A 67,952-nucleotide genomic window follows, 5' to 3' on the forward strand; every position below is an offset into this window, starting at 1 on the left:
ATAATGGCGAGAGGAATTTCTTAAAATTGAAGATTTTAATTTAATTGCGCAACCTACATAAATTGACCACATCAAAGAAGGAAAAAGAACGAAATTATACAATTATAATAATTCACGTCACTCGTCTCACGACTAAAACGCTCGAAATATTACGGCGGGTTTGGTACGAGGAGAAGAAAATTGAGATTCGCGACTTAGAAAGTAGCCGAAAAACGAAAAAAAAGAAAATGGCCTATAGAGGTGGAAAATGAAGGACAATAAAGAAGCGGGGGCCAAAAGCGAAAAGCAGGGAAAATACGGGTTGGGCTGCAAAAACAAGACAATGACAATCACGTCAGTATCAGTGGGCGACAGTGGCGAAAAGGGCCGTTTGAATAGTCGGCCAATCGCGAACCCGGGCAACGACCGCGACTGCGAAGCGCAAATACTTCATCTTCTCTGAACGGCCCCCCCCCGCCCCCGCCCCGCCCCGCCCCGCCCCGATTCGATTCCCTCCTTACAGCAAGATGCTGGAGAATGGCGACCACGCCGCCGGCGACGAAACCCCGCCGCGTTCTCATCCTGAACAGGTCAGTCCGGCTTCGGCATCGCGTCCCGCTTCGTTGCTTTGCTACCGTGTCGGAAAAGCGGTTGATGATGCCCGCTGCTGACGCCGTAGCTCGCACTCGAAATCTTGACGCGATCCTGTCGCGCTGTTGCATTCCGATTCTTAGTTTTCCTTCGAGTTTTGATCGATCGATCGGCTTGTGGCGATCTCGCGAGCTCTCCTCCTTCTCATCGGCGCTTCTGTTTTTCTTTTTTTTTTTTTGGTCAGATCAAGGTCGACCCCGCGAAGCCCGCGCCGCTCACTTGGCAGCGCAAGATAAACGGCCAGGGCAATGTCCCCGTGGAGTTCAACCTCACCTTACAAGACAAAATCCACTTGGTACCTCCTCCGGTTGATTTTATCTCTTCTCGATCGATCCTTCTGAACGGCTCCACCCGATGACGCATTGCTTGTTATAAAGACAGGCTTGGCTTTGGTTTTCCATCATTGGTCTATGGCGTTTTATTTATGGACAAGTTACTGCCTTCAATACTAACTGAATGGTTCTTTCCACCTGAAAGTCGGTATCCATAGGTGTAATTACATCGGTAACTATTAGCAAGAGACTGCAGAAAACAGCGAAGAGGAGTCAATTGTAACAGTATCCAAGATGAACTAAAAATATCTGAAATTGCCGACTGCGAGTGTAATTTTTGCAGGCATGAAACATGCATGTTTATTGGTTTATTTTATTTTATTATTTTTTATTTTTTCTACATCCCGTGATCATACAACTAAATCACATTTTCTGGGGACTTCGTGTGTCTATATTGTTCCAAAATTATCGAAGAAGGAAAGCTACGCAATTTCCATAAACCAGTGCACGAGAGATGGAGGACATTTTCAACATGTGTTTGCTTTAATAGCTAATATGTGACTAGTCTTATGTAGTTAACTCAACAATTTTCTGAAACAAATTATAGCAGATTCTGAGAGGTCATTGCAATATTTAATAATTCTGTCGCAACCCAAATTGTATTTGTCTTAAAAAATTTAGCTAAGCTGATTTGAAATGTGAAGCAGGTAACTTCCGACTACTTTCAAAGCTTGGTTTCCTGCAAATACTTAAAACAGTCATAGAACATGCAAGCACATTATTATCGACTCGTTGATTTTTTCAAGAAATTTTTTCTTTGTGTGCTTTTACTTCGTGTGTTAAGCACTCTGTCTATGGTTTTTAGGCTCCAATAGGTTTTCGGCTATGGCGTCAAATTCGAGAAGAAGCTGCCAAGGGGAAGGTAACAATCCATCTAATTTAGATGTACTAGTCATATAAATCTTGTGTATGTTAAGGAAAAGAAATTCCTCACTTTGCCAAATTTTCAGGGGAGCATCATAAATCCTTTCACAAAGCGCCCTGTGACATCAACTCATGCCGTTCCTCTTGGTGGTATTGGGTGGGTTTTCATTCTCTACTATTCCTCAGTAATACAACGTGAAATGCATCTTAAGCACTTGTAGAGATCGTTGCTCTTATGTTAGAGTCATCAAAGATTCTGCATCACAATGCACATGCTCTATTCCCTTCCGCCCCTCCCCCCCCCAACAAAAAAAAAGGGGTGAGGGGAGGGAGGATTGTATGATCACTGTATCCAGCTTGTATCTCAACTGCAGATGTTACTCATTTTCCTGTGGTATCTTTCTGCTGCAGTTCAGTTCAAATACTGTATAATATGATATGGAAAAAGATTATAGCAACCACCATGAAGTGATTTTGGTTATACACAATATAATTTTTTTGCATGGTGACTTTTTTTTTCAAGATCTGGAAGTATTGGAAGAAGCTATCGAGGTGAATTTATGCGTTGGCAAATATTCCCCAGAATATGTGAGGACAAAGCAGTTTTAGCTAATCAATTTTCTGTAAGTTTGTTGTTTACTATTTTGTAAACTTTCTCAGTCTCCTTTGCAGAATTCCAATTTGTTTGAAAAACCTTCATCTGTTGTTAGTTATAGTGGAAAATCTATGGTTCTGCTTACATAGTGAATTCAACTCTGTATAGGTAATCATGCTATATGGGCCTTTGGCTCTTGCCTAATGATTTCAAGTATATGATTATTTGCGACTGATGCCACAGATGTTTTGACTCCACTCAGGTCTTTGTTTCTCGACCCGATAGCGAAAAATATTCTACTGTGCTCTGCCCTGGGTCTCCAGCTGAACTCAAGTAAAAGCTCTCTTCAGTATTTCTTCAGAAACAATTGACTGTACAAACAATGGGAAATAGGGTCATGTCTTATCAATTTAATGGAAGCTGTTTAAAAGCTCAAACTTACTGGAAAACATGTTCTGTAAACAGAGAAAGCCCCAATTCAGGAATTGGATCTTGGGACTGGAAGCTGAGCGGCAATAATTCCACATACCATGCGCTGTATCCTAGGGCATGGACTGTTTATGAGGGTAAAGTTCGACAAAAATTGCTATAATATTTAGTGTAACTAGAATTCAAGATGAGACATGGCTGCGTCACTCTTATTTTCCATGTACAGGTGAACCAGATCCTGCCCTTAGAATAGTCTGCCGTCAAATTTCCCCAATCATTCCTCATAATTACAAGGAGAGCAGTTTTCCCGTGTCTGTTTTTACTTATACGGTATAAGTGAAATGAAATTATTTGATCTCTGGAAATTTCCCTACAGCTGGCCTGTTATTAACCAGTGTTTTTCCCCCTTCAGCTGTATAATTCTGGAAAGACTGCTGCAGATGTCACTTTGCTCTTCACATGGACTGTGAGTTCACTTTCAATTGTTTTTGCATTGTTGATTAAGATTGAGCATTTCATACCATGTATTATCAATTGATTTTTCCTTCGATGAAACTGTTACTCTGAGCAGAACAATCAAGTTCTTATATGATGCTGTTTATCTATGCAATAACAGAATTCTGTGGGAGGGATGTCTGAATTTTCTGGTCATCACTCCAACTCAAAAATTTTGTAAGCTATTGACTCAGATATATAAATGACATCAGCGATGCTAAAGTGTGGTACTGACTCTAACAATCTCATGGTAGGATGAAGGATGGAGTCCATACTGTACTTCTGCATCACAAGTTTGTTCCTATCCTTGATAGAGCATATCTTTCTTGATTTGACTTACTTGATGGGTTTGTCTACATCTGTTTATCTCAAATTAATACTAGAGACGATCATTCATGAACTCAGGACTGCAAATGGTCTTCCCCCTACAACTTATGCAATCGCAGCTCAGGAAACTGAAGATGTTCATGTCTCAGAGTGCCCTTGCTTTGGAATATCTGGTAATTTTGAGGGTATCTCAGCCAATGACATGTGGAAGGAGATAAAACAGGTTGGTTCATTTGCATTGCATAGAATATATAAATCATTATAACGTTCTCAAGCAGAAGCAAGATATTTGCTTGGTTTTTTATTTGTTGGTTTGTGCGTGACCACTGATAAGTGAAGTTTAACACAAGTTACTACAATGTTCGATTTTCCAATTATAAATAATTGGTCCTGTTCTTTCACTCACATTATTTTTCATTGATGTTTCCTGAACTGCATCGCAAGTTTTAAGTAGATAGCTTCAAGTGGAGCCCTGAATAAAAGACTCGAGGAGATTGTAAAGAGACATTCAAGAATTTGGTTTTCCTGTAATTGCAAATAATCATTTGATATTGCATGTAGAACTATTCCTTTTGGGATTGTCAGTTTCATTGTGAAATGACTAGCTTATGCTTGCCTCTTTTTATTCGAATGTGCTACCACCTACCTCTAATGTCATCATTTTGGGTCCTGGTTACTTTGAACTATTAAGAAGTCTTCCTCAGTGATCATACTGCCATTGAAGATTTGTTAATTGCATGTGTAAAGATTGTCTATAATACTAGGGGATATGCTTACTCAATACTGCGAGAATACTTACTGTTTTTAACCTATGTCAACAGCATGGATCCTTTGACCATCTTAATTCTGTGGATGTGTCGGTTCCATCAGAACCAGGATCATCTATTGGGGCTGCCATTGCAGCTTCAGTGACGATTCCATCAGGTACTGTGCGGACAGTGAACTTTTCCTTGGCATGGGACTGCCCAGAAGTAAACTTCATGCCGGGGAAGACATATCACAGGTGATTGGACATATACATAATGAAGAGTTTGAAAGCATGTATAGATCATTGATTTGATGAAAAACAATTTGTACAGGAGGTATACTAAATTCTATGGTACACATGGAGACACTGCGGCAAAGATCGCACATGATGCAATCCTTGGTAAACATTTAGTTTTTCATTCCTGTGAAGGCAATTAGTTTTCTTGACAAGTAAATCTTTTTGGTCCTTCGTAGATCAATCAATTTTAGTAATTGATGCCTAGCCATAAATAGCAATTGAGTTTTGATAGCAATTGAGTATCTTCTATATAGTTGTGATGCTGAACGGCATTTTCTTATATTTTGCCCCTGAAGATTACTGTTGATATCTTTCTCATTTTATTTGAAAATAGAACATGAGCAATGGGAGTCCCAGATAGAAGCCTGGCAGAGACCTGTTCTTGAAGACAAGAGGCTTCCTGAATGGTGAGCTTATATGTGAATTGCAGGAGCTAGGCTGTTAACCCCATTGATAATGATATCTAAATGGACATTCGGTGCAGGTACCCTATCACTCTCTTCAATGAGCTCTATTATCTTAATGCAGGGGGAACAGTTTGGACAGGTAATCTTGCAACTTAGACTTTTATTCAAGGTTTATTCAATGTGGTTGACCTTTTCTGATTCCCACGTTTGCAGATGGATCACCTCCACTTTGCAGTTTGGTTAGCCTTGAAGAAAAGAAGTTCTCCCTTGATAGGTTGAGATCCCATATGGAGCGTGCAGTGGATGTCACTTCTCAACCTGATACTGCTGTTGATATTTTAGAAAGAATGACCTCAGTCCTTGAGCGAGTACATACTCCTGTCGCATCTAATTCTGCTTTTGGCACAAATTTGCTTCAAGAAGGAGAAGAAAATATTGGTCAATTTCTTTATCTAGAAGGAATAGAATATCATATGTGGAACACCTATGATGTCCACTTTTATTCTTCATTTGCTCTAGTGATGCTCTTTCCCAAACTCCAACTCAGTGTACAGCGGGACTTTGCAGCAGCAGTGATGATGCATGATCCTTCTAAGATGCGACTCTTGTGCAATGGACAATGGGTTCCAAGAAAAGTCCTGGGAGCTGTTCCCCATGATATTGGTATCACTGATCCATGGTTTGAAGTAAACGCCTATAATCTATATGATACAGATAGGTGGAAGGACTTGAATCCAAAATTTGTTCTTCAAGTTTACAGGGACGTGGTTGCCACTGGTGACAAAAAGTTTGCACGGGCTGTGTGGCCTTCTGTTTATGTTGCAATGGCTTACATGGACCAATTTGATAAGGATGGAGATGGAATGATTGAGAATGATGGGTTTCCTGATCAGACATATGACACATGGTCTGTATCTGGGGTGAGTGCATACAGTGGTGGACTGTGGGTTGCAGCCCTTCAGGCTGCATCTGCCCTGGCACATGAAGTTGGTGACAAGGGTTCAGCGGCTTACTTCTGGTTCAAGTTTCAGAAGGCAAAAGTTGTTTATGAGAAGCTATGGAATGGTTCTTACTTTAATTATGACAGCAGCAGCAGCAGACAAAGTTCATCTATACAGGCTGATCAGTTGGCCGGCCAATGGTATGTGTTCTGCCTTTTTCCTGTGTAAATTTTTTTTGAACCATAAGTAACTATATTATGCGACAAAGTTTTTGGGTAGGTAAATGGGGATATTGGTTCTTTAATAAGTGGGGAGAGTAAACGGGGACCTGTGATCCAAAAAAGTTATATGACTCAAACATCAACTGCAGATGCAGTAGACATTACTTAGAGCAGGCTTGAGCCTAGCCCTGTGAAAAGAAACACACCTGGCAGTCAGGCTGGCACTAATATCAGGCCTAAAAACCCTTTCCCATTCCCAACAATAATTAAAAAATCGTCGGATTTTCTTCATAGAATTGATTAGGACTGGAAAGCCCAATTGGCTGTAATTGGCCGGGCCGGGCCGGGCCCAAGAAGAGAATTGCTTGTACTAGCCCGCTCATATCTATAGTCAAACCAATCCATATGATGGCTGGGCCTGTTGGGCCAGAGCATGGGGTTATGATCATGATGGGGTCTAATGTTGAGTGGTGGATTTAGAGATTCGCAATTTCAGTTCTCGCAGCAACATAATGCAAATGATGACTTATTTAGAAGTGATTTTGTAGGTATGCTCGCGCCTGTGGTCTTCATCCTATAGTTGATGGGTCTAAAGCTAAAAGTGCTTTGGGAAAGGTTTACAATTATAATGTATTAAAGTTTAAGGATGGAAGAAGAGGGGCTATGAATGGAATGTTGCCAAATGGAAGTGTGGACATGTCATCCATGCAATCGAGAGAAATTTGGCCCGGAGTTACATATGGTCTCGCTGCGACTATGATTCAAGAAGACATGATTGATATGGCATTTCAGACGGCCAATGGAGTATATGAAGCTGCATGGTCTGAACGGGGACTTGGGTATGTTGCATTTTCTTTTCTAGTGCCTTAATTCAGAAATGTAAGAACTTTCAGTAAAGATGTCGAGAGATTTTACTTCCTTCTATGATCAGTCCGTCTCTTCCCAAAAACTTATCCATATTTTGTTTTTGCTTGGGTAATAGTCTTCTTAAATACTGATGCGGCTGGAAAAAGCTTAGTATATTACTTCTCGAGTACAAAATATACTGTAGTGGAAGGCATGTAATTTAACTTGAGAATGATTTTCTCTTGATTTGTTGCTGAAAGATACCCCTAGTACCGTCATTCATCTTATATAGAAGGGATTCATCGGAACTAAAATATGCCTCTCCGGCTTTTTCACACTTTAGTTCATCTCACACTTGTGTTCCTGTTGTGTTTACAGCTATTCATTTCAAACTCCTGAAGGGTGGAACGATAATGACGAATATAGATCTCTTGGTTATATGCGTCCTCTGGCCATATGGGCAATGCAATGGGCATTATCAAGGAAAAATTCTTCCAGGCAGGAGATGAAACCTGAAGCAAGTGAAGAAGATTTGCTTCGACAGCACGCAGGATTCACCAGAGTGGCACGACTTCTGAAGCTGCCAGAAGAGGGAACAGCCAGAAGTCTCTTCCAGGTTGTACTCGACTATACTTGCAAGCGGATGTGGATGTGACACAAATAAAACCCCAGAATAAATGATCATTTGTACGGCACATTGGTCTATCTGAGTAAATCATTTAGAATATGAATCGGTTAAATAAGTGGTAAAAGTAAAACTGTAATTACTGGTATTTTCTGATAAAATGTTGAATAGGCAATATCTTGTAGATATTGCATTCCGGTGACTTTACAATCTCTTAAGGATGTAGTATCATCTGGTTATGCCTTAGCATGAAGAGATGGAAAAAAGAGGATGTCGATCTAGCATATCTTACACAATGACAATATGACGTGTTTTTCCTAACGCGCAAATCTTCAAGCTCATTATTTCCCTGCAAATTTTGAAATGCAACAACTGATTTCAAAAGAGTTCTCTCTAGTGGTTGAGTTCGCCACTGGCCCCCAGTAGTCTAGTACCTTCACAGTTACTTCCTTTCCCTGGTTTCACCGGTAAAAACGTGCAAGAGTATGTGAAAGGTTATGTTTTCTTCAAGATGAAGAGAATTAAGTGTATTTATGTGAGTCTTTTTTCAGTTTGACGAGAGGTGACTGACTGGCCATCCCAATCTCGTGGAATTCCACGAGAGCCTGATTGGATGCTCTAGCGTTAAATAAAGCACAAAATTTTAGTGCTCTAGCGGCTGCTTTATATTTCCAATTTACTTTTGCGGGGCTCAACAAGGTCAATAACTAAAATTAATGCCTGGTGCAAAGGTGATATCACAAAATTATGTATCATGGTATCACTGAGCTAATCATGGTAATAGTGTCTCCCTTTCGAGATACTCGGTGGGCTCTGCATATATTACAAAACACAGTTTCGGATGCAAATAGTCTACGATCTGGATTTCACCTTATAGATTTCCATTTGAATTGCTTTAAGTTTATAGCATTCATACACCATGAAACAAACACAGCCGATGGTTGGCAACCCGACAGAGATACCACTGACATGATTCCTCACAAATGACAAATTACACGAGCTACTTGGAAACATGTGACTCAGAAGGGAATAACTATCATTCGAACAACTTTAGACGAACGATTAACGAATTCTCTAATGCAACTATATCCTAATCAAGTTCCCTTTAACTGAATGGGGTGCTACCTTCAAGCTTCATCCCCATTCCAGTTAGGCTTCATTTTGGGTCCAGTAGGCCCTTCCTGCTTGAGAACCTCGGGAGGGAGGCCACTGATGGCATTCGCAAGTGCAGTCTTAAGCTTTCCAGGCAATGCTTTTGCCACCTTCTGCATCTCGTCCGCTGCGTCATAATCCGCTCTAGGACCCCATTCCCTACAGTAGTTCAGCCACGGTAGTACAGGAACAGCTGATGGTCCCAGATGATCAGCTGCAATAATTGAATAATTAGCGCCAGTGTCCAGGAACATGCTGCTCTTCTTAACATCATTCCTCATTCCTACTCCATCACTCCCTTGCAAGAACGTCCCTGGTTGGAAGAACGCAGCATGACCATGCAATGATGCATAGACCACGAACTTGTTGGCATTTTGGAACTCAAGCTCTGACACACCCTTCCAAATGCCTGCCCCGTGCTCCGAAAAGTATACATTCCAGAGCTGCCCATCGAAATTGCTGATTCGCAGGGTCACATGCTCCCAGTCACCCACATGTTCACCTATCCTCCCCAGTGAAAGGTTGATGAACTTCACTTTTGCTTTGGCAGCCCCATTGAAAGGGTAGAAGAGCCATATAGCTATGTCTGTGAATGTCGCCCCAAGCATTGGCTTGACATGCACATATGCCTGAGCGCTCTGAAGGTATCCCTTTTTAACCCTATCTTTGGCCGCCCCATCCAAAGGAAGATCCAACCAGTATGCGCCATCATTTGAACCACCCAGGGGAGGTTGGAGCCCGTAGCTTCAACAGGAACAGGATTTGATTCTTGTCCTTTCGTATAAAGCAGGCCTCCATTTGTGAAAAACCAGTCTACTGAAGATGGGAGGTATGCTTCGTCAGGATGGAAATAAACGATGGGAGAGTAAGCTTTGATTAGTGCCTCAATTTGGCTTTGATTTGGCATAGCTGAAATGTTGTGATTGGCATTCCTCAAACAAGATAAAGGCGAAGAGCTAGGCTGGCCATTTTGGGCGATGAATGTGCCTGCACTGACGGCAAGAGCTCCTACCTCTCTGTTGGAGGCTCTTGAGCTGTAGACACTGAGTGGGTTTCCATTGAATCCCCAAATCCGAGTTTCTGTCTCGCACTGGTCGGTCAGGTCAGACCGAACACAGCGAATTTTGTCAAGGGAAGGCTTTCCAGGTGAGGTAGTAACTACGTGGCCCACTGCTTTGTAACCATCGGGTGGTATTGGCGACCATATGTAGCCACTTCCGTCTTGCTTTATCTTCGACGAGTTGCTGCTCCAAATCAGGCTGTAATCTACTGGCTTCTTTAAGGTCCCATTGGAGATATCATTTGTCTGGTCTTTCCCGACAAGAAGCCACCCGAAAAGAGGCCTGTTATTGGGTTGGGCGTAGGAACCAAACATGAAGTATCCTTCTGGTAAGGATGAAGGCTCAAAAAACGTTGCCCCGCGATTGTCTGCTCCGCCCTCATAAGCTGCCCAAACTTTGGAGAAAGATGACGTCTGGTGCACCAGCAGTCCACCAAAATCAATTGTACCACCGGCAAATCCTCCTCCTTCATATCATGGGTTGGGAATGAAAATAAACATCAGGACCTTTTGATTTTCAGAAACTAACAGACTTGAAAGTTAATCCGTGATGGAAGATACGAATGAGACATCATGAGATTTGACGACATTACAGATCAATAACAGAATTTACCTGCTGGCCAAGTTGGCAACGGAGAGGGGAGCTTGAAGACAGTATCTATAGGCAAAGCCTCGCTCTTCTTGGAGATGGCTCTTGCAGGAGGACAGAAGACAAGACATTTCCCTATTTCAGAGTTCCCATAGGGCATTGCCAACAGCAGATGATTGAGCACATTGAATTTGAAATAAATAATTAAGAAAAAGAGAGGGAATCACCCCGCTCTATGCTTATGCCAGTGACATACTGAAAGAATATGGGAATAGTAATGGTTTAGCTGATCCCTTTCGTCTTTTCTTGTCTTTTAGATCCCAAACTCGTAGTTAGATAACCTAGGGGTCTGAGCCTAGATTCAGGATTTTGTTACCTTTTCGTTTACAGTTGAAAAGATGAAACTTGGAGAAGTTATAGGTTGAGCGGGGTTGAAATGACAATGGAGATGGAGCAATGGATGACATGAGAAGTAATATCTAGATATTGCCTCCATTTTCAAAAAGAGAAAAGAGTTTGCGACAAAGAAGTCTCTCGCTACTAAAGTAGCCTCTGTCTGTGTTCCTTCAGACAGTGCTTCAACTTTTTTAGTGAATATGAGGATTCATGCGTGACAAGATGGTTCATTACTCTTATATTTGGAGAGACCCTAAAGAATCCGACATACCAACAGTGAGCACATGAACTTAGCGAAGAAGGAAAAACAGTGAGCACATCAAAGAAGAAATGAGGAGTGGCAGAAGGAAATGAAATCGAACAGAGAAGAAAAGGTTCAATTGATCTCGTCTGCGATTCAAACGCATTAGATGCATTCATGAGTCTATCCGAGTCGAAAACATGACATCTCATCTTGAAAGGTATCATGGTCCTCGACAAGACCTTAAACTATAGCGCTCCGGGGGGGACAACCCCGATAACAAGGCCCTTGGGCATGGGTAGGTGCCTCGCCCCCGCTCGTTCAGTGGGCCCTCAGCGCACAAGAGGGTAGAGCCCTTTTCCCGAGGCTCGAAAAAAGATACCGGTTGGGGGAAAAATCCTGTCCCCCGGAAAACACATGAGAACCGGGTTATCGGTTCTGAGCAGGACTTTAAAAGGCTCTGACCACTGGGAAAGTCCAGGTAGAGGCGGGTTCAGGTCTCGATAAAGATTCTGACCTCATTGCTCCTTCCGTCCACAACCCCCTTATGGGGGTAGGGGGGTAGCCTAAATTCCCGCGACACCTTCCCCCTTGAAACACAGGGGCGTGGTACAGGGAAATGAAAGGGCCGGGGGGACGGACAAAACGCATTAGATGCATTCATGAGTCCATCCGAGTCGAAAACACGGCATCTCATCTTGGAAGATATCATGTTATAGAAGGGGTAAAAAAATGGACTTCTTTTAGTTGGCATGTATTTTCCTTTTATTAGACTATGTGGAAGAATTGGGGGAAGTCTCAGTAACAAGTCAACAACGCATGCATAAGCTCAAGACCCTTTGAAAATAGATCGAACCCACCTACGAAGAATAACAGAGATTACTTTCGACAGGTAAATAATGCTGACATGACACCCCACTGGCCTGGGGTTTCTCAAAGAAAAGAATTGGCCAGAACAGATGTCAGGGTAGCTGAAATCAATCAGGTTGCTTGCATGACAACGAGTTCCTTCACTCCCTTGTACCACAAAGTGTTTAGCTATTGAGATTGTAGCTTCTTTGACAGTCTAGCCGTTGGTATGCCAAGCTAAAGAAAAGCGCCAGAGTGATATAATCAGGGACAATCAAAAGAAGAGGACAGGCTAGCAAAAATCCGCTGGAATGATCAAACTTTGTCATCTTTCATCTTCAAGTCTCAACCAATCTACCCAAATTAGATAGGAACTCTTTTCCTGCTTAGTGTTTTTAACTAGTTAATCAGCAAGACACCGATGAATCTGTAAGTTAGCTCTCTAGAATGGGCCAGATCGGTGTGCTTTCAACAATCAAACGTCAACATGGCCAAAATTATGGGGAGGAAGAGAGATAGACTTACCATCGCCCTTTGACTGTGGCTTCATAATGAGATCACTGATTTGGAGAAGAGAGATGCCATGTGGGTGAGAAGCAAAGGAGTTAAGCAACTTGACATCGCGATTGGATCCAAATGCGACACCGCCATTTCTCAAGATCGCGACTTCGACGGAACCTTGAGGATTACCATTTTCCTGGAAAAGAGTGGATAAGGTGGCTCTGCCGTTGGGCAGCTGCCGGAGCTTATGGAGATCATAGTAGCCCGCCACCAGGTGCACGCTCAACACTTTCCTAATCACGTCTCTTGATTCTCCAGAAAGTCGGGAAATCACAGCGTCGTCCACAGCAAGAACAGTGAGGTTTGTTCGGTCGAATAGGGAGTTGGCGAGTCCAGTTTCGGAGAGATACCGAGAGAAGGAGCCGAAATGGGAGTATTGGCTGAGGAAGCTGGTGGTGGTGAGAGGAGCAGAGGCAGTGCAATGAAGGAGAAGGTGGAGCAAGAGCAAGACGGCCAGGGAGGACCTGGGATGCATCTTTTCACATGCAGCTCAGGGAGGGTCCAGGAGAGGCGAACAAAATGGCGCAAGAATGTTCGGGATTTAGCAGGAAAGCAAAACGGGGAAGGGACTCATCCACAATCCAAAAATGTATTTCCCCAGAGATTGAGGTGCCGTCGATGGTCAGTTTTTGTGGTCGTGCCCAGTTTAGGACAGGACAAGAATAGCAGCAGCAGCAGCAGCTACAGCATTACGGCAATGGCGAGGGGATAATTGCGTTTCTCTTTTTTATCACCGTCGTCAATAAAGAAAGAATGTCTTTGCACCGGCAGGCAAAAAAAAAAAAAAAAAAACACACTCGGTGGAAGAGAAAAACCGATGGCGGCCCCACCCACACATATCCTCTCTCCCATTTTCACACTTTGCCCATCCATCAATCCTTATGAAAATGGTAACTTGCACGGGAGGCGTTTTTGATTATGGTTTTTAAGTCTTCATTCAATGGGTTAAATAATGAATTATTATTGAAAAGGTGGAAACATGTTTGGTGGAAACCCACTTTTTTTTAAAATAAAAAAAAAGAAGGGAAAAGGGAAAACAGTTTCCATACGCCTTCTCCAACTTTCAACTCCAGCTCAGGTACGTACATCTCTTGGTTGAAACTTCGGGCGTTGACGAGCTGTGGGTTCAACCACTGCGGGCTACTGCTCCTGCTACTAATGCTAGCATGTGGTAGCCAATCGCATCGCTCATCACGTGATTCCTTTTTGTCATTATCACATCCGCTTTTCTTCAAACGCGGAATCCGTATCTTCTTTATTTAGGACGACATCTACTGTGATTGTTCCTCGTCTGTTTCTTCGTGTCTTACAGCGTTTTTGCATCTTAATTTACTCACGATTAACTTTTTGGGTAGAAACTAGTCACTACTGCCTAGACGTCCTTTTCCATACTCATGTTGTCAGTAGCATACTTCATTTACCTCCTTTCTTCTGGTGAACCAGAGGACATTCACATGCGCCATCAATCATGCACATTCAGGCCTTAATCGCGCTTTACCTTTTCTTACCTTTGCAAAAACGAATGATCATAAGCCACTGCTTTTGTCTCTGGCCACGTGCCGCGGTGAGATTTAATTCACTTTCGTGAGGTGACCCAATTGGTGGTCGTGCATGGAGTGGGATCGCGACGTTACAGAAGGGTTGGCGTGGCGTGGTCGGTCCTACTTTGATACCCAAGAAAAGTTAAAAATGCGAAATCAAATCAATCGCGTAGGACGTGGTTTTGACCGACGACGGCATCGTGGGGTTGAGGCTGGAGGGGACAAGACCGAAGGAAGCTCTCGTTGGAAAAAGCCTCGGACATCCAAGTGGGCCGGAAACCAGAATAAGAAAGCCCAAACAGGTTGTGCCCGGTTGGGACCTTCACCTCAATCGATGTTTCCGGAACAAGCCCGATTCGTTTTAGGGCCTTTTCATCGGCCCAATTTAATCTCCTCCTCCTGAGAAAACATTAGGTCCGCCCATCGCACCTTTGTGATAGCATCGAGTTATCCCAATTCCCATATAATTAAATCTCGAAGCTGAGTGGGAGACAGTGTTTGATTTTTGATTTGACGTCATGTGCAACTCGATATTGATTAAACTAATGAAATGCGTCATCAATTGCTTGTGAAATCGGCATTCTGATTTCGACCAAGAAAAAAAAATTGAAAGTCTAATGATGGAATCGATTGGCATACAAGTAAACCCGGATTATAAATAGAGGAAAAAATAAAATAGCTGATGATTCTTCGAAAGACAATTGCTAGATTTAAAAAAAGACTTTTGGAGTTATGATGTCTACATAAAGAAAGATAAAATCCTCTCTATACACGGAAATACGAAATTAGTATTGTCAACTTAGGAGTCTCGTACTGCACCAGCTAAGAATACGAAAATTGCTTAATTGGTGTAGACACCTTCGAGAATTGCTTGATCATCGAGAGATACATATATATATTTTTGCAATAATATTTTATATTATTTTTGGGGGTGGGCCGGCCACGGTGATGATATTCGACAAATACAGCCGAACAAAGAGACGAATATGGCGTTGTCTGGGGAGGAAAGAGATGAGGCGACGAAGAATTTGGGGAGGAAAGAAATCGAAGAAAAGAGAAAGTGGGGGCGGGGGGTTGGGCGCAGGAAGAGATTTTTGAATTAGAGTCAAATGACACGATACAATACATATCCGGATGACGAAGGATCATAATTGGGGATCTGACCTGGATTTGGGGTATCCAAACCAACATACCCGCTGGAGGGGCGCGTGTGCACTCTTCCCTCCATACTCGCGAGTGGGCAAATTCGACACAACACCTCGCCCACGATGTTACATATTCCTTAATCCTTACCACCCCCGCTTTCTATATCTCTCTCTCTGTCTCTCTCTCTCTCGGTCTAAGGTCGTGAACAGGAGGAGGAGGCAAGTCCATGGAAAACGTGGAGTTCGTTTGACTGCTTTTGTTCCGACTCTCGTGTGCGCTTTTTTTGAACAATCCATCGACTCACAAGAAGTGGCAATCCGTCCAGGGGCTTCGAGTTTCGTAGGAGGGAACGGAGCGAAATCTGCGCGAACCGTAAACGCAAAAATACCGCAAAGACAGGTGCGAACTTGTGTTTTGGACGAAGTGGGAGGGGCGTGCGTCTGCTGGCGATGCCTGTCCTAGTCAATTCAGTCGTGCCCAGGGGCGTGCTCTCTTTTTGTCCATTCCACTTTCCCACCGGGAATCCACCAAAAAAGTTTGTGTTTTTTTTTTTTTTTTTTTTAAGTTCATCATGTGAATTGCGAGGATGAGGCATGCAGTTGCAGAGTGGGTTCGAGAAATATAGCTCGCAGCCCAGGTCCGCCGCCCGTCGTCCGCCGTCCATCGTCCGCCGTCATCTTCTTCTTCTTCTTCTTCTTCTTCTTCCCCCTGTTCGCAGGAGAAAAGTAAAGGCGTTCGCTTTTGCTTCGCGAGTACGACACGGTTTTGCCGTTACGGGAGGAAAAGTTAACCACTTTACGTAGATGCTCGCTCCCCTCCCCTTTCATCCCTTTCGCATCCAATCCTTCCTTGCTTTCTCCCTCGACTTTCTCCTCCTCCTTTCCACTGAAAAGTTCTCTCTTTTTTCTTTTTTGGTCTAAAATACACCCTTTTCCGATCTTTGTCGTTGGCAGGCATATTGCATGCCGGTGCTTTTGGAGGACTCCCGGGCTGTCACCATGACTACCCACTTCGTAATCTCTCTCTCTCTCTCCCTCCCTTTTTGAGAATAGGAAAAAACTATTGATCGCATGTGGGTGTAATCATATCTTCCTACCGCTGTGACTCGTGTTTCTTTGAGCTTTGGGTGTCGACATGTTTTTCACTTCATCGGATGTTTTTCCGTTTGTCGTTTTTGGTCGCGGAGAGAGAAAAAGAAAAGGTTATTTCGTCCGCCGCCTAAACAGGAACAACACAGGGTATGCCGGTCAGTCATGGTTGCCTGTTCTTTCTGGATGAATTTGCCTAGTTTCTGCTCTCTTTGGAGAGCAGAGCACTGGTTGCCGCGTTAAGTTTACCGCCAATTTCGATGCAATTTCAAGTTTCCACCTTCTGAAAGGAGTAGGACCTGGTTACTGTCTTTTCTGTTTTATGGGGGTGAATTCCAGTCTCCGTGCTCAACCATATGGAATTGATTTCAGGATTTCTTTTTTAGAGTGATAGATAATTGCCGAAGGTGGCGTGTGTTGTTATCTTTATTAATTCTCTCTCCACTGGAGTTAGCGGTGGTTTTGGGTAAACTTGTAGTCTGGGTTATGACGTTCGAGGGAGATTTTCAAGTTTTCTGACTTTGACCATTGTTCTACCTACTCTGCTGCTATTGAAATATGAGTAGGGAATGAAGCTGACCTCACGCTGCTGTAGGTGGACTTGAGTAGCATACTTGAAATTTTCACGTCATATAGCTTGAACTGTTATGGTACTTCATTGTTCGATTAGATTGCAGAGTACACGAAGAAAAAGGGTAGGGGTTGAGTTTGTTATTTGGAGCTATGTTTTCTGGTTATGCTTTTGACTGCCAAGTTTTCAACTTCTCTATAAATTATTCTCTTCAATTCTATTGGATTGAAGAGGGTGGCTTCCGACAGTTTTTAGTCATGAATCCATCTTTCCTTTTCCCCCTGTTTCCCACTTTCAGTTGGCATTTTACTCATATGCAATCGAATAAGCTGCAATATCCCTTCTTGTCAGGTTCCAATGCTTTCTGATTCGAAGAGCAGATCATGCCTCTATACGCTGTTCATAATCGCTTCTCTTTTCTGCGGTGCTTACTTCATCAGTAGCACAGTCATTGCAAAGGAGTACAAAGATGTGAGTATCTTCTGTTTTGCTTTCTATTAGCAGAAAATCTATCATGTCTGTCCAAACTCGGAGGCCTCTTTTGTAGTGAAGCTTCCGAGATTCCAACCAAGAAGTACCACCAAGTAGGCTGGCAAGGATTTGTGTATTAAAAAAAAATGACAACTGACTATTTTTGATATACTTTTTTATGAATTAGAACTATCATGTTTCGGAAATTGTTGGTTTTGCAAAGGTAATTCATTCTAGCATCTGGATTGATGGCCTGAAGATCTTTGAGAATTGTTGGCTGGTGGTAATAAAGAGTGACTATGAATTGAAAACATTGGAGTTTGTATGTTTGCATAGCTATTTGAAAAGTCAAGGTCAATAAATTTTCTGGATTGAGTATATTCGGTCCATATGACAGCAGGCTCTCTCTCGGGCTATCACAAATAAGTAGAGTGAAACCTGGCCATTGGTTAAAAGATTTCACTTTTTAAGTCTGGATTGTCTATGCAGAGATTAATTAGGTTGGGAGCATCTGAGACCATGCGAAACAAAGATTCTATGCGTTGCAAGGTTTGTTTATCTTGAGAAGTAAATATGCTGTCGGCATCTTTGTGGTGTAGGCTGATAAACCATCTTCCATTTTGGCTTTTCTCTTCCTTAGGATGATTGCAGACCTTCAGGAAGCGAGCATTTACCGAAAGGAATCGTTGTTGAAACATCCAACTTGGAAATGCAACCCCTTTGGGGCCCCATTAAAAATTATGTAGGTGAAGCAACACTTGGTTTCTCTACCATCTAAGTTTCGAATTCAACAGAGGGTTTAAAGTACTATTGAGATGTTATCATACTCATTTCCTGTTACCAGCATTTTTCTGTACGTCAGAAATGCTAACTGTAGTTAAGAATAGTCGGTACTGTTTTTCTCATATAATTTTTTACACCACTAATTGTCATATTAATTTTCTTCCATTTCGCTGACAAAGTTGCATATGTCAGAAAAACACAACTCCTGCAATGAATTTACTGGCACTAGCCGTTGGGATTAAGCAAAAAGAAATAGTTAATCGTCTTGTACAGAAGGTAATCGCTCTCATCTTTTCCTCATGTTCCCAGCTCGATATATTACTTTTCTGAATTCGTCCATTGCATTGCAGTTTCCTTCAAAGGATTTTGTGGTTATGCTTTTCCATTATGATGGTGTTGTGGATGACTGGAAGAATTTCACATGGAGTGAACGGGCCATACACGTGTCTGCAGTGAATCAAACAAAATGGTAATTGTGTGTTACTATTCTGATTCTGGTATTCTGCATAACTGAATGTGTGTAGGTTTTCATTGTCGCACAAGGATCTGCTTGTTATCTGATTCGGATTGTTTTTCCTGATTACATAGGTGGTTTGCCAAACGATTCTTGCATCCAGACATAGTTGCTGAATATGGTTACATCTTTCTTTGGGATGAGGACCTTGGAGTTGAAAATTTTGATCCCAATAGGTAAGAACAGATATACATTGTGGGTCAACTATTGTAATACTTTTTTTTTTTTTTTTTTTTTTTTTTTGGCATAAAAACTGTTGTAGTAGTTTACCAAAGATTGCTTTCAACTTGCACTCCTGATGCTTGTTACACTGTTTTTGTTTAATATATTAGATGAATGAGGATTAGCTGTTTTATGGTTGCATTGATCATTCATGATTTCAATGCAACTCTCCTTAGATCAGCAAAGCAGCTCGAGTTGTAGGTGGCAGGATTATAAAAATGTTTTGAACCAAAAGGTTCCTACATGCATTGCATGAATAGAACAATGCCTTGGCAAATCTCTCATTTATGTTGAAAGTGAGTATTCACTTACCACTGCCTGAGATTCATTTGATCTTTTATAGGTACTTGTCCATTGTCCAGGGTGAAGGACTCGAGATCTCACAACCAGCACTTGACCCTGTGAAGTCAGCCGTTCATCAACCAATTACTGCACGCAGAAAAAGATCGAAATTGCACAGGTAAATTTGAGGTTTTGATGGATATGATAAACTAAACCTCTTGCAAACCAAGATTTCGCCTTTTCAATTTTAAGACACTATGTGGATGTGCTTGCTAGATTAGCAGTTGTATAATTAATCATCTTTTGACCTGCCTGGCTTCCTAGCATATAATAGAAAGTTACAGAGTTCTACATCTGATTTGCTATTGTTGACTGGGACTGCTGTGGACATGCAATGGTCTTTTCTTTGATTGGTCATAGTGGGGAATAAAAGGGGATATGCCATACAGCAGCTGTTCTTGTTACTTTCAATTCGGGGACTCTAATGGAAACTTTGTGTCATTTGATGATTTGAACAGGAGGATGTATAAATTTAAAGGAAGTGGAAGGTGTGATGAAAACAGCACTGCACCTCCATGTGTTGGGTATGGATCGGGATCTTTGAGGCTCTTGTGAAGGATCATTTGTTTAATTGTCTGCCTGGGTATGAGATAGTCAATGCTTGTAAGACCAAGTTTGTGAAGTTACGGAATTTATCTTGCAGGTGGGTGGAAATGATGGCACCTGTCTTCTCAAGGATAGCCTGGCGTTGTGTTTGGCACATGATCCAGGTACAGGTCTTTAATACACCAGCAATTGGTGTTATTGACACATTTGCTGCAAATAAATATGGATACAAGGTGGTCCCATTCATAACCTCCCACTTGTTATGTTGTTTCCTGGGTACAATCACCAAGGATCCCAAGCAAGCTTGCCAAAATTGGTCATTGATTTTCTTTTCCTGCTGCTTTGTGGAGGAGGAAATCTCTCTAGTCTGGCATAAATGGAGCCAACTTGTGCCTTCTCTTGCCTTTCTTATGAAACAAACTATAGAAGCAAGTGATTGTAGTTCAATATGAAACCCACTTAGTGCACTATTATCTCAAGAAAATCCAACCCAAATGACTTGCATTAGGGAATGACCCAAAATCACCTTGGTGCTGTGACCTTAGGACATACTCATTCAGGCTGGCCATTTAAATTGCCCAAAATAAAAGTCATTGGTACCTCTGCAACCTTCTATTTCTAGCTGCATCATCTGTTATGCTATCCCAACCATTAAACTGGGGTTTCTAGTGTAATTGATTCATTAATTTCTTTCCTCACAGAATGACTTGATCCATGCGTGGGGCTTAGACATGCTTCTTGGATATTGTGCTCAAGTATGTATACAAATTTTTAGACTACTCTTCTATTTCTAGAATTGGTCAGGTTGTCCAGGGGTAACAATGATGTGTGGACTGCAATACAGGGTGACCGGACCCAAAAAGTCGGCGTGGTTGATGCCGAGTACATAGTTCATCTAGGCCTCCCGACACTTGGTGCTGGCGTGAAGAATCAGGCAAGTACTGGACTATGGTTTGACAATCTGCAGCAACAGTTTACTTGAGTTGGGCCTTCACTTCCCTGTATCGATTGAGACAGGCATTTTCTTTGCAGACTGTAGCATATTATGAAGGAGATGTACTTAGGCCTTCACTTTGTTTTGTTAACCCGTGTGGCATAACTTGTGACTGCAGTTTTTAAGCACTTGCTTTGCATGACAATAAAAAATCTGATAAGCCAGAATCTTTGAAGTTTTTGGTTCTGTATCGTCATTATTTGTTTTTTAACCCTCAAATTTTTCTGTTTGACTGCCTCCAGGTGCACGATCATAAACCCGTTCCTTCTGCCAAAGACCTTCCAAGTGCCGGGGCAGTTGTATGTCTGCTAAGCCTATGAATTGTTAAGAATATAGGTTTTAAGAAAATTACGTTTCTCTCATGTTGTTTTACATGTGCACCATGCAGGCTTCGCATGAGCCCCATGTAGTTGACAGTAGATTCGAAGTAAGTGCCATCTTGCACATGCGATTATCTTTATCGGCTTTTGCTATTTGCATGAAATGACTGCTCCGTCCTCTTCTGTTAGGGGGGGCTCCGCATGATGTGCTTCAAACGAATGTACTCTATTTGTTGAACTTCAACCATCTTCTAGCGGCTTATCTTATCATTAAGTGATGGATGATTCTTTTGCAGGTAAGAAAACGATCTTATGAGGAAATGCAGGTGTTCAGCACAAGATGGAAGAATGCCATTAAGGAGGATCGATGTTGGGTCGATCCATTTAACAATCGATGAATAAAAGTCGTTGACTGATTCTCAATTCTTTTGTACACAATACATCACACAATCTTGGATCTTCTTTTGAGTCGCCAGATTACTAGTAGCAAAAGCAGCTAATGATAAAAGTGCAGCAGGAACCCAATTGTGACCAAGTCCGTCTCGGGGGGGAATTTCATGCGGGCAGACACAATTGTGAAGCCATATAGTCTCATAAGTTAAATTCAGATTTTGTTATGTAAATACTCAGTTTGGAAATCAGGGAATATTGGTGGTTTTATTTTTTCACTTTTGATAGGGTACAGGAGATTCGCATCTCAAGAGTTTTTTTTTTTTTTTTGGTTTGAGGGGAGGCAACGGGATCATTCTTTATAGTTTTGGAACTATGGTAGTTGGTGTAATTCTCTCTCCGGAATTAATTAAAGGGTTCGTTTTACCTCTGATCTGGAAAATCCTAATGCCACAGGAACTCAGTGATGTGTTACTTATTCGATAATTTGGCTGAAATTGTACACGAGTTTGGATCAAAGTGATTTCGAAAATGGGTGTCATTATTGCAGCAAGTAAAAAGTCCCTAGGATTAAAGTGATGTCTAATTTCGGATGAGGATGGGGAGGGAAAAAGGTGGGTCAGGCAAAATCATGAGGAGGGATTGGATACCAAATCATGTCAATGGTGTGGCTTCACTTGTGGGGTTACCCCTTATTTCAAGAAAACTGCAAACTAGTAACACATCATGTGAAAGTCGAGATATCTGGTAAATTTTTTTTTGAATTGATCTGAGCGAAAGCTAGCATGGCCAAAGCCCAAGGCCCAAGGTACGATGATCTCTCTGCTGTTGGCATTTTCAAAATGTCCTATCTATTGACGGTTGAATTTCTTTCATTTCAACTTTGCCCTTATTAATATTTTCGAATTCCTAATTTACCCTCGAATTTACTGTTCATCATCCGTCTTGAGTAAATTCACCCACCGTTTGTTGCTCTGAGTGGACCATCGTAGGAGTATGGCTGCGGAGATTTGGATTTGGGCAATTGGCTTGCTTATATATAGGTTTCCCAAAATCTAAGTTGTCGAGATTGCTTGATGATTGCCTTATCTTGACAGTTCGAGGATTTACGGGTTTCATTATGAAATTCTTTTAATAGCATAATATTATCTCATTTTGACTATTCAACGGCTTAATTCTTATCGGCTCTTATTATTTCCGTAGCTTTACCAATTCAGTCCTCTCCAATCTCCAGCTCTATTATTATTATTTATTTATTTTTTCATTTTGATTCCAAGTTGCTTCGCAATGAATGTATTCAAAATGAGGGCAATCGACGGGCAAATGCACTCAGAAAGCCAGCTCTCTTGTCACAAAGCATTTTCAATTTTTTAAGTAATGGACTGTTCGCAGTAGAGAGAGAGAGAGAGAGCGGCCCACGAGCGGCCCACATCTGTCCAAGAGAGAGAGAGAGAGAGAGAGAGAGAGAGAGAGAGAGAGGCCCACGAGCGGCCCACATCTGTCCAAGCCCCTCTAAGGCTTCACATTTCCTCATTTTCCCCCACAAAAAACACCGACTCATCTCTCCCTCTCTCTAGGGTTTAAGCAAAGTCACTGCTCTCTCTCCCTAACCAGTGGAGAAAGAGAGCGAAGGTTGCCTTGTCCGATCATCGGCTGTCCCCATGTCCCTCTACCGCATCCTCCTCCGCTCCCTCCGCCACCGCTCCTCCTCCTCCTCCGCCGCCGCCGCCGCCGACCTCCACTTCCTCCCCTCCTTGGCTCCCGCTGCTCAACACCGCTCCTTCGCCTTCAGCTCCGCCGAGGAGGCCGCCGCCGAACGCCGCCGCCGCAAACGCCGCCTCCGCATCGAGCCCCCTCTCCACGCCCTCCGCCGCGACAACTACCCGCCTCCCCAGCGCGATCCCAACGCCCCCGCCTCCCCGACTCCACCTCCGCCCTCGTCGGCCCCCGCCTCAATCTCCACAACCGCGTCCAGTCCCTCATCCGCGCCGGCGATCTCGATGCCGCCTCCGCCGTCGCCCGCCACTCCGTCTTCTCCAACACCCGCCCCACCGTCTTCACTTGCAACGCCATCATCGCCTCCATGTACCGCGGCAAGAGGTACACCGACGCCATTGCCCTCTTCCAGTTCTTCTTCAACCAGTCCAACATCGTCCCCAACGTCGTCTCTTACAATAATCTGATCAACACCCACTGCGACATGGGCAACGTCGACACCGCTCTCGAGGTCTATCGCCACATCCTGGCCCATGCGCCTTTTAGTCCCTCTTCCGTCACTTATAGGCATCTCACCAAGGGGCTCATCGATGCCGGCAGGATGGGGGATGCGGTCGATCTTTTGCGCGAGATGTTGACTAAGGGTCATGGAGCTGATTCTCTGGTTTATAACAATTTGATTTCCGGTTTTCTCAACCTGGGAAATCTGGACAAGGCGAACGAGCTGTTCGATGAGCTTAAAGAGAGGTGTCTGGTCTATGATGGAGTTGTGAGCGCTACGTTCATGGACTGGTTCTTCAATCAGGGCAGAGAGAAGGAGGCTATGGAGTCGTATAAGTCTCTGCTCGATAGGCAATTTAGGATGGTTCCTGCCACTTGCAACGTCCTCATAGAGGTCCTGCTGAAGCATGGGAGGAAGACCGAGGCTTGGGCCATGTTTGACCAAATGCTGGACAACCACACTCCTCCGACCTTCCAGGCAGTGAATTCGGATACCTTCAATATCATGGTTAATGAGTGCTTCAAGAATGGAAAGTTCGATGAGGCTATCAGCACCTTCCGAAAGGTTGGGACCAAAGCAGGATCTAGGCCATTCTCCATGGACGTTGCTGGATACAATAACATCATAACTAGGTACTGCGAACACGGGATGCTTGCGGAGGCAGATAATCTCTTCAGAGAGCTGATGTCAAAGTCACTGTGCCCGGATGTTACGAGTCATAGGACGTTGATAGATGCTTACTTGAAAGAGAACAGGGTTGACGATGCTTTGAGTATGTTCAACAGAATGGTGGATGCTGGATTAAGGGTGGTGGCTAGTTTTGGAAACAGGATATTTGAGGTGTTCATTGGGAATGGAAAGGCTGTTGATTGTGCTCAGGCGCTGACTAAGATGGGTGAGAAGGATCCAAAACCAGATCCCACCTGCTATGAGGTTGTGTTGAAGGGTCTTTGCGATGAAGGTTCATTTGACGTGGCCCAAGACGTAGTAGGGCAGATGATAAGGTATGGCATTGGCTTTACTCCATCTCTGCGTGAGTTTGTGTCCACAGCCTTTGGAAAAGCAGGTCGTAGTGAGGAGATTGAGAGATTGTTGAGCATGAATAGGTGGGGATATGCTCCACGGTATCCTCAACAGGGAACCAATCCGCAACCACGAGTACAAGGGCCTCCTCAGATGACTGCAACTCAGGGACCCTATTCGATGAATGGCTCACTCCCACCCCAAGGTGCGCCACAAGGTTTTGGGTCATTGAGGCCATCCCAGTCCAATGGACCTCTAGGACATCCGCAGACGGCTGCGGCACCAGGATCACCACCATTTTTGGGACACGAGAACCTTCTCCAACACATTGGGGTCAACCAAGACCCTCACAGGTGCCTGGGTCTTCAGCACCTTGGCAAGCTTCTGGATCACCATTTCCATCACAAATGGGTGGATTACAGGGGTCTTCGCCAAGTTATGATCCAGCAGCACCTTCTCAGGTTGCAGGGACACCGGGACCTTCACCGGCAGGATCACAGGGTTTCCACCCAGCGGATGAACAATCTGAATTACCTCCTGGTGCGAGAGAGGCGTCTGCTTGATTCTCGGACGAAATTGAAATGAAAGATCTCTGCTGCTATTTTAGAGCACTAGTGGGACAAGAAAAGATGTTGAAGCTGTGTGCATGCAATAGTGCTTGAGTTCTTCTGGGGATACTTGTGAGGTAGTGTCTCAAAGCAAATCATATTGCTTTTGCTCTGAAAGCCTGTATTATCAAATTGGATGAGACCGTTCCCTTCCCTGACATTATTGACATTATTTTGCTATGGTCAAAGGTCCAGTTGATGCAAAGTCGGGACATTGTATTTAATTTGATGATAAGGAGTTTTTCCAGCATGATCATAGCCATATGAGTGTCAGAAAGTTTTTGTTTGCTAGAACTGAATGGAATCTACTTATATTCAAATATTGTTGAGGAGTTTTGTTTCTCTCTACTTCCTTTTGGAAAATAAAATTCGGGTCAACTTTCTGGATTCTTTCTGCACGAATACTTGATCTAATCATGTTCAGAAGGTGTGAATTGTTAAAGCAGTTCATGTGCTTCGATTCCTATTTCTTTTCTTTTGCATGCTGCAAACTTTGCAAATAACGTTGCAATTTTCTCATGTTTGTTATCTTAGAGCTTAAGAGGACAGCAAAAGAAGGTCTTCCTTTTACCGCACTTCGTATTCTTCTTGCAGCAAAAAGTCTTACTATTTCCACATTCTGTGTTATGTGGCTAAGAGTTCTAACATTGGTGCGGTAGCCAAAATTGGTTAGCACTTCTTTTTCGGACTATGGAGTAGGAGATTATTGACTCAATAAGAGTTCTTCCAATTATCAAGAAGTTTGCCTACATTATAATCCCGTTTATATTGAATCTCTGGAAAATATCTGGTTTGTAAAGTCATTTGCTCCCCCGAATTAAATTTTGTACTCCTTGTTGCGTTGAAATAAATTCGAAGGAGAAACTTGGCACTGGAAACAGTACTTTGAATATTGAAATGATGGCAAAGATAATTATGTGGTGTTGGTGATGGATGGTGAATGCCTCTTTGATCGTGAACTATCCTTGGCCAGTTATGCTCAGTGTCTTATTATAGTGTGCCCACGAGAATGTCTTTCATAGCTAATTGTTGAACCTACGAATCTCTTGAACGTGTTCTGCCCTCCATTACATAATACTTAGCTGTGTCGCTGTTTCTTCGGATTGTGGATATGCAGTCTCTATGCAGAGGGTTTTTGCAGATCTACGAAGTTATTTTGTACTTAGAGTTGGTTTGAAAACGAAAAAGCAGTTGATGGATGGGACAGGGTGAAGCAGATTCTGAAGATGTTTATTGCATTTGCAAGTGGCGTTGGGTTTTGGGCGGTGGCAGTTTATAGGATTTCCAACTTTCTGGTTCATAATTTGGCTGCCGGTAAATTCAAAAATACTAACTTCAGAGGGTACTGCGAATCGTCGGTTCCCCCGGACAGGAGTAGTGGTTTGTGGATCCTGGCACAGGTGAAACCTTTATTTGCTTTACACTAGAAGAGTCATTGGCATTGCATGTCTGCTGTACATGTTGATAGAACCCACGTACACAACATGCTTTTTATTTTTTTTATTATTTTACACGCATCCTTTACGTAGCTAAGAGTTTCGCGCATTGGGGTTGATAGGATGAGGTAGAATGAGGACAGATACGTCCACGTTGTTTGCTGAGGCCAAACGCATTGGCAAGTCTTGGAAGAGGTCTGGACTGAACTAAACATGCATGTGTCTTGTTGCGTATAGAGACGGGCGATGTGTCCGCCGAGAATGATTGAAAGTGCAGGGAATCAAGAGGGTCATTGGACGCCTGTGACCATGTTCAGGGTCTCAAGCTCGGGCTCCCCACGTCCATATTTGGATTTATCCTGCAGCGACCCGCCCACCGAGGAGGCGCATATTGGGCCGAATCTGGAGCATCCCATTAAAATATATAGACATCGTATATGATTGCCACTTCCACGTAGTACGTACAGAGAGCGAGAGAGACACGGCAAAACAAATGCGTCGTCGTCGTGCCAATGAATGAATGCTGGGACGGGGGCGTTGGCGGGGAGAGAGTTCCAGAAACCCCACGCCACAATATATGGGGAAAAGCTGGTGGAGATCACGTGGTGGCCCTGTCGTGTTCAAGGAAAGCAAAATGGACCTTCTTTGCTTTGCTTGAAACCGCATGAATCCCGTGATTATTTCTTTCCTCTTCCTTCTCATTAACGAAAGGAAGCAAAGCCTAAATAATCATCATCTTCCCCTCCTCAATGCCACCACCCAAGAAAAGATGAGATGAGAGGAAACGGGGGAAGTTACAGTCTGTCAAATGCTGGAGATTAGGATTTCTTCACACCGTTCATTCTTCCCTAGCTCCTTGATTTTTTTTTTTTTTTTTGGGGGAATGGGAAATTGTAATGATCAAATGTACAGCTGACACATGCCCCCCGGCCCGATTTTTCCAAAAAAGCTGCTTCTCCATCCTCCCTCCCTCCCTCCCTTGATAAGAGAAAAAAGAGAGGAAAAAAGGCTCGAGCTTTTTGATTCTTGATCTCACGAGAGAGAGAGAGAGAGAGAGAGAGAGAGGAGCAGCGAAGCGATGATGGAGAGGAAGAGGGATGAGGAGGATGGGAATGGGCGTGAGCATGAGCACGACATAGAGATTGAGGGGAAGGAGTCGAGCCCCAAGGGAATGCGACAGCCCCTGCTCTCGCGCAAGCACGACAGCGGTAGCCGCATCAACCGAACCTCCCAGATTGCCATCGTCGGTGCCAACCTCTGCCCCATTGAGAGCCTTGATTACGAGTGAGCATGCTTCTTCTCGCCTCCTCTCCCCTCTCCCCCCCTTCTCCTTTCTGGCTTTAAGTGGGTCGTGTCGCTTCAGATGGCAGGTATTCGTATTGGGATGGCCTGCGGTTCTCACTCACCTTCTAGTTTGACAATGGTTTACGGAAAATGTAAAATCTGGGTCTTGGACATTACGATACATATCGTATCTCCTGGTGGTTTCCCAGCCGTGTGGAAATGAAACCACACGTGACTCCTGCTCTTCCTAGACTGACCCAATTCGTATAAACTGACGTCTTTCCCACAACAGGGATGGTCGGCTCATGAGATGCTGGGTTTTCCATACAATTATGCTGTGCTGCTAACTAGTTTCCTTTCGGTCAATGCATCTGTAGGATTAATCTCATTCGCCACTGATTGTCCATGTTTGCACGCGATTTGCCCGGTCTCACTCCTTGATTCTTCTTGTAGAATTGTGGAGAACGATCTTTTCAAACAGGATTGGCGGTCTCGGACGAAGTCGGAGATATATCAATACGTAGTTTTGAAATGGACTCTGGCCCTTCTTATTGGCCTAGGCACCGGATTGGTTGGGTTTTTCAATAACATTGCTGTTGAGAATATTGCTGGTTTTAAATTCCTGCTCGCCAACAATCTCATGCTTAAAGAAAGGTAAATGTTACTTCACTCCTGTGTCCTTTATCAAACCAATTAAAGTCGAGCTTTGATGAGAAATAATGCCAGAACAATTTGTATGATTTGTAGGCGAATGTTTATTCTCTCCAAAGAGGTTGTTACTTCCAATTTGCTGGTGTTTCTTCCCAGTAACTTTTCTTGCTTTGTAGTGCAGGTATTATCAGGCATTTGTAGCATATGCTAGCTGCAACATCGTTTTGGCTGTTGCTGCTGGAGCGCTCTGTGCTTACATTGCCCCTGCAGCAGCCGGTTCTGGCATACCGGAGGTGAAAGCATACCTCAATGGCATAGATGCTCATACTATACTGGCTCCTAGTACCCTTTTTGTAAAGGTTAGCAGCAAGTAGCTCCTCTTCCTCTCTTCCAACCCCCCCTCTTTTTTCTCCTCCTCCTCCTCCCCTTCTTATGAAAAAAAGAAAAAAAAAAACAAACAAAAGATGCCAGAACGTGTCTCAATATAGAATAGAATTATGATGCCTTCTGGGCATTCTGATGTTCTTGCATGTCATCATGCTTTCATCCTGCAGATATTGGTGCTGCTCTTTGTTCTTATATTAGCTTGAAATTGCTCTCATCAATTGCATCCATCTTAAATTAAATAAAATGTTCTGAGGTGATAATAATACCTGAATGGGCCTCTTCTTTTTCTCTTCTCTGGTTCCACGTCAGAATGTTGGGGCTGTATGGGTTAACTATATTGGGTCTCCCGTATATTTTAGGAGTTCTGTTTGCATCTTAGAGCATTAAGATCTTTTTGTTTGCTAAATTTCATGCTTGGTGCCTAATAATTCCGAGATGGCCAAACTTTCTAGGGATGTGCATCTATGGTGTACAATTGAATGAGATGCCATAACTGACCGTTTTATGTACCCAGTTTACCTGATTTCTAAAATTACATTGTCCCTTAACCAGAATATCTCATTATCTAGAGAAATCATCACTTTCAGCAGAATCTCTCATTAGTATAAGTAACTTGGGGGTATATTTAGACGACTGCTAGATAAATTTGGTTTAAACCAGAGAAATTCTACTTGTTTTGGGATGATCAATAGTCATTCAGGGATCAATATCACATTCTATTAGATCACGAATATGACCTCCTATGCATATTCCATTTTCCAACTGCTGAGCTCTTAGATAAATACTTTTGTCATACAAAATTTGTACTTCAGGCATGCCCTTTTTCTCCTTCATTTTTCCTTTGACCTTCTACTCCAGAGAGAAATTTATGCAAGATATCTCAAAATAATCACGAGGATGCTCTTAGAAGCACCAGTATTTCGAATATTCTAAACAGAGTTCCGCTCAATTTTCTTCACTTTTATGTTTTCGTTACAGATTTTTGGTTCCATATTTGGAGTTGCAGCTGGATTTGTTGTAGGAAAGGAAGGGCCCATGGTGCATACTGGTGCTTGCATTGCCTCTTTGCTTGGACAGGGTGGATCTCGCAAGTATCGTTTGACTTGGAGGTGGCTCAGATACTTCAAGAATGATCGGGATAGGCGGGATTTAATAACATGTGGTGCAGCAGCTGGAGTAGCAGCAGCATTCCGTGCTCCTGTGGGTGGGGTCCTCTTTGCACTTGAAGAAGCAGCTTCATGGTATTTGCTTCCTCTCTAAGCAATTCTAACTTACATTTTGCCCTTGGGTTGTGCTATAGTGAAGTCACTTTGGTTCCTGTAGTTTGGAGTGGTGCATTCTCACCTTCTTTTCGTGGTAACATCCCAAATTGCATGTTCTGGCTGAATTGCGACTTGGCACAATCACACTCAAGATTTTTAAAAAATTGTTGGTCCCTGGGGCTTGCTTTTTTCATTTTTCACATTTTGGGGTGGGGGTTGGGGTGCCTAGGGTCATATTATTTCTTTGGTTGAACTTGAATGAATCTGGTGGACAAGCCATTGACTTTCTGTTCTCAAATTGAAAATGCATGGGCAACCAGTTCAAGGGTAGTGGTTTGATCCTTTCCATTGAGGCAACCTATAAGCTGCTGTGCCGTACATTGAGTTTTGCCCAATTGCATTAATTTAGAGAATCCAGGAGTTGTTATATAACTGACCCAGTATTCCTAATTTTCACATAACTTTGGGGTGATGTATCTGATCCTGCTTCCTCTGTTTTGTGGTAATCTCTTTCCATTCATTAGCTTTGAAACTCAATGATGCATAGTGAAATTTCCACCAAAATAAATATTTCTGAATGAACAAGCTCCTGATTTTCTGCCTGCACCATTCCTCTCAGCTCATACAAGTCATCACATTTATTTACTGTGTATAATGGAAAACTTTTTATGGACCATTTTTTCTCTGGAGAGAGGCTAGAATAGGACTTGCAAGTGGTAGCTTGATGTCATTGCTCTGATCCAGTCATCTGCATCTATGCTGATTCAAGGCGTATGAAAATGTGGATTCTGTTGGTGGAGCAGGATTGATGAATAAAATGTCCACTCCTAATCTTTTTCTTTTTCACAAGTAAACTCTTTGATAGGGTGTTGAGTAAAACTTCATCACTCTTTCTTGTTGAGACACGGAAAATATTATACTTCTTCAATTCCCTTACCATTTCCTCCAGAGTTGATTCTGATCTTTGAAAATTTTCAGGTGGCGGAGTGCTCTTCTCTGGAGGACATTTTTCACGACAGCTGTTGTAGCTGTTGTGCTTAGAGGCTTCATAGAGTTTTGCAGGAGTGGGAGATGTGGGTTGTTTGGACAGGGGGGTCTTATCATGTTTGATGTTAATTCAGCGCCTGCCACTTATGGCACCCCGGATCTATTGGCAGTTATTTTGCTTGGAGTTATCGGAGGTATTTTTGGGAGTCTTTACAATTATATGGTGGACAAGGTCCTTCGAACATATAGCATCATCAATGAGTAAGCACCATTGACTCGAGTCTTGATAAAAGTAGCAGTGGAATATGAAGTATTACTGGCATTGTAATCAGTCAAACTTGTGTTCCATTACACCCTTTCTGATGCATACTGCTCCTTTAGGACTTCTTAGTTCTATTTCTTCCTTCTGTCATCTCTTTTCCCATTTTCCTTCTTCAAATCCTAGATATTGTCAACACTCAATGCCTTGCAAAGGAGTATCTTCATCCTGGATATTGATATGTGTGATCTGTTACCAGTGCTGTGCTTTCCTAATAAATGGCTGCCTCATCCCTAATATTGATCACCTCTGAGATGCTTCTGATTGTGTTTTATTTTATTTAGTCGATGTGATTTAAATGGAAACTGATGTTTGAATTGGTATGCAGGAGAGGTCGTTCATTCAAAGTACTACTTGTCATCTGCATCTCTTTATTAACCTCATGTTGCTCGTACGGCCTTCCATGGATTCTCCAATGTACACCCTGTCCTGCTCATTCGGAGGAGGAATGCCCTACTGTAGGTCGGTCGGGGAACTATAAGAACTTCCAGTGTCCTCCAAATCACTACAATGACCTTGCTTCCCTCTTCCTAACAACGAATGATGATGCAATTCGGAGCTTATTTAGTTCCAGCAGTGAGAAGGAGTTTCAAATGTCTACCCTTTTAGTTTTCTTTGCTGCCATATATTTCCTTGGAATCGTCACATATGGAATTGCCATTCCCTCCGGGCTCTTCATCCCAGTTATACTTGCTGGGGCCTCATATGGCCGCCTTGTGGGGAAATTTCTCGACCCTCTCTCTGGGCTTGACGCGGGACTCTTTGCCCTTCTCGGAGCTGCCTCCTTCTTGGGTGGCACAATGAGAATGACGGTTTCTCTCTGTGTCATCCTCCTAGAACTCACCAATAATTTGTTGATGCTTCCATTGGTAATGCTAGTTCTCCTTATCTCAAAAACAGTGGCAGATAGTTTCAACAAAGGAGTGTATGACCAAATTGTGAAAATGAAGGGATTGCCATACATGGAAGCACATGCAGAACCATACATGAGGAATTTGGTCGCCAGTGATGCTGTTTCTGGTCCCTTGATCACATTCTCTGGGTTTGAAAAGGTGGGGCATATACTTTATGCTTTGAAGATCACCAAGCATAATGGGTTTCCCGTGATTGATGAGCCACCTTTCTCAGCAGCTCCAGAATTGTGTGGACTTGTTTTGAGGTCCCATCTGCTGGTGTTGCTCAAAGGGAAAAAGTTCACGAAGCAGAGGATAATGACAGGATCAGAAATTGTGAGGAGGTTTAAAGCTCATGAATTTGCGAAGCCAGGATCCGGGAAGGGGCTCAAGGTGGAGGATTTGGACATCAAGGATGATGAGATGGAGATGTTTGTTGATCTGCATCCTATTACTAATATGTCTCCTTATACAGTGCTCGAGACCACATCACTAGCCAAAGCTGCTGTTCTCTTCAGGGAGCTCGGACTTAGGCACCTGTGTGTTGTGCCAAAGACACCTGGGGTCTCTCTCTCTCTCTCTCTCTCTCTTTCTCTCTCTCTCTCTATAATGCATGCATGCTCATGCACGATGTGCACACGCCCAAGCTTAAGCATGACCTTGAAAGAAAGTGCAATTTTCTTATAATGGTTTTGATTTTAAATTGCATTCGATCTGATTTTTGCAGAGGCCTCCGATTGTTGGCATTCTTACAAGGCACGACTTCATGCCAGAGCATGTTCTTGGGTTGCACCCCCATCTTCATTCGCACAAGTGAAGCAATGCAAATTAAGCAAAAGGTGAACTATTATAGTGACAGAGAAACCAATTGTACCGTCTATGCTCAGTGGCAAAGAGAGATTAGTGGGATTTGTAATAGGATGGCCATGTTTCTGGGTTTCTGGGTCCAACTGGTATTAGATCTGTAGAAAGAGCAGCTCAGCAACCGACGGATGACCAGGGAGCAACCACCATTGCCTTGAATGTGCAAATGTGAGTTTGTTCCTTAAATCTTTTCCATGAAACCATACTGCTCTTACGTCTATATGATCATCCGAGATGGTAATATGTGCCGGCTGAGTTGCTGCTTAGTGAAGAAGTTGAAATCATCAGCATTGGAATAGCTGCTCTCAACTTTCTGCGGTTGTAGATTTGGACGGCGTTCTTGATGGTGCTTATTAATTTTAATAGTAGAAATGATAGTAATTATAATAGTAACAATAGTGAGTGGGAAATGAAAGTGATAATAAGATGTGACCCAGATGGATTCCGGATTTTCATATATAACTCAAATTATTACATTAGCAAATATTTTATTGGTGTCGCCTGCGTTCCCATGTTCTCAGATCTGTGATGCACCCCTTAGCGTTGTCCTTGTACTTCGGAATTATGAAACCTTTCGTGTGGATAACCGTTCGATTCAACAAAAAAAGCGGAGTTTGAAAGCAAGTGGTCCAGAATGACCACTTCATCTCTGTCCTTAAGCCGATCGGAGTGGAGAGACAGCCGAGTGTTGTCATGTTGGCGGGAGGGTTTTGATGGATCTGAACGTGTCGTTTGAAGGAGAAGGGAATAGGAAGGGACTCGACCGATACGATAGTCATGAGGAAGGTGGGGGAGAACATAATTCTAGTCTTTGAAGAAAGAACACGGTTTCGATCGCCAAAAAGAAGAGATGCCGGACATCTTTTGGAATTTCAAAAAAGGGTATGATGGCTTCATCCTCGTGTCGCGTCGACTTTTCGTTGATTTTTCACTTGGGTCGCTTTACCTTTTGTTACCCAGGTTGAGAAAATTGTGGTCAATCACCCTCCGTGTTTTATCATCCACAGAAACAGTTAATGTATACGCCTAATGGGACTGTCGAGCTGTTATTAAATACCACATTAACAGGGAGGACATATGGTAATTTAGCATTTCTCAAATGTTCGATGAAGAAAACAGCAAAATTCAGAGAGATGAAAGCAACTTCATTGTCCATTTATGTAATTTATAGATGTTGGCTTGTCTCAAAAAAGTACTTGAGATAACGAGCATGCTTAACGAGAATTTAATACGACACTCCGTCCAGCTTTGATGGAGGATGATATCGAATAGATTATAGAAAATCGATAGCTTATCTGAGGGAACTTTTTTGAAGAGGTCGTTGAATATATTTGGAGAGAGCCCGGCTCCAAATAGTGCAAATGGGGAGAAGGGAGGGGAGACTTTTCCATCATTACCAATTTTATTAGCGGTACGAAATTGCAATCGTTAAGGGGGCGGGTTCTTTTTCTTCTTTTTCGATTATTTTTTGGCAACCTTACCTCGGTTTGAATGAGTCCGTGTCTCTCTCTCTCGAAGCGAAGCCAAAAGGCATTATTGTACAATTATAAATTTTGAATATTTTTGTGGGTGGTGGGGGGCGGTGGTGTGCCCGGGGATCTTCCTGCTCTCCTGCTCCTCGTCCTCGTCCTCCTCCTCGTCCTCGGTTCAGCTCAATTCAACCGTCAAAAAGAGACAAAATCAACACGTTTTTGAATTTCGAATCGAACCCTAATCTTCTTCTCTACCCCTCCCTCTTCCTCTCAATCTCTCTCTCTCCCTCTCCTGTGCCCGAAATCCTTTGCTTTTTTTGCTTTTTTTTAATAGTTCTTGAGTCTGTTCTCTTTCCTGCACAGATTAGAAGATCATCCCCCTCCCCCCTCTCGCTTATTTTATTTTGGGCTTCTTCATTGCATCGATCGTTCCGTCGCTCGATCGGCTCGGTGATTTCGGTCCAAAGATGGAGGCGATTGAGGAGCTGCTTCAGCTCTCCGATTCCATGCGCCAGGCCTCTGCTCTCCTCGCCGACGAGGATGTCGACGACACCTCATCGTCTTCCACCCGTCGCCCCGCCACTTTCCTCGATGTCGTCGGTCTTGGCAATGTTGTGAGTGCCCCCGGCCTCCCTGCCTTTCTCTCTTCCGATCTATAGCCATCGAGATTCCTCTCAAACGATGCCTGCCTCTTTTTGGTTCGCCAAAAGAACTTCTGGGTTGGGGTAGCTCCTGGATTCTGGGACTCCCGAAATGGGCAGTTTCTTCGTCCAGATAAGCACTGATATGGCCCTACGTTTGGCTTCGGACTCAGTTCATCGTGATTTAATTTTCGCAGAAACTTAACGAGTCGTGGCGACCACGACGGATTCTCGGTCTAGTGGATTGTATGAATTCAGCACGTTCTTTGTGTCAGTTTTGTTATTCGCGCTACATTGGATGATTGCTACTTAAGGTGGACAGTGTGAACTAGCACTGAGGTTGGATCGTCGAGGATGTATCGGCGAGACTTTTATCTTTTATTCTTCCATATTGGGTCATGTTGCTTAGCCAGGTGTTATTTCGCAGAGATCGAAGTTGGGATTGGCGAGCTTTCTATTAAGATGCTAGTAGTATTCCAACTGTATGCAAGTCGCAGTCTTATCTCCATGTTCTTAGCTCGTGGCTTCTGAGTTTTGTAAAATATGGTCGCAATATCACGAAAGATTTGCCTTTGTTAGTCAATTTACAAAGTGATTTGCGTATCCTTGAAGAACTTTGTGAGGGTTATGCCATAGTGGATGGAATTTTTACTTAGGTTTATGGCAATTTGTACGGTTTTGGTCCCCTTGCTCTGAGCTGATGGATATTGACGGGTGGGAACACCATTTTCTTTGTAAGCTAGTGAGGCAAATTATGCTCTCACAGTGAATCAGTGTAAATGTGGACTAGAAAATCATGGTATCTAGAAATTTCTGGTTGCAGTTATGTCATTTAACATACAGATTGCTCCTAGTCCGGCATATTGGTGCTGTTCCATGGGACTTTTATGCTGTTTTTGGTTATGCTAGCATCTGTTTGCTTTGCATGTTTGTTGGTGGGACTGTCGCCGTAAATAGTTAGATTTCTTGACAACTTGTACATATTTGCACACTTTTCAGGGTGCTGGAAAATCTGCTGTATTAAATAGTTTAATTGGACATCCAATTTTGGTAAGTTTCTTTCATGTTAAGCTCTTGCTTTTTGCGTTTTCAGTGTTTCTGTTCTGTTTCGTCTAACTTCATTTTCTGTTGGATAGCCTACTGGTGAAAATGGGGCTACTCGTGCTCCCATAAGTGTTGAATTATCCAGGGATAGTTCTGTAAGCAGCAGGTCCATAATCTTGCAGATTGACAACAAATCTCAACAAGTTTCCGCAAGTAAATCCCCTTACAAGCTTCCGCTACATCCTTTGGATAGTTGGCTCTCTTTAGAAAGCCTCTGTTATGATCGTTTTTCCAATTAATTAGTAAATATAACACATCAGTCATAACATGATTTCACTTTTATGTGGTTTTCTCAATTTGCAATTCCTAGGTGCTCTTCGGCATTCGCTGCAAGATAGGCTGAGCAAGGGTTCATCAGGAAGGGGTCATGATGAGATATATTTGAAACTCCGCACTAGCACAGGTATGTTTTTAGTTTTATTATTTTGTTTGAGGGTGATCTTTTTGAATTTTCCCCCTTGTTGAAGAAATTGAATGCTAGAAATTTACTCTTGCAAGAACTCTTATGTCCTTCTGGGGTAATACTGTTTCTGTTTTTCTTCTTCTAATGTTTCAAATTCAGGTGTTTGTTTCTCAACTGTCTTTGACTTTTAGGTGGGTTATCAAAGAGCCATTAGCATAAAAACCAAGGTTGATGTGTGTAACATGTACTTATTCTACTTGAGCCTATTGTTGCAAAGGGCTGGCTGAAGCACTTAATGAATTGCTGTGGGCTTCACCAATTTTTATGCAAGCTATGCTGGAGAGAGAGGAAAAAAAAATTCCATTGCTTTGCCTAAATTTGGCTGATTCAATGCATTGAAAGAAAGTTATTCCTTCAAGTTAAAGGCTCGTCTGGATTGGCTTTTACTTCTTGTTTTTGGCTTAATCTAAATTGTTTAGATAACACCACTTTTGAATTCCTTTAAATCCAAAACTCATGAAACTTTCATGAATGGTACTTTTTTAGTGCAAGATGACAGGCTTCTAAAACAGTCGGTTATATCTGCATTTCGTTATATTAGTGGAAATTAAGGCCAGTGATGAATGTATAAGAACACGTGATTCATGGGTCTGCATTGCAAGGCAGGTAGATGATTCTTGGCTATTTCCGGGCCTTACCTGCATGAATTACTGAATCTTGAGTTATTGTTGGGTGAATAAGACTAGCTTAGCTGGCTGTAATTAATAAGTGGTCGATTGGAGCTGGGATGTAGCTCAATTTGTGGAGCTCTGCTCTTGTAATTTATGTTCTTGTGATTACGGGTTCGATGTCTAATTGTCCAGGCAATAACAATAGTATCTTGTACTTTTTCTTTTTTATGTGTTGCCATTGTAAATGCATGTTAGTATTCCTGAAATCCTAATTTCTTGTATAATGACTCCAGCTCCACCATTAAAGTTGATTGACTTACCGGGTCTGGATCAAAGGTTCATGGATGATTCACTGGTGAGTAATTTGAACCTACATTAATTTTCAAGGCATATCATTCTTCAATGACGTATGAGCCAATGATGAATTAGTATGTTTTCTTTAGGAAATGCTCCTCCTTTCTACATCTGATGTCATTATTTCCTCTTATCCAGATCAGCGAGTATGCTGAGCATAATGATGCAATTCTGCTGGTGATAGTACCTGCTTCTCAAGCACCAGAAATTTCATCAGCTCGGGCCCTTAAACTTGCAAAAGAATATGATGCTGAAAGTAAAGTAGCTCTCAAGCTTCATTTTGATCATGATGTACATATCATGTTTTATCCTGTGATAATGATTTCCAGGTGCCTTTTCCCTTTCGTTTGTGCTTTAGTATTAAAAACATCTTCCTGTCATGGTTGTAGGCACTAGAACTGTTGGGGTCATTAGCAAAATTGATCTATCAGCGACAGACTCAAAAGCACTAGCAGCTGTTAAGGCTCTCTTGTCAAATCAGGGACCGCCTAAAACATCTGATATACCATGGATTGCTCTAATTGGACAGTCTGTTTCTATAGCTTCAGCACAGTCTGGTGCAGGGTCTGAGAGCTCTTTAGAAACTGCCTGGCGTGCTGAGAGCGAAAGTCTGAAATCTATATTGACCGGAGCCCCTCAAAGCAAGCTTGGTAGAGTAGCTTTAGTTGATGCTCTTGCAGGCCAGATTCGCAATCGTATGAAGATCAGAGTTCCGAGTCTGCTCTCTGGGTACTTGCTTTATGTCCTTCACTCTTTCTTGCCTTTATTTCACTATTGCAGCACCAAGATATTTTGTTGTTTTCCTTATTTACCTTTTCTAATAGAAATTTGATGTGCTTTGTTATTGGATTCTATTTTGTATCTTAGCTTACTGGTTTTTTCATTCCAATTGCATGTGCCTTGTGTGTTTGATGTGCGCTCTCTGGAGCCAATTTGTGTCTTGATCGTACTATACTTCTATGTAGTTCCCAATTTGACACTCCAACCCTTATAACATCTCGCAGGCTTCAGGGAAAGTCTCAGCACGTTCAGGATGAGTTGGTGAGGCTTGGGGAACAAATGGTCAGTAGTTCTGAAGGTACACGAGCTCTTGCTTTGGAGTTATGTCGTGAGTTTGAAGACAAATTTCTCCTGCATATTACAGGCGGTGAGGTGTGTTCCTCTCATCTGGCATTATCTTTGTTCGAAATACAAATGAAAGTCATTTGCCACTTGCAACATGTGCAGCTTCTTCTCTGTTCAAATAAAAAATTGGAGCTTTTGGTGATTTACCTAGGGGAGCAATATTCTGGTATAATATTATGCCTTGATTCCATGCTCAATGAATGGGTTGCGTATTCTCATTATCCCCCTTCTTTTAGTCTTTACTATGACATTTGATCTGGATGTGAGAGATAAGATGATGCCACGTGATTGCTTTGTAAGAAGAGTACGGGTGAGCCTTCTGAACGGCTGCCTTTGAAAAAGAAAAGAAAGTAGAGTTGAGCTCTTAGCATCTCGCTTTTTGTTTTCTATACTTGTACCTAAGGGAGCTATGTTAACCGGAAACTTCTTGTCGGGTGAAGTCAATTGTCCAACATGAGCAAAGTGGTAGAGCTAGATTCAGATTACCAGAATCTTCTGGAATAGATAGAGGTTACCTGGCCATATTTTGCCTGGCATTCTGATGTGAGTAACTGCAACATATGATAGACATTATTGCCTGGAGTGCTCCTGATTTACTTGACCCTGTTATGCCTGACATTCTGAGATGATTAACTGCAACATACGATAGACATTTTTGCCTGGAGTGCTTCCTGATTTTCTCTGCAGACGCATTAGTTGTAATGCTATTTCTGTTTTTGCAGGGCAGTGGTTGGAAGGTTGTGGCAAGTTTTGAGGGCAATTTCCCTAACCGAATCAAACAGCTTCCTTTGGACAGGCACTTTGACATTAACAATGTCAAGAGGGTATATTTTCGTTTTTGCTGTATATGGAATTTCATGTCCTTTTTGCACAAAATTTATGTTGCATTTTTCATGTTATGCTGGTTCTTTTTACCATAACAGATTGTGTTAGAGGCTGATGGTTATCAACCGTATCTGATATCACCAGAGAAAGGGCTAAGATCTCTGATAAAAATTGTCCTAGAAATGGCGAAGGAGCCTGCAAAACTCTGTGTTGATGAGGTAAATCATGTGATATGATGATTTTAGTTTTCTAGATGTTCTATACACCATCCTCCCTGAGCTAATGTGATGATTCATTCAGGCGTTCTTGCCACTTTTCAGCTGACCATGAAGCAATGTTTTTTTAATTTAGGTCCATCGTGTGCTTGTGGATATTGTTTCTGCAGCTGCAAGTGCTACACCAGGTCTTGGAAGATATCCTCCCTTCAAAAGAGAGGTAATGTCATGTTAAAGCCATCAATATGTGTGTGAATACATGCTATTATAGTCAATTAACTTAATATGATCTTCTTTGACAGGTTGTGGCAATAGCTAGTGCAGCATTAGATAACTTCAAGAATGAGGCCAAGAAAATGGTGGTTGCCCTCGTTGATATGGAACGTGCATTCGTTCCTCCCCAACACTTCATCCGATTGGTGCAAAGGCGGTATGCTTGAAACTTGTGTGGAATAAATGACAAACAACGTAACTGTCTTACACCGAAAAAAAAAAAAATTATGAATTTTTCTGGATAGTTCACACATTCTGGCATGGCACTGCTTCTAGCAACTTTTATATGTAGAGGTTTTAGTTGACATAGCTTGATACAATATAGGTGTAATATAGGTGCTTGTGTTTTTTTTTTTTTTTTTTTTTTTTTTTTGGTAAATTATAGGTGCTTGTGTTTATATCATTGGTACAGCAACAATTGCCCTTTATGTTTCATTCGGGATTGACTGTCAGTTACATGCGTTACTCTCTCATAGACAAGTAATACGAAACTGTTAACTTCAGTTAAAACACATATCTAGAGTGGTGATTTCGGCATAAATGCATCAATTTCTTGTATCTGGTTATTTGTACCTTTGCCTGCTGGCTTGACATGATTACGAAGGAATGAGTTAGAATGACAAAGATTAAATTAGCAAAAAATGTTTCTTTTTCTCATCACATCTGTATGGTTCTACCTCCTCTTGAATCTGAGCAGAATGGAGAGGCAGCGTCGTGAGGAAGAACTCAAAAACCGACCGTCCAAAAAAGCCATTGAAGCAGAGCAATCTATGCTAAACAGAGTATGTATCTTTGCTTTCAAGAAGCGGATTCATTCCTATCATTGAGATCGATTAACTTTTTCTGCATCATGGGATAGCCTTGTCATACCTTTTTCAACTTTCTACAGGCTTCAAGTCCTCAAACTGGGGGTCAACAAACTGGAGGTAGCTTAAAATCTATGAAAGATAAGTCTGCTCAGCAAGATAAGGATGTTCCAGAGGAACCAACACTGAAAACTGCTGGGCCTGGAGGGGAGATAACTGCAGGTTTGTTCATAGTGTTCCTTAAACTTTGCGGTATGCTACTTTCTGTCAGATGATGACTGATAAAATCATGATTACTGGAGCAACTATCTACACACTGATTTCCTTTGCACGAACACCTTTGTTACTTGTGACTGAATGAAGTTTTATGTCTGCAAGCAGCCACTTATAATGAGTTATGTGCATGCGGATACTTGATTTATATGTTTGCATACTATTGGTGAAGCATTGATCTTCATGTTAAATCTTAGATAGCTTTTTATTGCTCGATCACTTCTTTTTCTTTAAATTTTGAACTTGTAATTTGTTTATTTTAGATGGCCATCCTGATTATTCAGAGATATTCTTTGGCTTAGTCTGTAGGGACATTTGTTTTCATCCTTTTCTCTCGCTATGTCCTACTTGTATATTATACCAATTTCTAGTGCTTCTTCAAAATTTTCTTCATTTACTCAAGAAAGGTTGCTTACTGCCCTCTATGTGGAAACTGCTATGAAGTGTTGGAGAATTCCCCTTCATGTGAGGCCATTTTTATTTTTAATTTTGGACATTCATTTTCTTAGAGAATTGTTCTCTGTAGTTTGGGTGGCCAATCCTTCATGAAACCCATATTTTCTTTTTTAGGATACAAAGTTAATGATCTGAGCCATCTTTTCTTGTGGGTGTGTCTTGCTCCGTGGTAATAATTTTAAATAAAGAGGGGTATTTATTCTAATTTCAAAGATTGTCTACTATGCAGGATTTTTGTTAAAGAAAAGTGCAAAAACAAATGGATGGAGTAAGAGATGGTTTGTATTAAATGAGAAAAGTGGCAAGGCAAGTATTATCATACATTGTTGAAGTATTTTATTTTAAACATTGACAAAAGTTATACTTCCCCCAATCCAGTCAGTCTACCCTTGTGCTAGAGCTGTTTTAATTGAAGCAGAATCGTGTTCTGTTAGAAGTGTTGGCTTTGGCTTGGATATATGTGGAGCAACATTGCTGCTGTTGGTTGTACCTTGCTTTTATGCTAGAGAGAGTTTTTTGGTCATGTCAGATGAATAACCTTTCTCATCATGAGTTTCAAGTCTTCTAACTTTACCTATTTGTTCAATAGTGCCTCCCAATCATGTTTTCGCTAATTAATTAGAAGAAAAAGCAACTTGTCAACACAAGAATTTATTTTATATGCATCTGTTAAGTTTGTCAATGGATGCATTAGCAGGGATATTGGATTTCTGATAAATATATGCTGATTGAGATGTAGTTCGAGTGTTTAATTTGTGAGTCGTGCAAAGTGGATGGGGTTTGTTTAGATTTTAATTATCATTCATCTATTATAATTGCATGCTTGATGCATATGCATTTCTTATGCATCTGGGTTGCTGTCATATAGCAAGTGTGTCCAGGGTTAGGCTATGGATGGGAAGTTACAGTCGAGGGTGTTAAAATTATTTTCAGATAATTTTGCTGCTACCATCCTCTCTGCAGCAGAATCAACAATATTTGGATAAGGGAAGTGCTGATTTTTAATGTTTTACAGCTCGGCTACACCAAAAAGCAAGAAGAAAGACATTTCCGTGGTGTCATCACTTTGGAGGTAAGCAGTCTATGAGCATATTTAGCTGTCCTCAAATGTTTCCTTTTATATTTTATGCAGCGGTTTTTTTGTCTTCTTATGACTGCATTTTTTTCAACCCTTGTATTATATTAGTTGTTGTGAGATATTTAGGGCATGTTGTGTGCTCACTTTTTATTTATTTATTTCATCTATACATTTAGCAAATAGAAATGCAGCACTTAGATGGTTCTGCTTATTGATGAAAGACATGTCATTGGTATATCTAGTGAAATGACCAAGATTACATTTCCTCTTTTATTAATATACAAAATCTGAGAAGCTCTCCTAGGTATTCTTGTAATACCACATTGGCATTCTCCATCCAAATTCTACCGTAAGAAGACTATAACCTCTTAGATGACGTTTCAGACTCTGCTGTGTCTTTGGCATCATTCTTGAAAAGTTTGGTTTTCATTTGTATTCCATTTTGCATTTTTTCCTGCAGCAGAGTGTGCACTTCTATTTTGTGTTTTAGGGTGCGTTTGGTAACGTTTCTGTTCCGGGGAACAATATTTTTTTTGTAACTCTTTTTTCTGTTTTTGTTCTTGTGACAGTTTCTGAGCATTTGAATGCGTTTGGTAATTACACAAAATTTTTGTTCTTGGGAAAAAATGCATTTGGTACGACCCCATATATTATTATGACTTATAATATTTTTAATTTTTTAATAATTTTATTATATATATATATTTTTTTTTCTTCTCCTTCCTCCTGGCGATCAGCCAAACAAGGGGTAGTGAGGTCGCCGGCCACCGGCGTGTTTGGGGCGACCTCGTCGGGGGCTGGCGAGGCTTTAGCGAGGTCACCGGCCTTGTTTGGCTGGTCGTTGGCTGACATTGAGGTCGGCGACCAGCTGTGGGAAGAAGAGAGGAAGAGAAAGGGGAAAAAAAGGAAGAATAGAAAAGGAAAAAAAGCTTGATTCTTGTTTCCTGAGTTGTTTCTGGGAATAAGAAGCAACTTTTTTTTTTTTTTTTTGTTTCTTGTTTCTATTCCAAATCTGTTTCCGGGATCTAATTTGTCCCCGAGAACAAAAAACCTACCAAATGTGTTTTTGTTCTATTTCTGCTCCCAGCAACAAAAGAACATAAACACTTGTTTTTGGGAGCATTACCAAACGCAGCCTTAGTTCCTCACTCAAAGCTCTTGGTTTGAAACTAACTATCTGAGAACAACTTTCCTTTTGTGGGTTCAACTTATTGGATTGCAATTTGTTTCAATACCATTATTGCTTGTTTTAGCATTTGTGATAGTGGGAAGCCAGAAACTGGCGGCCATCTAACTTAAGATGATTTGTGTTGTGAGGGGAAATTATTTGTTATTATTCTTTTACTAGGTTCTCTTTTATTATTGTCAATTGAAATTTATGTTCCATGGCATATTCTATGTGTCATCTCGGGAATTGTTGATTCCTTATTGATCAACTCAATGGTACAAGCTATTACTGAAATATTTCAGTCTCATGTTGGGTACATGTTTGTACCAATACTTCTGGTCTTATGCTTGTGGAGAAGTGCATTATCTTCTGTTGTTCAAATTTTCTGTTTTTTTCTTTTTTTTCCTTATCTGACTGCTTGAATGAAACTTTCAGGAATGTAATATTGAAGAAATTTCTGATGAAGATGAACCCCCACAGAAAAGTTCCAAGGACAAAAAGGCAAATGGACCTGAAAAAGGGCAGAGTCTTGTTTTCAAGATTACTAGCAAGGTTCCATACAAGACAGTTTTAAAAGGTGCTGATTTAGTCTATCATTTGTAATTTGCCACTGCCAATGGTCAGTTGCTAAAATTTGTCTGAAAATAAATGTTGCAGCGCACAGTGCTGTGGTTTTGAAGGCTGAGAACGCGGCAGATAAAATCGAGTGGTTAAACAAGATAAGAAATGTTATTCAACCTTCCGCGGGAGGTCAAGTAAAGGGCGAATCCGGTCTTCCTGTACGACAGAGTCTTTCAGATGGTTCTCTGGTGAGTATGATGCGACAAATGCATGAGGGGTAGGAGACCTGCAGATCTGAAAGTTTTGCTTGAATTTTCTTTTCTTAGGATACAATGGCAGCCAGAAGGCCTGCAGATCCAGAAGAAGAGCTCCGATGGATGTCTCAAGAAGTACGTGGTTATGTTGAGGCTGTTCTTAACAGCCTCGCTGCCAATGTTCCAAAGGTGATTCTTTTTGGCTTGATGAGCGTTGCTCTTGTACTTCGTACTCATTGCTAGTCTGAGTTTAATTTGACCATCTTTGTGGCTGAGCAGGCTGTTGTTCTTTGCCAAGTTGAAAAGGCCAAGGAAGATATGCTTAATCAGTTATACAGTTCAATCAGGTTACTTCATCCTTTATGGAAATTATGCTTTTTGTTTGAGAATGTGTTTGTTGTGATTCATTGCATTTCTACTAGCACAACTATCTAAGATCTTCTGAAGCTTGTACTATTTGTGGGAATTATAGTGTTTTTTGTCAATCCCCTGAACAGGTTAATGTTGGGAGACATAGGTGTAGTATAAAATTTGTTTTGCATGTACAATCTCCTGTCTTATTGTAGATATTGTCAACTCAACTATGAAGGTTAGGAGATATTTACAAATTGATCGGCAAATCTAACAAATTGAGCCCTTCTGCAGCAATTTTTCTCTAGCTATGTGAGAGTCAGTGCAGATGTGTTCACATCCTCTTAAAAAACCAAATCTGAGGCCTGTCACATGCGAGATTTATCGGTCCATACTCAGGGATGTATAAAGTCAACATCATACATCCTGGTTGACCCAAAAAAATAAATACGTCCCTTGTCATCTAACAAAGCATATCACAAGTGGCTTCTGCCATATCATTAAATGATTCTGACCCATAAATATTGGGTCATTAGGTGGAGGATGGTTCATATATGTTCAGTCAAAATATAGCAATGTGGAATTAATACTTTTGAGACATGTAAACTGAAAAAATAACAGCATGTGAAGCTGACATGTGGGAAATCAGATTAACAGGAACCATTTACCAACGAGATTTAAAAGGCACATTTAAAATTTAGTGCTAGTAGGAGCATGAAAGTAAATGAAGTTGGCTTTGATTTTATCTCAAAATTATGACTCCACCAACAACCCATCTATGAGCTTAAGCAGGTCTAGAGGTGTAGTTTAGTGATATATGACATTAAATGCCATTGGTCAAAATTCTGGTCTGATCTTTTGATTTAAGAATAGTATTGCCATGTGATAGAAACCATTAGGTTGCCTCTGAGTAGAGCCAGAGTATTTTCTGGTGCAACTGCTGAGAGCCTAAGGCATACTGTTCTCAAGTGCGAATTTTGCAGTCTCAGTTGCACTTAGCAGGAGGACCCTATAGGAAATATCCTTCGCTTATTATGTGTCACTGAAGACTGGTAGCCTAAATGTTCCATCACTCCTCACTTTGCAGTTCCCAAAGCACGGCAAAAATTGAAGAACTCCTTCAAGAAGACCAGAACGTGAAACGCAAGCGGGAACGGTACCAGAAGCAGTCTTCTCTTCTGTCAAAACTTACAAGGCAACTTAGTATTCATGACAATCGAGCATCTGCCGCCTCCAGCTGGGCCAATGATGGCAACAGTTCAGGTACCGTTTACATACTCTGGGGTGCAAGTAATGAATGAGGCAGCTATCTTGCATGTTGCCATGGAAATTGAAGAATGTATCGTCTACATTTTTTCTCAACAAGCAAGTCTATGGTCTGCAGAGACATTAATTTTATCTTTAACACCTATGCACATCCTTATTGACACCCAACATCTTAAGATGATACAAAGAAAGTCACAACCCACAAAACTTTGCCTGGTCTTAATGCTGTGGAGTGGATTGGATCTGACTTGGTTGACATTAGTTACCTGGAGAAAGTCAAGTATTGAGTACTTTTTATTAAGATGCTAAGTATGTTGTCTGGACCAACTAAATCTGGAGGCTCTTCATTGTATGCTGTTGCTACGCAGGTCCTTTAGTTCGTCATCTTGGATCTTGTTTTACTAAATGATTCATATATACCTCTGCTTGTATATTTTGTGGGTTTTGCTTTGTGCATTGATGTGGAAGTGATATCTCCTCACAAACAACCTAGTCTCAGTTTTTGGGTGACTAATTGGAAAGGAGTCTTGTTGTGCAGAAAGCAGCCCAAGAACCAATGGAACCGTGTCGGGCGATGACTGGAGGTCTGCATTTGATGCTGCAGCCAATGGCCCTACTGATTCAAGATTTGGTGCGAGCCATAGCAGGCGTTATAGTGATCCTGCGCAAAATGGTGATGCCAACTCCACATCCAATCCCGGTGGCCGGCGTACGCCTAATCGGTTGCCACCTGCTCCACCACAGTCTGGTTCAGCTTACAGATACTAGTTGGAGCTTATTTTGGGTCATATTACAGATCCCAGTTAGCCTGGTACTTTTAGCATGACATGTTCAAGCATTTTTTCGAGATCCCATGATGTTATATAGATCGATAGAAGTGGGTAAATATGGCATTGATACACCATTTGTCCTTCCATTAGCATTTATTTTATTTCCGGGGGTGCTATTACCTGTTCACCAAATTTTGCTGTCTGTACTTTCGTTGTATCATTCTCCTTTTCCAGTTTATTTGTTTTTGTAACTGGTTTATTGGCCAAGGAGCCGCACTCTCCTGAGATGGTCAGATCACACCGGCATCTTTTGTAATACTATGTGGCATTGGATTAGTGTGCGTGCGTGACTTTGCCTCTTGGGTTGCTATGGTGTCGTTGGAACTAGAAAGAGCAGATCTGGGCCGTGAAGACGGTTTAAGCAATTAAATGAGGAAATTCAGGTGTGCTCCAAATGTATTGTTTATATCGTGTATTTTGAAAATTTTCATATAAGCATTCTAGGCAACTGTCATTATTGAAGGAGATAACCAGATTGGGAATTTAGAGACGACTCCAATTTACCCTTGAAAGGGGTTAAGCCTGAGTTAGGTCTCCAAAGTGTCCATTGCAGATCATCCCCTAACATTAAGGGATGCCCATTGTCTGCGCCTGGAAGATTCAATATATTATAGTAGTGGCGGCCTTGACAACCCCGAAATTCATGAAATCACCCTATGCCTTATTACCTCGAGAAGTAAAGCAGATGAAGAGATGCAGAAAATACGAAAATCCACATGCCAATGCTTAAATTACTTTGATCTGCTTTCTCAATGATTAACTAGTGAAGTGTCACAAATTAAGCATGTCCATGTTGATCCTCGGCGGAGGACCCAAGAGGCTAGAGCGTAGGAGACAATTCTTGACCAAGACTCACAATTCATGAACAAAAACTATGTCGTAAAAAGGAAATAGTGAGGTTATCTCGTTGAACAGATGGGCAATTAGAACAGGACAATCAGAGCCCTATGCTCAAAAGACAATGCGAAAGGTCACCGAATCGCAAAGATTCCTCAGTGGGTTTCCATATAGCAGCAGTAAATGCCCACGAAAAGAGAAAAGGAGAAGAGTGAGGAAAGTTGACGTTTTTTGCAGAGATGAAATGAACTCACACAAGATGAAAAGTCAAATTCGAAGTAAAATTTTGTCGCGCGACATGAGTAGCGCACCTCCCAATGCATAGGTGCCTGATACAACAGGAAGCCAGCGGAGCAGTGTCTATCACGCCCGGATTAAGCGCCACAACCACCATTCAATCGGGCAACTCCTTTGCAACCGTTAATTGCCCATCCTAATGCAATAAAGGGCAATCTTGCAATACTTGGTGGGAGTGCACATCTTATACTTTCGCCTGGAGAAATCGGCAAGAGGGAGCCAAGTCTAAGGCCATCAATATATTTAATTGGATCTACCTTCACTCAAAAGCTTAAACGAATGAATTATGAGTTAATTATAAATATATTAATTACTTCACACTAAACAAATTTCTCAACGTCAACTCACATAGCTTAATGTTGGGGTTGCTCTCCCTAAATTTAGGTATCTTTCATTATCAATTTATTTCAACTCGAATCTCCATCAATGTTGTCAGATCTGTGTTGCTACTCGATAACGTTTACTTGTCCACAAACTGCATTGGTTACCAAATTCCCTCTTGAGATTGGGAGTGGGTCACCAAACAACTTTCGACTCTAATAGCATTTGTTAGGAAGCGTATAGTAGAAGTGTGCATAGGAACTAGCAACCACTTGGATCACTTAAAATTGGACTGGATTGGCCTAAAACTAGCTATTCTGTGGGGATCGGTTTGGTTCTCAAGTTCCAAATGTGAATCCAGCTCGGCCTAAAACTCTAGCACAAACACATTGATGCCATTCCTACCAACCAATTGTATCATCTTATGCATTGCGTACTCTTCACCTCGATACCATTAAGTTCCACTCACAAGAGTATGAGGGACAGGAATTTCGTCCATGACACACGGTCCTCCATCCACCGTCGCCACCCCAGCTCATCATCGTACCTTGCATCACGTTCCACCTCAATAGTAGTGTTTGTGTTGCTATCACTTTTCTATATTGAATTTGTGGATGTCGAGAGGGCACCTACTTATACATGAATCCCTTGAATTAGGTCCGTAGATTGTCTCGTAGATTGCCACTATCTAATGGTGAAGTTCCAATCTCTTTGCCAATTGTTTATCCCATTGATCGAATACTATAGAATGCTCATGAAAGCCTCTAAATGTAATGCTAGATTTTTGCTTCTAACCATATGCAGGCTTCTAATTATGTCCAGCTGCGTTTCTCTAGACACTTTGAGAACAATAGTAATTTATATCTTGTAGGTCCCCGACCCCCCCGGCCCGTCGCCGGACCTAAGGCGGCCGCCTGGGTCGCACGGAACCGGGCGACGGCCGTCGCTGAGTCGCGCGACCTGTTCAATTTTAATGCAAATTTTACCAAGCAGTATTTGGTACCTCTTAAGTCTTTATAAACTCTCCATTTGTTTTAAACTTGTTCACATAAGTCCTTCCAAGTATTCAAAATCTTTTCATTTATCATATCAGAGGTCTTTTTTTATGCGGATATTACATAAAACATAAACAACTTTGTGCATGTATCAAGGTCTCAATAACCAATGGATTGTTTTGTCAACTTCAAAACATATTAGGAGGTCTTCTCGACAGTTCATTTTCCTAAGATGATGGTATCAAAGCAGCAACTTTTTGTAATACTATGTGGCATTGGATTGATTACTTAAATTAATTATCCAATAAAATATGCTTTTTAAAATTATTAATCTATATACATTGTTGTAAAATGATGAAATATTTTTTCATCATTCATTTTTATGAGTAATATAAATGATCATATGTTAGAAAAAGTTTTTCAAATCACTTATATTTTGGAAAATAAATCAAGCGCTAGCATTCTCGATATCTGTCACTAGGATGCACGCATGTCATCATATGACAATTAGAATTAACTCCAATTTAGGTTTTGTGTATTTTACGAAAAATATTTTTGGTAAGAGCATTTTCGAATTTTTGTGATGTTTGGCCGAAGGAAAATGATTAAACGAAGGAAAAAATTTTCGCTTCTCAAAAATGAAAATAATCTTCTTCGCTTTTTCAGACAAAGCCGTAACTCTATTTTTGAGACACAGCAGCCATCGAACCCCTTTCTGCTCAAGTGTGGGAGCTCCTTGACCAAGGCAAGGTCGAGCTCCTCCCTTGCCTATGGCCGGTCGTCGGCCAGGAAGGAAAAAGAAAATAAAATGAAATGAAAAATTCGGTAATTTTCATTAAGAAAAAGACAAATCAGATTTTTCATACTGTCGGCGAAAAGAAAAGAAAAAACTGTCACATTTTTTCTCGAAACAATGCTTGAATCCTAAGTTAGCTCTCCGAAGTTGTCGATTGCAAATCATTCCCTCACACAGTAAGGGATGCACCATTGTCTGCCACTGTGAGATTGAGGATCATAGTAGCGGCCTTCACAGCCCTGAAATCCATAAAATACCCAATTGCCTTAATCTTGGATAAGTAAAGCAGATGAGGAGACGCAGCATATACAGACGAGAACGCCCGCACGCCACCCTTGAACCCCTCTGGGGCTAGAGCGATATGAGAAAGATTCTTGACCAACATTCATGAACAAAAACTGCTCTCGCAAATCAAGGGATAGCAAGCACATACCACGCATCAGGTGCCTGATAATAGGAGGCGGAGTCGCCAAAGCAGGAAGCCAGCAGATCGGTGTTTATCACCCCGGGATTGAGCGCCACGACTGCCATCCCATCAGGCAACTCCTCCGCAACCGATTTGGTCAAACCCTCGACCGCCCATTTCGATGCACAATAAGGGGCAACCTTGCAATACAAAAGATCGACGCAATATCAACAAGGGTCAAGTCAGGCTTGCAAGTTACAGAATTCCGACCCCAATTGCCAACCTCTCTCTTTGTAGGGCGACATTCATGAGAGCACGAAAAATACCGTGCTCTGGTAGATGAGCGAATGCATATGGAGAAGGTGGTCAGAAGAGGATGCGATTGGACGGCAATACATAAGGAGCATCTCCTAGAAACTTACCAGAGCGGCAGTGGACCTACCCCAGCCTGAAGACAAGTTGACGATGATGCCACGCTTGCGCTCAATCATGGGAGGGAGAAAGTGACGCAGCATTTTGGCGATGCCTTTGACATTGGTGTCGATGACGGCATCGAACTCATCCGCCGGGACCTTCCACATCCTGTTGTTCTTGTTGATGGTCCCGGCGTTGTTGACTATGATGTCCGGAACGCCCTTTTTTTCCATGACGACGCGCGCGAGCTCCTCGACGCTGCTGTTCGATCTCTGCCAAAGGAAGAAGGGTGAGTAAAAATGGCATCCTGAGTACCCAAACCTACTCGGTCTGTGACTGGGATAAAAGGGGAAATTAGAAAAACCGAGAAGCAGATACTAACGACGTCGACGCTAAAGAGGAGGTGAGGGGAGTCAGCAGCGTCGGAGGAAGAGAGGAGGGAGCGGAGAGAGTCCAGCTTGTCCTGGGAGCGGGAACAGCCGATGATGGAGTGGCCGCGCTTGGCGAGCTCGAGGGCGAGGGCCTTGCCGAGGCCTTTGCTCACTCCGGTGATCAGCACGGTCCTCCGTCCACTGCCGCCGCCCAGGCTCTTCATCATCACTCAGGCTTCCTTTGACTCGATCGTAGTGCTGCTATAATGCTATTACTATTGCTTTTTCTTTGTTGGATTTGAGGATGATGGGAGTGCACTTACTTATACATGAGCCTATTGAATTACAATCGTCAATCATCTCAAAAATCGCCCATTTATCTAATGGTGAAGATCTAATTTTACCTTCCATTTATCCCATTCATAGAACATTCTAGAGTGTTTTTGAAAACTCTAATTACAATCTTGGATTTTCTCCTAATCTAACGAAGAAGATTCAATCTCTTTACCTTTCATCTACCTTATTAATATCTCATTCTTAAATACTCTTGAAAACCCTAATTACAACTACAAATCTCTCTTGATATAATGGTGGGAATTCAATTTCTGTACCTACCATCTACCCATATTAACCATCTACTCATATTAATTTAATGCATATTAATAAAACATTCTAGATTGCTAATGGAACAATAGAAGTCACGATGAGAATCATTTTATTTGAGCATTTATCAGAATTGAGCTTCAAGCTTCACTCACTTGTTTGATAACAAAGAGAAACCAAAGAGTACTTGAGGATGATCTAATATAAGTAGTGTGCAACCAAACTGGTTCTACTTGGGAATCTGAATCTAATAAGATCATCCGAAAAATACGTCTAGAAATCGGTTCTTATTGGAACCGATTTGAGGATATGTTTTAAATATTTGGAACCTATTATAACCGGTCTGAGAATATGTTTCAAATAAATACTTATCTAAGAATTGGAACAGACCCCTATTTTGGAACTGATTTTGGAGCCACTTTTATAATCTAAAATGTCAAAATCTTAATTGCTTTTTCCCCTTTTTCACCGATGATCAAGTTTTAATAAACAAAGTTTTAATAAATTGCATTGGCTCTTTAGATATCACTCTTGATATACGGTTGTCCTTCCATTAGAATTCTTGTTATTTCCAGGGTGCCATTGCCTTGTTCACCAAATTTTGCTGTCTGTACTTTTGTTGTATCATTCTCCTTTTCCAGTTTATCTGTTTTTGTAACTGGTTTATTTGCCAAGGAGCTGCATGTTCCAGAAATGGTCACATCACACCGGCAACTTTTGTAATACTATGTGGCATTGGCATTGGATTGGTTTATCCCCCCCACCCTTTTCTGCGGAGATGGACCAAGCGCGGATTGCTTATCGTCTGATGCGCTCTGAAATGGGGATTTTCACGCCAACATTACCCTATGAAAGTAGAGGTTATCTTGCCTCTTGCTATAATGTCATTGGCACTGGCAAGAGCAAATTCTGGGCCATGAAGGCACTTTGAACAATTAAATGAGGAAATTTCGCTACTCCCCAAATGTGTTGTGTGCAATCATATAGTTTGAAGATTTTCATATAAACATTCTAGACAATTGTCGCTATTGAATGAGATACCAAGATTGGGAATTTAGAATTGACTGCAATTTAATCCTTGAGGGGGGTGAATCCTGAGTTTGGTCTCCAAAGTTGTCGATTGCAGATCATTGCCTCACGGTAAGGGATCCACCATTGTCTGCCCTTGTAATATTCAGTATAGTATTAGCGGCCTTCACAGCCCTGAAATTCATCAAAACACCCAATGACTTATTACCTCGATAAGTAAAGCGGATGAACAGACGCAGAAAATTATGAACAAAACATCTACATGCCAAAGCTTAAATTACTTTGATCTACTTGCTCATGTTTAACTAGTGAAGAGTCGCAAATTAAGCAGGCAGCATGGCATGGAATCATAAGTCATGCTACCTTCCACTACGTTCACTTGCTTCTCTCCGGGTTACAACACTGCTGAATTAACCTAATTTATATTAAGCCAATAAACCATCAGCTCCCAAGAAAGACTTGAATAGGACAGATTAATGATCTCAGCTTTCTCAAAGCAGCTACCTCAGCCAGAAAAAGAAAATTTAAGGACCTTTGATAGCCACGATGATCGTCAGAGGAGGACCAGAGGCTAGAGCGATTTGAGAAGATTCTTGACCAACACTTGGATAATTCATGAACGAAAGCTATTGTTGCAAAAGAGGAATAGCAAGCACATACCATGCATCAGGTGTCTCATATTGGGAGGCTGACTCGCCAAAGCAGGAAACCAGCATATCAGTGTTTATCACGCCGGGATTAAGTGCGACGACCGCCATCCCCTCGGGCAACTCCTTTGCAACCGATCTGCTCAAACCCTCTACTGCCCATTTCGATGCACAATAAGGGGCAACCTTACAAGACAAAGATCAAGCAATATCAAGGGTCAAAGTCCCGACTGCGATTTATAGGATTACCACCAAATTGCCAACCTCTCTTTGTAGGGCGATATGCGTAAAAGATGGAATTTAGTTGAAAAATACAAAGTTCTGGTAGACGAATCGATGCATGCGGAGAAGTTGGTCAGAAGAGGATGCGACTGGATGGCAATACAGAAGAAGCATCTCCTAGAAACGTACCAGAGCAGCGCCGCACCTGCCCCAGCCGGAAGACATGTTGACGATGATGCCACGCTTGCGCTGAACCATGGGCGGGAGGAAGTGACGCAGCATGTTGGCAATACCTTTGACGTTGGTGTTGATGACAGCGTCGAACTCATCCTCTGGACCTCCCAAATCTTCTTGTTCTTGTTGATGGTCCCGGCACTGTTGACTATGATGTCAGGAACGCCCTTTTTGTCCATGATCACACGTGCCAGCTCCTCGACGCCGCTGTTTGATCTCTGCCAAAGAAAAGGAAGAAGGGTGAGTCAAAATGGCATCCCGAATACCCAAAAAACGGAGTCAATCAGCGAATGGGAAAAAGGGAGAAATAGAAAAAATGGAGAAGCGAATGCGCACGACGTCGACGTTGAGGAGGAGGTGAGAGGAGTCGGCGGCGTCCGAGGAGGAGGAGAGGAGAGAGCGGAGGGAGTCGAGCTTGTCTTGGGAGCGGGAGCAGCCAATGACGGAGTGGCCACGCTTGGCAAACTCAAGGGCGAGGGCCTGGCCGAGGCCCTTGCTCACTCCTGTAATCAGCACGGTCCTTTGTCCTCCGCCGCCACCCCGGCTCATCATCATACCTTGCATCACGTTCCGCCTTAATAGTTGTGCTTTTCTTTATTGGATTCGTGGATGGTGAAGAGGCACCTACTTATTTATGAACCACTTGAATTACGACCGTAGATCATCTTATAAATTGTCTCTTTATTTAATGGTGGAAATCCAATCTCTTTACTTATCAATTGATAGATCCTTCCGGAGAACTCATAAAATAACCATAGATCTTCTATAATCTAATGGTGAAAATCCAATCTCCTTATCTTTCATATGCACATTAAAAGAACATCCTAAAGTGCTAATGGAAACCTTAATTACAACCATAAATTTCCCTTGATCTAAGGGTGAGGATCCCATCTCCATACCTACCATCTACCCATATAAATAGAACATTCTAGATTGTTGTTTGAGAGGATAATAATTGTCTTATTATGTTTAATGAAGGAATTATAATATATATATATATATATATATATATATATATATTTAACGTAAAATCCCATAAACATAATTGTCATATTTCCTAATGCTCACCTTTGGTTGGGATGTATATATCATATAGTCCCAACTCTTTACATAGAAAACTCATTATGTTCTCCTGTAGAGATTTAGTAAATATATTTACCAGTTGATTCTCCGTTTCACATGTTGAAGAAAATCTCCACTTTTTGGACATTTTTCTTATAAAGTGATAATCAATCTCAATGTGTTTGATTCGCTCATGAAGGCATGATTGTTCATAGTATGGATAGTGGATTGATTATCACAATATAATTTCGATGGATTTGATGTTGACATATGAATTTTTGACAATAACTTCCTCAACTAGAGCAATCCACTTGTTATATGCCATAGCTCTATATTCTACTTCAACACTTGATTGGGAAATCATATGTTACTTCTTACTCTTTTTCAGGTAACGAAATATGCAAACCTTGATGTAGACCTCCTATCAATAGGACATTTGGCCCAATTTGCATCAAAGAAGCCTATTGTGTTTAGATGACCATAATTCTTGAAAAGTAATCCTTTACCTAGTGTTCTCTTCAAACACTTGATTATTCGTAGTATAACATCTCAGTGAGTAGTACAAGGAAACTCATAAATCGATTCACCACACTAAGGCAAAAGATATATCAAGTCTTGTGATGGTAAGATAGTTCAACTCACTCACTAATCTCCAATATTTTATTAGATCATATAACAATTTTCCATGTTTAGCATCAAGTTTCACATTAAGATCCATAAGAGTATCAACTGATTTTCTCCAAGAAATCCAACCTCATGAAGAATATCAAGTACATATTTTTCTTGTGATAAATTAATAATGGCATGTGAATATGCAACTTCAATCCTAAGAAAATATCATAGGTGTTCCTAAATCTTTAGTATTAAATTCAGTATATAGAAACTACTAAAATCATTGAATACCATTTGAATCACTACCGATAATAATAATATTATCCACATGTCACCAAAAGAACACAACCGGTCATAGAGACAAAATTAAATATTGAATGATCTACTTGACAATGCTTTACCCAAACTTAGTAACTGCACAAGTGGACTTACCAAACCAAGCACGAGGAGACGACTTAAGTCCACATAAGCATTTATGTAAATGATAAACCAAATTCTTCCTTGAGCAACAAAATTTGGAGGTTGTTCCATGTACACTTCCTTAGCCAAATCACCATGTAAGAATGTTTTGACATTCAATTGATGAAGATGCCATCCAAGCTTTTAGAGAATCAAGAGGCTTAGGCAATTGAGAGTATCATCAGGATGAACCTTAATAGTGAAAACCCAGCGAAATATGCCAATTCCCTTCAAAATTTATTGCAAGAACTCGATCATTATCGAGTATTTGAGATGAAGTGTGTGGATGAATGTGCAACTCTAAAAACCTTCATTGAAAAGGATTGAGTATATGATTTCTTGGCAAGTCTTAATTCCAAATTCAACCAAGTTAGGATTGAGATACTCGGAAATGAAGAAATCCCTTCTTTAGAAGAGACGATTTCTGTAATCCAGGCCAAAGAAAGTCAAAGGGGAATAATGCTAGAGCCTCGAGCTGTGGAAGGCTCGGCATTAATAACTCGCAATGCATCAACACAAGAAAGAGGAAAAGTGGATGCTTTAAGGCCTACATGGAGGGATAACCAAGACAGTTTATGGTGCACCTACCGTAAAAAGCCAAGGCATACAAAGGAACGTTGCTGGAAGTTGAATGGCAAACCAACAACCTCAAGTTAGAGTGGGCAAACAAAGGAGGACAGCTAAGGCCCCAAGCTCATCTAATTGAATAGACCAACCAGCAAATAGTCACAGTGAAAGACAGGTGAAAGAATCATTCAACAGTAAGGAAATATAAAGAATTAAAAGCCTTTTAGGGTCTTGACAAACCCTTCGGTGCATGTTCCTCAGCACTCTCAGGTAAGCCTCTATTCTCTTTTAGTCTAAATGCCTTAGAAAAACTTTCAAGTGAAGCTTGGATAATAGACTCAAGTGCCACTAATCACATGACTCACACTTCACTTTTTTTTAGTACCTACACCCCATGTCCAAGCAATAGAAAATAGTGGTTGCAAATGGTTCTCTGGCTACTGTTGCAGGAATTTGTGATATCCATAGTACGATTGTTCTCACTCTAAAAGATGTTCTCTATGTGCTGAAACTATAAGCCAACCTTGTCTCCATACAAAGGCTCAACAAAGATCTCAAACGTTACGCAATTTTTTACCTTACCTATTGTGTTTTTCAGGAATAGGATTTGGAGAGGAAGATTGGACTTGCTAAGGAAAAGAATGGGTTGTATTATCTTAAGACGCTGGGGATTTCGAAGAAAGTCATGAACAATTAACCCTTGTTATTTCTTAGTGCTTCAAATAAGGAAGTCATTTGGCTTCGTTTTTATCTATTATATTTTCGTGTCTTAAATATCATGTTTCCTTCATTATTTAAAAGATTAGATATGAGTCAATTCCAGTGCGATACTTGTGAATTTGCTAAGCACACGTGTAGTTTTCCTATAAACAACAAAATAAGTTCTTATCATTTTGATTTGATTCACAGTGACATTTGGGGACCTTTGACAATTCCAAATGTCTCAGGGGCTCGATGGTTTGTTTCTCTAATTAATGATTGCACTAGGGTCACATGGATATTCTTACTCAAATACAAATTTGATGTAAGTAGTATTATTCTAATTTTAATTTTATGGTTCAAAATCAATTTGGAGTTAAAATTAAGAGCTTTAGATTAGATAATGTTAGAGAATACTAAAAAAGTTAATATTATCACTTAGAGGGAGGTGAATGGGTGTTAAAAAAAATTAACAATTAAATGCAAAATATATATTATGTTGCAAGCAAATTCTATGAATAAGAGTAAAGGCACCATAAGACTTGTGACAAAAATTCAGACTTCAATTAAGAGATGGATTAGAATTTTGAGAAATTTAAAAGAAAATTACAACGGATAAAGTTGAAAAGAGTTAAAAGGAAGATAAAATTACACACCAGATCTATAGTGATTTCGCTTAAATCAAGCTTACGTCCACTTTCCCACGCTGACAATCTTCTGGCTAAAATTCATTAAAATATTAATAGAGAAGTACAATGTTTCGAGTGCAAACACTTATTGGATGATTTCTTTTCGCTCACAAAGTCACTTTTCTTATGATTTTTCTCTCTTGAATACAATATGTAAGCACTGTCGTTGAAGAACAAGTGGTTGGAAGGCTCTAAACTTTGGAATTTTAATTTTCATGCTCTATCTCAAATAGACTGAATGACTTCCTTAAATACTCCTCTACGTCTTACTTAGCCGTTAGCATTCTCTAGAGGAATTTCTGAATTTCTTCATTGGACAAACTCGATTAAGGAAATCTTGTAGCCGCTTGAAGATTGAGATGAAAATCTATTGATTCTGGTCGCTTATACAATCAGAATCTAGGTTTTCATAAGTAAATGTTTTCCAAAAAAGAACTTGTCTTTAAGATTGATTTCATCAATTCATGATTGATTCCATTAATATATTTATAAAGGGTAAGTGAGATTCTTCACCAAAGAGCCATATATTAAAGATAAATCTCTATAACATTCATACTGAATCCTCATCGTAAGACTATTATAGTTTCGTTCTGGACTTGGTTTCAAATTGGATTATGTCAGAGTGAGAAAGACTTCTGGAATAAATAGAGTTTGACAAGAGTCTGCGATATGATTTCAGAGTCTACTATTCTTCATAATAAGAACAAGAACACGAAAATTTTGTTAACTTCAAAACCTGTTAGAAGTTTTCTCAATAACTATTTTAATTAGATCTTGTCAACCTATTTTCAAAAGAAATGGATCATTCACGAGTCATCTTGTGTAAACACACCACAGCAAAATGGGGTGCCCAAAAGGAAAAATGGGTCATTTGCTCAACACTACTTGAGCATTGTTGTTTCATGGAAATGTTCCTAAGTCTTATTGGGGGGAAGCCGTCCTTACATCTACATACATGATTAATAAATTGCCATCAAAAGTATTAGATTTCAAAACTCCTATAGCAGTTCTTTTTAGCTTTAATCTCTATTTCAGGACAACAAATAATCTCACACCTAGAGTTTTCAGTTGCACCTCATTTGTACATGTTCATAATCAGCAAAAGGGAAAACTAGATCCTAGAGCAATCAAGTGTGTCTTTCTTGATTACTCCTCTACATAAAATGGGTATAAATGTTATTATCCTCCTTCTCGAAAGATCTTTATATCAATCGATGATACATTTTTTTTTTTTTGGTGACCCAGGAACCCATACAACCGACAGCCAGCGAGTAAACCTTGCGAGTAAACCTAAGGTCAGTCGATGATACATTTGTAGAAAACAAACCTTACTTTCCACAGTCTTATCTTCAGGGGGAGAAGTCATTAGTTGAAGATAAAGACTTTGACGGCCTTAATCTTGACTTACCTCCTAATAATCTTCCAATCTGAGCTCCCACTTCTAATCAACCAATCCATGATTAATCAACTCTTGACCAATTAGCCTCCACCTTTGATCAACAAACTCCTTATGATGAATCAGTTCATGCTACTTCAATCTTGGACTCACTCTCTACGATTGAGTATATTCTGGAACAAGTGTCCACTCCCGTATCTCCCCATATTTATGACCCTAAGATTTTCTCAAGTAAACACAAAAAAGACAGCTATTCCAGACTAAACACAAGTTCAAGATTCCCATCCGAGTTTTGCAAATGAATTTCTGATAAGTTCCGACTCTCCTTTACATAAATAGTCTATTGATATACCAGAAAATGACTCGCATCTTCCCATTGCTGTTAGAAAAGGTAGTAGAGAGTGCACAAAGCGACTCTTATATTCACTATCTTACTATGTGTCACTTGACTATCTATCACCACCTCATAAAAATTTCATTGTGAGTCTAACCACCACTTCTATTTCAAATACTTTATCTAAGGCATTGTCTAAAGAAGAATGGAGGAATGCAATGAGAGAAGAAATTGATGCACTAGAAAAAAAACCAGATTTGGGAGATTGTCGAAAAACCAAAGGAAAAGAATCTTGTGGGCTGCAAATGGATTTTTACCTTGAAATACAAAGCTGATGGTTCTCTTGAGAGATATAAAGCATGATTGGTGGCAAAGGGTTATACTCAAACTTATGGAATAGATTATTAGGAGACATTTGCTCTGGTGGCAAAGATGAATACCGTGAGAATTCTACTTTCTTTGGTGGCTCACTTTAATTGACAATTTCAACAATATGATGTGAAGAATGCATTTTTACATGGAAACCTTGAAGAGGAGATCTACATGAGTATTCCACCGGGATTTGAAGGAGAAAAGACAACAAACAAAGCATGTAGATTAAAGAAAGCACTATATGGGCTCAAGCAATCGCCTAGAACCTGGTTTGAGAGATTTTCCAGAGTTATGAAAGATTTAGGCTACAAACAAAGCCAAGGTGATCATACCCTCTTCATTAAGCATTCGGCAAGAGGGAGAGTGACAGCACTTCTAGCTTACGCTGATATTATTGTCACAGGTGACGATGATAAGGAGAAACGGGAGCTAAAGTGATGTTTGATTAAAGAGTTTGAAATAAAAGAGCTAGGAAGACTCAAATACTTTCTTGACATTGAAGTTTCTTACTCTAGACAAGGAATTTTTGTCTCATGACAGAAGTATGTGATTGATCTCTTAAAGAAAACTGGAAAACTTGGTTGTAAATCAGTAGCTACACCTATTGAGCTTAATAAAAAACTTGGGGATGCAAAGAAAAAACCTGCTGTAGATAGAGAAATGTATCAAAAATTGGTTGGGAAACTTACTTGGCTCATACTAGGCTTGATATTGCCCATTCAGCAAGTGTGATTAGTCAATTTATGCATAACTCAAGAGAATCACACTTACAAGCTGTCAATCAAGTGCTACATTATTTAAAATGAAGTCTCAAAAAAAGAATCATATGAAGAAGAAATCAAAAACTGGTGCTACAAGCTTATACCGATGCTGACTATGCAAGATCTATGGTGGATAGAAGGTCAACATCTAGTTATTGCATATTTCTTGGCGGAAGTTTAGTGACTTGTTGGAGTAAAAGATAGAATGTAGTTGCAGTGCTAAATTAGAATTTCGAGAAATGGCTTAAGGAGTATGTGAGCTATTATGGCTTAAAATCATCCTAGAAAACTTGAAAATCAAGTGGGAGGATCCTATGAAGCTGTATTGTGACAATAAATCAGCAATTAATATTACTCATAATCCCATACAGCATGATAGGACGAAGCATATTGAAATTGACAAGCATTTCATCAAAGAAAAGATAGAAGAGAAGGTTGATCTGCATGTCCTACATACCTTCCAGAGATCAACTGGCTGATGTGCTAACCAAATGACTTAATGGTGGGATCTTTCATGAAATAATCTCCAAACTAGAAATTGAAGACATCTATTCCTCAACTTGAGGGGGAGTGTTGAAATATCCTAATTTTTAAGACCTGATTATTAGGAATATTCAATCCTGATTTTTTGGATCCTAATTATTAATAAATATCTATAAATAATTAGTTAGAAATGATTTATTAGTATCCCTTGATTTGTGGGATTGTAGTTGTATTATTCAGATATGGTTTTTCCTAGTTGACACTTGTTGAAGTCCTATAATAGCTTTGTAATCCTAGTACAAAAATATAGAGAATTATCACAATTCTTTTCTCTAAATTCTTGAGAGGATAATAATTATCTTATTTTGTTTAATGAAAGAACTACTATATATAATTTAACGTAAACCCTTCTAAACAAAACTTTATAATTCTACCCTTATTATCATATTTCCTAATGGTAGTCACAAGGAAAATCATTTTTTTTTTCAACTTTACCACAGGAAAGCTTGTTTGACAACAAAGAGAAACCGAAGAATAGCCGATGATGATCCAATACCTTTTATCTGGATCTCACAGATGTAGTATCAAAAGCATTTTTTCAGCACTTTCTGGATTTACCTATCAAATCTTCTGTACATTCACCATTAACAACTGAATAAAATGGCAAGTAAATTTCTCATGCTCGAGTAGATGCTAAAACCAAATGAGATTAAAATGGAGTGATATAAGTCCAATTTATACAATTACAAGCTAACGAGGATTATACCCTCACCACTGACTGGCAAATTGTCCGATGAGTGAGGATAAACCTATGACTAGTTTCAAGATTGGCAAGTCTATTTGGCTGCTCCAGTGGATTCAACAGTCGTTGTCATCTCCCAAGGTCAACGCAAAATTGTCGATCGTAAATAATTTCCTCACACGGTAAGGGATGCACCATTGTCTGCTCCTGTAAGATTCAGTATCATAGCAGCAGCCTTCACAGCCCTAAAATTCATAAACACCCAATGCCTTATTGCCTCGATAAGTAAAGCAGATAAAGAGATGCAGAAAGTGTGAACAAACGCCCATATGCCAACCTTTCAATCACTTTGATCTGCTTGCTCATGATTAACTAGAGAAAAGCAACAAACTAAGCAGGCAGCATGGACATGGAATCATAAGTTTTGCTACCTTCCACTACATTCGCTTGCTTCCTCTAGGTTACAACTTGTCCCAACACAATCAAATTAACTTAACATATTAAGCGAATAAATTATCAGTTCTCAAGAGAGACTTAAATAGGACAGATTAATGATCTTGAACTTTCTGAAAGCAACTCCCCTACCACTCTCAGTCAAGTGAAATTGAAGAACCTTTGGCCAAAAAAATAAAAGGTTGAAGAACCTTTGATAGCCATGTTGATCCTTAGATGAGGAGGACCCAGAGGCTAGAGCGATATGAGAAGATTCTTAACCAACACTTTACATAATCCATGAACGAAAACTATTGTTGCAAAAAAGCAATAGTGATGTCATCTCATTGTACAGATACACAATAAGAAGATGACAACCAGCGTCCTATACTCAAAAAAGGCAATCCAATTTCATCGGAAGAGTTGACTCTATGGTATGAATATTACAACAATTGCTCGATGGAGCTTCCATAAGGCAGCAGTAAATGTGCATGAAAAGAGAAACAAATGAGCCTGAGGAAAGTCATTTCTGCGTTTGCTATAACCCTATTCCATATGATCAGCATGAATGCTTTAATGAACCCACAGAAAGTTCTTATGACAAACAGATGACAAGTCAAATCCATAATAAATTTTGCCACAGACACGAGTAAGCACATACCATGCATCAGGTGCCTGATACAGGGAAGCTGAACCGCCAAAGCAGGAAGCCAGCATATCAGTGTTTATCACGCCGGGATTAAGCGCGACAATTGCCATCCCATCAGGCAACTCCTTGGCAACCGATTTAGTCAAACCCTCGACTGCCCATTTCGATGCACAATAAGGGGCAACCTTGCAAGACAGATCAAGGAATATCAAGGGCAAGTCATTATGCATAAGAGCTGGGATTTGTTTGAAAAATACAGAGATTTCTGGTAGATGAATGAATGCATATGGAGAAGGTGGTCAGAAGAGGAGGCGATTGGATGGCAATACAGAAGGAGCATTCCCCGGAAACGTACCAGAGCGGCGCCGGACCTGCCCCAGCCGGAAGACATGTTGACGATGACGCCATGCTTGCGCTGAATCATGGGAGGGAGAAAGTGACGCAGCATGTTGGCGATGCCTTTGACGTTGGTGTCGATGACGGCGTCGAACTCCTCCGCCGGGACCTCCCAAATCTTGTTGTTCTTGTTGATGGTCCCGGCATTGTTGACTATGATGTCGGGAACGCCCGTTTTGTCCATGACCGCGCGCGCGAGCTCCTCGACGCTGCTGTTTGATCTCTGCGAATGGAAGCAGGGTGAGTCGAAAGGGCATCCCGAATACCCAAACCCTAGTCGAGTCCGCGAACAGGACAAGGGGGGAAATCAGGGGAGGGGAGAAGGGAATACGTACGACATCGACGTTGAGGAGGAGGTGAGGGGAGTCGGCGGCGGCGTCGGAGGAGGAGGAGGAGAGGAGGGAGCGGAGGGAGTCGAGCTTGTCTTGGGAGCGGGAGCAGCCGATGATGGAGTGGCCGCGCTTGGCGAGCTCGAGGGCGAGGGCCTGGCCGAGGCCCTTGCTGACTCCCGTAATCAGCACGGTCCTCCCTCCGCCGCCGCCACCGCCCCGGCTCGTCATCAGGTTCCACGACGCCGTCGCCGTCATAGCCGTCGCCGTCGCCGTCATTACTGGGAAGTGGGAAGTGCACCCCCAATGTTTCCAATCTTAGCGCAGCGCAGGAAGGCACAGCCACCGCATCTTCCAGAACGCCCAGGCCCGATAGAAGCAAAAGCCCAGTTCCAGTTAAATGCCTCCCATCCTATCGATTTTCCTCAAAAGTCCCAACCTTTTATTTAAGCTCTTCTCTCTCTCTCTATTTTAACGCTCATTATCAATTAATTAGCTTTTTGCCCTCGTCGGTCGAATCTTGGAAACTAAATCAAATCATAAATAAGGGAAGAAACAGACTGACTTGCCAATGCGTTCGCAATGATGAATAAGCGGGAAAATAAAGCCAGATATAACGAAACTAAACATTAAATTAAAAAAAGAGAGATAAAGATGAACAAGAGCCGCCCTCTTCCCCCTCCCCCCGTCGTCCATCTACGAAACTCAGTTCGCGTGGAGCTTAGGGAGAGGATGAGGATCGCGAACGTGGAAACAAGGGCAGAAGCAGCGAAACACGTGAATCCCGAACTGAACCACACACCCGATCATTCCGCCACCTGAGTGGCGGAATGTCGTGAGATCCGCAATAGCTTCCTCGGGGGCTGCGGTGGACAGGAATAAGCGAAATTGAAGCGTTGCTCGTGCGCGTGCTCGTGCTCGGGGTACTCGTGCTCCAGGACGAGCCATGGGGGCAGAGGAGGAGCAGAGGGCACGGCACTGGAAGTCCAGTATGTGGACGACGATGAGACTGTGATTTCGGCCTCCGTCTCGGTTTGGATGTCAGAGGTGGAATGCATGGGGAGGAGAGGGCAGCAATCGCCACTGCTTCTCGTGATGAGAATGGTCGTGATCGTGCTCGTGCTCGTCCTGCTCTGCAATTTGCTCCTCTTCTTCTTGGTCCACAGCTTCAGTTTCTTCACCGCCTTCATCATCTTCATCATCTTCATCGTCTTCCCTCTGTCTGCTCTGTCTGCTCTCTTCTTCCTACAATGTAAGTATTTTCTATTGTAGAGAGAGAGAGAGGCCCCGGCGCTCCTCCTTTATTTTTTAAAAGTTAGGGACCGTTGCTCTTCCGCCTCTTCCGTGCACGATAAGTCCAAAAAGCTTTCGCCTTGAGGCCCACCCTACTCAACAGTCAACAACGCCACTAATGTCCTGTCTCGTGATCTAGTCAGACTCGACTTCAGTAATCGACATCTGCAATGCAATCGAGTATTGAAATTCCAACTCGAGCTCGACTCGATTGCAATTAATCTACAATGGAACTTGAGTTCATTCTTTTGAGAACTCAACTAATACGTTTGTATTATGTTATTTTGCGCTGTTTTTTTTTTTTAATCTATTTGTAACCATTAGTATGTACATATTTTTTAGACAAGAAGAGAAAGTGGATCAGTTTTGCAAGCTGAGAATTGGCAAGGCCAAGCTCCATCTGTGACATGCCATGCTTGTGTGTGGAGAAAGAAGAGTTTGAGTTTAAAACAATTCGATGCCATACTTACCCTATATAATGAGTGTCTAGCTATTAATAGCTATTTTATTATGCAAGGATAGATACAATAAGAACAAGATGAATTTCATCTCATCCTTTTCAATTATGATATTTGGTATATAGGATTGATTTAGTGATGGCGTCAAAAACTTTAATGAGTTTTAAAAAAAAAAGAATTAGGCCCATATGTACATTGAACACAAAATTTACCACATAACTTAATAAATTCATGTTTTAATGATCATTCTCTTTAAAATGAGGCTCATCCGCAAATAACAAGCCCTTTTTCTTTGAACTCCTAATTCTTTTTGTTGAAGAGCAAAACGTGAAATTGGTTCCGATTGAATCGTGAGGGGGCAAATGGCCAGAAAAGAAATCTTTACGGGGTAAAATTGAGAAGAGAATTTCGAACCGATCAAATCACAGGGACCATTTTGTAATTTTGTTTTGATTGCGTCGCGAGGAAAAGAAAGGAGGAATCAGGGAGAGCGTGGCAATGGCGCCTTGGGTTTGAGGTTTCAAAATTGGGTCTCAAGGCTCTCAACTCAATCCATCATCAGTCAATTAGCGCAGAGAGAGAGAGAGAGAGAGAGAGAGAGAGACGATGATACTGCGAACTCCTCCGCCGTCGAAGAAGCAGAGGCTGGAAAGCAGAGCCGCGGAGGCGAGCCCTGCCGTCGGGTCCGACCGCCAAGTGGTCATCTACGAGGACCCTCCCGATGGCGATCCCAATGCCGACCAGCCCTCTTCCTCCTCCGACCACTTGCTCTGCACCTATCAATGTCGCCAAATGGTCCTTCCCTTCCTCCTTCTCTCACCACTCACTCTCTTCGTGTTTTCCCCTTCTCCTTTTATTTTATTTATTTATTTTTTCCGCAGGTTAAGTCGGAGTTCTTCGAGGCGTTGAGCAGTGCGGAGAAGCAAGCCCGCGATTATCATTCCCAGCTCCAGGCTCTGAACGACGACTTCCTCAAAGCTGGTTCTTCCTCTTCCCTTCTGTCACCGCCTTTAGGTTTTTTCACCTTTTTTCTTTTTTAATCCGTGCTCCATGATTTCGTCACCATGCGCCGCTTATCCCCCCCTGTAAGAAGCGAATTTGCCCAAATTCTCTTGATTTTGGAAACTTTTCTATGGTCTCTGAAACCAGGTGAGACGATACAATCAGTGCGCGCGTTGAATCTCCTGATGCCATCCTTTTCTCTAGCTGTTACCTATATACTAGTGTTTCGATTTATTGGGATTCTTGCATGTAGTTAGCTCGAGTTATTGCTGTGACCATTCGCAAATCCTACAGCTACTTGAAATTGTGATTATGATATGATAATATTTCTTATGCTGTGTTATCATCCATCCTGAATTCTGACAGATGCCGAGAGAAAGAAATTCAGGGAACAGTTGTTGTATGCTGAACAAGAACTTGCAGCCGCCAGAGGACGTGAACAGGCACTGCAGGG

At 41.5% G+C, this 67,952-nt stretch overlaps 11 protein-coding genes across 21 annotated transcripts in view; 6 read left to right on the top strand and 5 right to left on the bottom strand.

The window, feature by feature from the left end:
- The first annotated feature begins 407 nt into the window (after positions 1-407).
- LOC104420020 (non-lysosomal glucosylceramidase) lies at positions 408-8,078 on the top strand. The gene is made up of 19 exons (XM_010031907.3): positions 408-569; positions 815-925; positions 1,768-1,824; positions 1,913-1,983; positions 2,350-2,449; positions 2,684-2,754; positions 2,887-2,987; positions 3,077-3,180; positions 3,263-3,316; positions 3,467-3,522; positions 3,600-3,638; positions 3,751-3,895; positions 4,494-4,675; positions 4,752-4,819; positions 5,052-5,124; positions 5,202-5,263; positions 5,338-6,265; positions 6,835-7,125; positions 7,511-8,078. The coding sequence occupies exons 1-19, from the start codon at positions 507-509 to the stop codon at positions 7,785-7,787; spliced, it is 2,853 nt and encodes a 950-aa protein (XP_010030209.2). The 5' UTR covers positions 408-506; the 3' UTR covers positions 7,788-8,078.
- Positions 8,079-8,597: 519 nt separating this feature from the next.
- LOC104420021 lies at positions 8,598-13,472 on the bottom strand. The gene is given in 4 exon segments (XM_010031910.3): positions 8,598-9,633; positions 9,636-10,436; positions 10,583-10,693; positions 12,570-13,472. Coding segments are annotated over 4 exon segments (2,172 nt in total). The 5' UTR covers positions 13,081-13,472; the 3' UTR covers positions 8,598-8,884.
- A 1,818-nt stretch (positions 13,473-15,290) lies between these two features.
- LOC104420022 lies at positions 15,291-21,966 on the top strand. 9 transcript variants are annotated; one of them, XM_039301968.1, is made up of 17 exons: positions 15,467-15,929; positions 16,011-16,077; positions 16,246-16,305; positions 17,303-17,422; positions 17,912-17,971; positions 18,063-18,164; positions 18,398-18,481; positions 18,556-18,674; positions 18,794-18,895; positions 19,285-19,401; positions 19,742-19,807; positions 19,927-19,993; positions 20,531-20,584; positions 20,674-20,763; positions 21,066-21,122; positions 21,212-21,250; positions 21,440-21,966. In XM_039301968.1, exons 1-17 carry the CDS (start codon positions 15,886-15,888, stop codon positions 21,539-21,541), a joined length of 1,350 nt encoding a protein of 449 aa, XP_039157902.1. In that variant the 5' UTR covers positions 15,467-15,885; the 3' UTR covers positions 21,542-21,966. The 9 variants fall into 9 exon arrangements, 8 of the variants coding, with proteins under 8 accessions (XP_010030216.2, XP_010030219.2, XP_039157902.1 ...); XM_010031914.3 differs by lacking the exon at positions 16,011-16,077 and having other exon boundaries at positions 15,291-15,691; XM_039301967.1 differs by having other exon boundaries at positions 15,467-16,077.
- A 1,126-nt stretch (positions 21,967-23,092) lies between these two features.
- On the top strand, positions 23,093-25,780 carry LOC104420024 (pentatricopeptide repeat-containing protein At1g10270). The gene is given in 2 exon segments (XM_010031920.3): positions 23,093-23,438; positions 23,441-25,780. Coding segments are annotated over 2 exon segments (2,163 nt in total). The 5' UTR covers positions 23,093-23,194; the 3' UTR covers positions 25,360-25,780.
- A 1,630-nt stretch (positions 25,781-27,410) lies between these two features.
- LOC104420025 (chloride channel protein CLC-c) lies at positions 27,411-33,964 on the top strand. Of its 2 annotated transcripts, XM_010031922.3 has the most exons (8): positions 27,964-28,102; positions 28,182-28,475; positions 28,556-28,756; positions 28,935-29,112; positions 30,119-30,381; positions 31,381-31,650; positions 32,037-33,165; positions 33,329-33,964. In XM_010031922.3, the coding sequence occupies exons 2-8, from the start codon at positions 28,468-28,470 to the stop codon at positions 33,416-33,418; spliced, it is 2,139 nt and encodes a 712-aa protein (XP_010030224.1). In that variant the 5' UTR covers positions 27,964-28,102; positions 28,182-28,467; the 3' UTR covers positions 33,419-33,964. The 2 variants fall into 2 exon arrangements, with proteins under 2 accessions (XP_010030223.1, XP_010030224.1); XM_010031921.3 differs by lacking the exon at positions 28,182-28,475 and having other exon boundaries at positions 27,411-28,102.
- Positions 33,965-35,053: 1,089 nt separating this feature from the next.
- On the top strand, positions 35,054-47,872 carry LOC104420026 (dynamin-2A-like). The gene is made up of 22 exons (XM_010031924.3): positions 35,054-35,551; positions 36,578-36,628; positions 36,715-36,835; positions 36,993-37,085; positions 38,050-38,111; positions 38,249-38,366; positions 38,500-38,839; positions 39,115-39,262; positions 39,958-40,059; positions 40,159-40,278; positions 40,412-40,495; positions 40,578-40,705; positions 41,246-41,330; positions 41,438-41,576; positions 42,313-42,389; positions 43,099-43,155; positions 44,765-44,906; positions 44,987-45,138; positions 45,217-45,333; positions 45,424-45,491; positions 46,583-46,758; positions 47,300-47,872. The coding sequence occupies exons 1-22, from the start codon at positions 35,405-35,407 to the stop codon at positions 47,527-47,529; spliced, it is 2,757 nt and encodes a 918-aa protein (XP_010030226.2). The 5' UTR covers positions 35,054-35,404; the 3' UTR covers positions 47,530-47,872.
- Positions 47,873-50,890: 3,018 nt separating this feature from the next.
- LOC104420027 (NADPH-dependent pterin aldehyde reductase) lies at positions 50,891-52,300 on the bottom strand. Its single transcript, XM_010031925.3, has 4 exons — positions 52,040-52,300; positions 51,666-51,929; positions 51,271-51,443; positions 50,891-51,076 (listed from the first exon to the last, which is right to left on the bottom strand). The coding sequence occupies exons 1-4, from the start codon at positions 52,253-52,255 to the stop codon at positions 51,007-51,009; spliced, it is 723 nt and encodes a 240-aa protein (XP_010030227.2). The 5' UTR covers positions 52,256-52,300; the 3' UTR covers positions 50,891-51,006.
- Positions 52,301-53,562: 1,262 nt separating this feature from the next.
- LOC104420873 (NADPH-dependent pterin aldehyde reductase) lies at positions 53,563-55,374 on the bottom strand. The gene is given in 5 exon segments (XM_039301504.1): positions 53,563-53,834; positions 54,321-54,493; positions 54,719-54,861; positions 54,864-54,981; positions 55,100-55,374. Coding segments are annotated over 5 exon segments (738 nt in total). The 5' UTR covers positions 55,328-55,374; the 3' UTR covers positions 53,563-53,758.
- A 7,510-nt stretch (positions 55,375-62,884) lies between these two features.
- LOC104420028 (NADPH-dependent pterin aldehyde reductase) lies at positions 62,885-65,179 on the bottom strand. Its single transcript, XM_010031926.3, has 4 exons — positions 64,752-65,179; positions 64,376-64,639; positions 64,033-64,205; positions 62,885-63,184 (listed from the first exon to the last, which is right to left on the bottom strand). The coding sequence occupies exons 1-4, from the start codon at positions 65,022-65,024 to the stop codon at positions 63,115-63,117; spliced, it is 780 nt and encodes a 259-aa protein (XP_010030228.2). The 5' UTR covers positions 65,025-65,179; the 3' UTR covers positions 62,885-63,114.
- Positions 65,180-65,359: 180 nt separating this feature from the next.
- LOC108955412 (hypothetical protein) lies at positions 65,360-66,030 on the bottom strand. The gene has a single exon (XM_018863238.2). The coding sequence runs from the start codon at positions 65,951-65,953 to the stop codon at positions 65,552-65,554; it is 402 nt and encodes a 133-aa protein (XP_018718783.2). The 5' UTR covers positions 65,954-66,030; the 3' UTR covers positions 65,360-65,551.
- A 962-nt stretch (positions 66,031-66,992) lies between these two features.
- Positions 66,993-67,952, top strand: part of LOC104420029 (mitotic spindle checkpoint protein MAD1) — a 20,767-nt gene continuing 19,807 nt past the window's right edge. The window contains exons 1-3 of one of the 2 annotated variants that reach the window (XM_018863099.2): positions 66,993-67,291; positions 67,378-67,477; positions 67,865-67,952. The exon at positions 67,865-67,952 is cut by the window's right edge and continues 73 nt beyond it. In XM_018863099.2, coding sequence (XP_018718644.2) covers positions 67,103-67,291; positions 67,378-67,477; positions 67,865-67,952 — 377 coding nt within the window. In that variant the 5' untranslated portion in view covers positions 66,993-67,102. The remainder of the gene's footprint in view (positions 67,292-67,377; positions 67,478-67,864) is intronic. The other variant, XM_010031927.3, reaches the window with a different exon arrangement.

This window comes from Eucalyptus grandis, chromosome 9 (assembly GCF_016545825.1).
Source record: "Eucalyptus grandis isolate ANBG69807.140 chromosome 9, ASM1654582v1, whole genome shotgun sequence".
Taxonomy (NCBI): domain Eukaryota; kingdom Viridiplantae; phylum Streptophyta; class Magnoliopsida; order Myrtales; family Myrtaceae; genus Eucalyptus; species Eucalyptus grandis.

Coding starts and splice junctions, on each gene's coding strand:
- LOC108955412 (XM_018863238.2), bottom strand. CDS start 65,953: ATGAAGATGATGAAGATGATGAAGGCGGTGAAGAAACTGAAGCTGTGG.
- LOC104420028 (XM_010031926.3), bottom strand. CDS start 65,024: ATGACGGCGACGGCGACGGCTATGACGGCGACGGCGTCGTGGAACCTG. Junction 64,640..64,751: donor TCCTCCTCAACGTCGATGTC/GTACGTATTCCC, acceptor TTCCATTCGCAG/AGATCAAACAGCAGCGTCGA. Junction 63,185..64,032: donor TATCAGGCACCTGATGCATG/GTATGTGCTTAC, acceptor TATGAATTTTAG/GGCTGTGAAGGCTGCTGCTA.
- LOC104420022 (XM_039301967.1), top strand. CDS start 15,886: ATGCAGTTGCAGAGTGGGTTCGAGAAATATAGCTCGCAGCCCAGGTCC. Junction 19,402..19,741: donor AAAAGATCGAAATTGCACAG/GTAAATTTGAGG, acceptor TGATTTGAACAG/GAGGATGTATAAATTTAAAG. Junction 21,251..21,439: donor TAGTTGACAGTAGATTCGAA/GTAAGTGCCATC, acceptor ATTCTTTTGCAG/GTAAGAAAACGATCTTATGA.
- LOC104420020 (XM_010031907.3), top strand. CDS start 507: ATGCTGGAGAATGGCGACCACGCCGCCGGCGACGAAACCCCGCCGCGT. Junction 1,825..1,912: donor AAGAAGCTGCCAAGGGGAAG/GTAACAATCCAT, acceptor CCAAATTTTCAG/GGGAGCATCATAAATCCTTT. Junction 7,126..7,510: donor TGGTCTGAACGGGGACTTGG/GTATGTTGCATT, acceptor TTGTGTTTACAG/CTATTCATTTCAAACTCCTG.
- LOC104420025 (XM_010031921.3), top strand. CDS start 27,897: ATGATGGAGAGGAAGAGGGATGAGGAGGATGGGAATGGGCGTGAGCAT. Junction 31,651..32,036: donor ACATATAGCATCATCAATGA/GTAAGCACCATT, acceptor ATTGGTATGCAG/GAGAGGTCGTTCATTCAAAG. Junction 33,166..33,328: donor TTGTGCCAAAGACACCTGGG/GTCTCTCTCTCT, acceptor TGATTTTTGCAG/AGGCCTCCGATTGTTGGCAT.
- LOC104420026 (XM_010031924.3), top strand. CDS start 35,405: ATGGAGGCGATTGAGGAGCTGCTTCAGCTCTCCGATTCCATGCGCCAG. Junction 43,156..44,764: donor GTGGTGTCATCACTTTGGAG/GTAAGCAGTCTA, acceptor TGAAACTTTCAG/GAATGTAATATTGAAGAAAT. Junction 45,492..46,582: donor CAGTTATACAGTTCAATCAG/GTTACTTCATCC, acceptor CTCACTTTGCAG/TTCCCAAAGCACGGCAAAAA.
- LOC104420027 (XM_010031925.3), bottom strand. CDS start 52,255: ATGATGAAGAGCCTGGGCGGCGGCAGTGGACGGAGGACCGTGCTGATC. Junction 51,444..51,665: donor GTAGGTCCACTGCCGCTCTG/GTAAGTTTCTAG, acceptor TTGTATTGCAAG/GTTGCCCCTTATTGTGCATC. Junction 51,077..51,270: donor TATCAGGCACCTGATGCGTG/GTATGTGCTTGC, acceptor TATGGATTTCAG/GGCTGTGAAGGCCGCTACTA.